The sequence below is a fragment of the Enoplosus armatus genome, chromosome 5, assembly GCF_043641665.1.
Source record: "Enoplosus armatus isolate fEnoArm2 chromosome 5, fEnoArm2.hap1, whole genome shotgun sequence".
Taxonomy (NCBI): domain Eukaryota; kingdom Metazoa; phylum Chordata; class Actinopteri; order Centrarchiformes; family Enoplosidae; genus Enoplosus; species Enoplosus armatus.
In genome coordinates this window covers 753,181-805,787 of record NC_092184.1, presented here as the reverse complement: position 1 = coordinate 805,787, position 52,607 = coordinate 753,181, and the positions used below count along the sequence as shown (strand labels likewise).

General features: G+C 42.6%; 2 protein-coding genes across 2 annotated transcripts; one reads left to right on the top strand and one right to left on the bottom strand.

Annotated features, from left to right (window-relative positions):
- Nucleotides 1-15,707: 15,707 nt before the first annotated feature.
- Nucleotides 15,708-20,453, bottom strand: mrps23 (mitochondrial ribosomal protein S23). Its single transcript, XM_070906314.1, has 5 exons — nt 20,327-20,453; nt 19,374-19,553; nt 18,056-18,133; nt 17,678-17,801; nt 15,708-16,149 (listed from the first exon to the last, which is right to left on the bottom strand). Exons 1-5 carry the CDS (start codon nt 20,368-20,370, stop codon nt 16,039-16,041), a joined length of 537 nt encoding a protein of 178 aa, XP_070762415.1. The 5' UTR covers nt 20,371-20,453; the 3' UTR covers nt 15,708-16,038.
- Nucleotides 20,454-24,658: 4,205 nt separating this feature from the next.
- On the top strand, nt 24,659-50,326 carry ngef (neuronal guanine nucleotide exchange factor). The gene is made up of 16 exons (XM_070906122.1): nt 24,659-24,684; nt 25,713-25,903; nt 30,476-30,584; nt 32,728-33,072; nt 33,558-33,622; nt 35,887-36,137; nt 41,783-41,943; nt 42,056-42,208; nt 44,188-44,317; nt 44,464-44,538; nt 46,236-46,325; nt 47,931-48,094; nt 48,669-48,827; nt 49,566-49,645; nt 49,732-49,836; nt 50,000-50,326. Exons 1-16 carry the CDS (start codon nt 24,659-24,661, stop codon nt 50,257-50,259), a joined length of 2,364 nt encoding a protein of 787 aa, XP_070762223.1. The 3' UTR covers nt 50,260-50,326.
- Nucleotides 50,327-52,607: the final 2,281 nt, after the last annotated feature.

The window sequence follows — 52,607 nt, the reverse complement described above, 5'->3', positions numbered from 1 at the left end:
CTTACCAGCTGTGGTGGTAAGAGGTGTGAGAGTTCAGCCCCAGGTGTGATGAGGGGGCTGGGGCTGTTGGGCTGGAGCTGGTGGGTGATGGTGTGGGGGATGGTGTCAGGACTGTCCCATTGTCTTTCAAAGCGACGGTAGAAGTCGTTGAGGCTGTTGGCGAGGCGTCGGTCGTTAGCAGAGTTGGGGGCTCTTGGCTTGTAGTTGGTGATCTGCCTGAGCCCCCTCCACACAGAAGCAGAGTCGTTGGAGGAGAACTGGTCTTGTAGTCTCTCTGAGTACAGTCGTTTAGCTTCCCTCACCGCCTTGCTAAACTTGTACTTGGCTTCCTTAAACTCTGCTCTGTTGCCACTCTTAAACGCCTCTTCCTTTTCCAACCACAGCTGTCGCAGTCTTGCTGTGAACCAGGGTTTGTCGTTGTTGTAACTCACCCTGGTCCGAGTTGGTACGCAGCAGTCCTCACAGAAGCTGATATATGAAGTCACAGCCTCTGTGTACTCATCCAGACTGTTGGTAGCAGTCCTGAAAACATCCCAGTCAGTGCAGTCCAAACACGCCTTCAGGTCCTCTGCAGCTTCAAAGTTTTAATTTCTGCCTGTATGTGGGAATCAGGTGGACCATGTCATGGTCAGAGTGTCCCAGTGCAGCGCGGGTGACGGCGTGAAAAGCGTTACTGACTGTGGTGTAACAGTGATCCAGAGTGTTCCCCTCCCTGGTGGGGCATTTAATAAACTGTTTGTATTTGGGGAGTTCATGTCTGAGGTTACCTTTGTTAAAATCACCGAGGACAATAACTAAGGAGTCCGGGTTGGTCTGCTCCGTTTCCAGTATCTGGTCGGCGAGTGCGCGCTGTGCGTCCTGCACGTTGGCCTCCGGTGGAATGTAAACACCGACCAGAATGAATGAAGCGAACTCACGGAGGGAGTAGTAAGGTTTACAGTTTATGAAAAAGGTTTCCAGGAAAGGAGAGCAATGCCGTCGGATCACTGTCACGTCGTTACACCAGCTGCTGTTGATGTAAAAACAAATACTTCCACCCTTTGTTTTGCCGGAGAGGGGCGCGTTGCGGTCTGCTCGGAGTAGCTGTAATCCGTCCAGCTGCAGCGCCGCGTCGGGAGTTCTTTCCCCCAGCCATGTCTCCGTGAAGCACAAACCAGCAGATGAATAAAAGTCCTTGTTTCTCCTCATCAGCAGCTGGAGTTCGTCTTAAACTTGTGTGCGTGAAGTATGAATTGTGCAGTGAATCAGCTGCAAATTACATGATATGATACACTGCATATTGGCCTATCAAACATTTTTTTTCACATTCTGTACCGCCTGCCTCCCACATAATAGTACAGCTGTCCATCAGCGTGAGTGGCATGCTGTGCCTTATCATAAGTGATGGAAAAGGAAAAACAATTATTCCGCTTTGAGGCACAGTCTACATGATGATGATGATGATGAGATATCATTGTGACAGCACTGTCATTGTGCCTCTGCCTCTCAAAATTATAGGTCTTTCTAGCCAGACTGTTAAATGTGAACATATTGTGAATGAAGAAAAAGCAAGCAATTGTATCTGCTCATTTTTGTCTTCAGAGAAGGAATTCGACCTGGTTCTGACATATGGCATTGAAATTGAACATCTAGTAGTCTTTCCAGAGAATCCTTTTTTATCGGACCATTATTTAATAACTTTTGAATTGCTATTGCTGGACTACACACCACACTAGATATCTATCTGGTAGTGCTGTAGCTAAATTTAAGGAAAGTGTTTCCATCGGCATCTAACTCCTGTGCTAACTTTATTCCCTCCCAAAGTACACAAGATGGACGTCTAACAGTGCTGCTCAGCCTGAACCCCCCAGAATGTATTCATAATTATGCTTCAGTCAACTCCATATTATTAAACTGTTACCAATATATGTGTGGTTACCTTGCCCCCCCCCATCATTAAATTTTCTTGTTAGTATCATTTAAAATGCCTTGTGTCACTCCCAAACAGTGGAAAACTCCCCTCCTTTTACCTGCAGGGCGATATTCACTTTTGCCAGTAGATGGCGGCTTTGGTACGTTAGTGACTGGCCGTAAATCCTTGTGTAGAATAAGGCAGGATAACAGCAAAAGAAGCCGTTATTTATCCAAATCTGTCTTTTTTTCTGATTGTATTTTCAGGTGAGGGAAGTGCACAAGCGCCATATACATTTATATTGAGTTTATCTTCATTCGCGGTGTCATTTTTGTGTGTTTATCAAGTTACCAATGTTAGTCCGCCGTAGACCGTAGGCGGACTTTCTGGAGGAGACCTGGTCTGATGAGGAGAGACGGCATTCATCCCACTTTGGATGGAGCGGCTCTCATATCTAGAAATCTGACCGACTTTATTAGTGAACCAAAACCGTGACAACCCAGAGTCCAGACCAGGAGGCAGAGTCGCAGTCCTACACGCTTCTCTGCGCTTCCATTAGAGCAGTTACCCACCCAAAACCCCATAATGACTGTGTCTGCCCCCCGACCACTTAAATTAATTCAACCAAAGTTAAACAGGAGAGGAGTCATTAATAAAAACTTAATAAAAATTAAGACCACTACTGCTATAGGCCAAAACAATAGGAAAATTAAGTGCGGACTGTTAAATATCAGATCTCTGTCATCTAAAGCTGTATTAGTAAACGAGCTAATATCAGAGAATCATATTGATCTACTGTGTCTGACAGAAACCTGGCTGTGTCATGAAGAGTATGTCAGCCTGAATGAATCCACTCCGCCCAGTCATACTAATACTCACATCCCTCGAAGCACCAGCCGAGGAGGTGGAGTTGCAGCCATCTTTGACTCAAGCCTGTTGATGAACTCTAGACCTAAACTAGATTATAACTCATTTGAAAGCCTCGTTATGAGTCTCTCACTCCCAACCTGGAAAACACTGAAGCCAGTCTTATTCGTTATAGTCTATCGCGCTCCAGGTCCATACTCTGAATTCTTATCTGAATTCTCAGAGTTTTTATCAGGTTTAGTCCTTAAAACAGACAAAGTCATTATCGTAGGGGATTTTAATATTCATGTGGATGTTGATAAGGATAGCCTTGGTACTGCATTTACCTCTTTATTGGATTCGATTGGCTTCTGTCAGAGGGTACAGAAACCCACTCACTGTTTTAATCACACCCTCGACCTGGTTCTGACATATGGACTGGAAATTGAACATCTAACTGTCTTTCCACAGAATCCTTTGTTATCGGACCATTATTTAATAACTTTTGAATTCCTATTACTGGACTACACGCCATTAGGCAAAAAAGTCTACACCAGATATCTATCTGATAGTGCTGTAGCTAAATTTAAGGAAGTGATTCCATCGGCATTAAATTCAATGTCATGTCTCAATACAACTGAGGACTCCTATGCTAACCTTCGTCCCTCTCAAATAGACAATGTTGTTGACAGTGCTGCAGGCTCAATGCGATTGACACTTGACTCTATTGCCCCTCTTAAAAAGAAGATAATAAAACAAAGAAAGTCAGCTCCATGGTATAACACCCAAACCCGCAAATTAAAGCAAACAGTGCAGAAACTTGAAAGGAAATGGCGCTCCACCAAACAAGAGGAATCACGTTTAATTTGGCAAGATAGTCTTAGAACTTATAGGAAGGCCCTCTGTAAAGCCAGAGCAGCCTATTACTAAACATTAATAGAAGAGAACAAGAACAACCCCAGGTTTCTCTTCAGCACTGTAGCCAGGCTGACAGAGAGTCACAGCTCTATGGAGCCATGTATTCCTATAACCCTCAGCAGTAATGACTTCATGAGCTTCTTTAATGATAAAATTCTAACTATTAGAGACAGAATTGATCACCTCCTGTCTTCAGGTGGTACCTTACCTTCAAACACAGGAATCTCAGAAATAGCTGTAAAACCTGATGTATATTTAGATTGCTTTTCTCCCATTGACCTTCACCAAATTACTAAAACTATCTCTTCATCTAAGCCATCAACTTGTCTCTTAGACCCCATCCCAACCTGGCTGCTCAAAGAGGTTTTACCTTTAGTCAGCACTTCTTTACTAGACATGATCAATCTGTCTTTATTAACAGGCTACGTACCACAGTCCTTTAAAGTTGCTGTAATTAAACCTCTTCTTAAAAAGACCACACTTGATCCAGAGGTTTTAGCCAACTATAGACCTATATCTAACCTCCCCTTTCTCTCCAAGATCCTTGAGAAAGCAGTCGCCAACCAGCTGTGTGACTTTCTACATGACAATAGGTTGCTTGAGGACTTTCAGTCAGGTTTCAGAGCTCATCATAGCACAGAGACGGCACTGGTGAAAGTTACAAATGACCTTCTCACTGCATCAGACAAAGGAACTTGTCTCTATACTTGTTTTGTTAGATCTTAGTGCTGCATTCGACACCATTGACCATCATATCCTATTACAGAGACTGGAACATTTAATTGGCATCAAAGGAACCGCACTAAGCTGGTTTAAGTCGTATTTATCAGATCGATCTCAGTTTGTACATGTTAACGATGAATCCTCCATGTACGCCAAAGTCAGTCATGGAGTTCCACAAGGTTCTGTGCTTGGACCAATACTATTCACCTTATATATGCTTCCTTTAGGGGATATTATTAGAAAACACTCCATACATTTTCATTGCTATGCAGATGATACCCAGCTATATTTATCGATCAAGCCAGAAGAACCTCATCAGTTAGCCAACCTCCAAGCATGCCTTAAGGACATAAAGACCTGGATGACCTGTAATTATCTGATGTTGAACTCAGACAAGACAGAAGTTATTGTTCTTGGCCCTGAACACCTCAGAAATACAATATCTAAGGATATTGTTACCCTAGATGGCATTGCCCTGGCCTCCAGCGCCACCGTGAGGAATCTCGGAGTTGTCTTTGATCAGGACATGTCCTTTAACTCCCACGTAAAACAAACTTCACGGACTGCCTTTTTTCACCTCCGTAATATTGCAAAAATCAGGAAGATCCTGTCTCAAACAGATGCAGAAAAATTAGTCCATGCATTTGTCACGTCTAGGCTGGATTATTGCAATTCCTTATTATCAGGCTGTCCCAATAAGTCCCTGAGGACTCTCCAGCTGATCCAGAATGCTGCAGCACGTGTACTGACAGGAACCAGGAAAAGAGATCATATTTCTCCTGTATTAGCTTCTCTGCACTGGCTCCCTGTAAAATCTAGAATAGAGTTTAAAATCCTTCTCCTCACCTACAAAGCTCTTACTGGTCAGGCACCATCATATCTTAAAGAGCTCATAGTACCTTATTACCCCACTAGAGCACTCCGCTCCCAGAATGCAGGGCTGCTTGTGGTTCCTAGAGTCTCCAAAAACAGAACAGGAGCCAGAGCCTTCAGCTATCAAGCTCCTCTCCTGTGGAATGGGCTCCCAGTTTGGGTCCGGGAGGCAGACACACTCTCTACTTTTAAGAGTAGGCTTAAAACTTTGCTTTTTGATAACGCTTATAGTTAAGGGCTGGCTCAGGCCTGCCTGGACCAGCCCCCTAGTTATGCTGCTATAGGCCTACACTGCCGGGGGACTTCCCATGATGCACTGAGCTTTCCTCCTCTCCCTCTTCATCTTTGAACATTCATCACAGTCCAATGCATGTTACTAACTTTATTTCTTCCCCGGAGTTTCTTTGTGCTTTGTCGACTCGTAGGTCGCTGTGGATCGTGGTCCTGGCACGCCTGGGTGCTGCTGCCGCCATGGGCCTGCCTGACTCTCATCACTACAGTTATTATGTTTAGTCGTAGTTCTGTCACTATTAAAGCTCCTATTATTAATCTCAGCTAATATTACAGCTATTTCTACTGTTAGTGCTGCCATACATCTTTGCCTACCTATCTGTCTGTCTGTCTGTCTATCTGTGTCTCTATGTCTATCTCTCTGTCTCTGTCTCTCTCTCTCTCTCTCTCTCCCTAAAACCCAACCATTCAAAGCAGATGACCGCCCACCTAGAGTCTGGTTCTGCTCAAGGTTTCTGCCTCTTAAAAGGAAGTTTTTCCTTGCCACTGTCGCCAAAGTGCTTGCTCATGGTGGGAACTGTTGGGTCTCTGTAATAACATTATAAAGAGTCGGTCTAGACCTGCTCTATTTTGTAAAGTGTCATGAGATGACTTTGTTGTGATTTGGCGCTATATAAATAAAATTGAATTGAATTGAATTGAATAGAAAGTAAGGCAGCTAACTAACGCTAGCTTCAGTAGCAATTTGGGTCGAGCATGCTAAGTAGCTGTGTAGGTTTACGGTAAAGTTAGTCAATCGACCGCATGATTGTTTTGTTCCCTTGGAGGATGTATTGATGTATATATGTTGTGTTGAGTGGCTGTAACGTGTCGTATTGTTGGTAAGTAGGCTGCACATTTCATAGTTTGCATTAATTATTCATTTAGTTCTAGGACATTTACAGTTGTATTGTTGACTGAATTATTCCTGCTACTGCTGTAAATCCTTGTTTAGAATAAGGAAGTAAGCCCAGTCGTAACAGTGGACAGTCAGGACAAAAGCAAAAGAAGCCGTTATTTGATCTGATTGTATTTTCAGTACAATAAAGTACTCTGGCACCTGGATGGACGTTTTCATCATTCAATGTGTAACATACGCGTGAATACTACCACGAGTGAATGCATGCTAGTCTAGCTGATTTTCAACGTGACAACCACAAGCGCTAAACTCGAAGACAAGAGCTGCTAAGCAAGGCATTAGCTATGCTAGCATGGCGAGTGGAGTTTCCAGGCCTACTGAAAAGGAGTCGCGACCAGAATCAGTCGTGGCGCCACATACCGAATTGCCGGCTGCATTACAGAGGGCAATGGAGGAAATGGCTCGATCCATCTTTCAAAGACTGGATGAAGCCGAGACTCGGATCTCTGAACTTGAAGATGAGAACGGGTGCCTGGAGCAACTTGCCAGTTGACAGACAAGTGCTAAAGAGTGTGCAGAACTTCATTTGTCCGTGACGGATATGGCTAACAGAGAGAGAGAGGCGCCTCAACGTACGACTTTTTGGTCCGACAGAGAAATCTGAAAATAAGGTCAAGCTTCAGCGTGTGAAGTCATTTTTCTTCGTGGATCTAGCCGAATCTGAGCTGCAGATGGTGCACCGATCTTTGACCAAAATGCCAGCAGAAGGTGGTCCACCACGCCCCGGTCATCATGGCTTTCTGAAAAAGGAATGCTTTTTTTGGCCACAGTGAGGGTGCGAGGGTTCGGGATGGCTGAGGGATCCAGTGGGACGGCTCGAGGCTCTCCTGCATGACGAAGGATGTTGCAGAAAGGTGGAGGCAGTTCACTGAGGTCAAAGAGAAGTTGCATGATTTGGATGTTCGCTTCACGTTGACGTACCTGGCAGTGCTTTGCTTTCTGTGGAAGGGGGAGAGGGTTTGTTTCATGCATCCTCCAGAGGCAATGGAGCTGCGTTCTGAAACGGATTACAGGTCAACGGAGGCTGGCTCTGGTCAAAGCTAGGACATATAAGTAGATATATATAGATAGATAGATATATATACTGTGCCGGGCCCACGGAAGGGACACACGGACATGATTACGAAAAAAAGGATGACGAGGGCAGGATGATTTGTATTCAGGCCACTGTTGATTGAGTAAAAAGTTAATATATGTAAGGTGTATGCTCCAAACAAAGATGATAGCAATTTTATTCATGTGGTTAACAAGACGATGGGGGAAATTGAGGAGGGCCAGATGTTGATTGCTGGGGACATTAACCAGGTGCAGGATGCCCAACTAGACCCAACATCATAAAGTGGTGCCAAGGGATAGATTAGCTATACAGCTGATGATCAGAGGCCTTGGTCTTGTAGACATATGGAGGTTGATCAATCCACAAAAGAAAAAGTATACTTTCTTTTCACGCATAAATCCTACTCAAGGATAGACTATTTCCTGGTCTCTAGAGAAATAATTGAGGAAGTAGCGGACTGTAAGATCGGGGTGATAGCTCTGTCTGATCATGCTCCGGTTAGAGGTAACGCATCGCTGCTTCAGGACCCCACATTTAAGGCTGCTCTGAAAACCTACCATAAGGAGTTTTTTGATCATAATATTGGCTCAACAGAGAGATCGGGGACGGTATGGAAAGCTGCAGAAGCTTACATAAGGGGCAGGATAATCTCACGCACTAGTCTTGTGAAAAAAATGACTAAGACTAGAATTAAAGAGCTTGAATCTCAGATTTAAAATATGGAAAATGAGTTGTCACAAAATTACAGTGACAATTGGTGAAAAGAAATTTGTGACTTGAAATATCAGCTAAATTAGATTAGATTACAATAAGAGCGCAGAATATGCCCTCTTTAGGTTAAAAACAAGCTTCTGTGAAAATGGAGAGAAATCCGGCAAGCTGCTTGCAAGACAACAGAAACGGAAAGATGCCAGCTTCTTAATCCCAGCGATTAATGAAACGAAGGTTTTGACAGACAATGTGGAAATTTACAAGGTCTTCAAACGTTTTTATGAGAATCTGTACAAATCAGAGGGATCCGTAGATGAAGCCAGAAGTTATTTTCAAAAATACATCTTCCTACGGTGTCCCCAGCCCAGGTGGAGATGTTGGACGCACCGATAGATGAGTCTGACGTTAGGGGGGCTGTAGTGTTAATGAAGTCTGGCAAATCACCAGGCTTAGATGGCGTTCCAGCAGAGTATTATAGGAAGAACAATGACATTGCAGCACCTATTCTGACCACGTAGTAATCGCAATACTGCTGAAAAAAGACAAGAATCCCTATGAGCCGAGTAGCTTTCGGCCAATTAGTCTGGAAAATGTAGATTGCAAGATATTGACTAATTAGCAATGAGTATGATCCTCTGTCCCTGTTGCTTTTGACTATTTTTGTGGAACCACTGGCAGTGTACATCAGAGAGGACACAATAATTAAGGGGGTGTTGGGCGGGTGGCAGGGAGCATAAATTGTTTTTATATGTGGACGACATTGTGTTGTTACTATCAAACCCAGCTTCCTCTATCCCCTCTGTCATGGGCATTGTTGTTTATATTTATAGATGCTCGGTCTCAAAAACCTTTAAACTCCACTCTGGCGTGTAATGTAAAAAAGGTTACTCATCTATATAGGAAAATCCTGCAATTAAGAAAATGGTAGGGGAGGGCATGGAACGCTAAGGGTTTAGCCACAATGTGTTCTACTCCTATCAGGGTCTTAAAGATTGATATAATCAAACTGACAAAGGGGATCTTTGGAAATACCTCCAATCATTAAGTTGTGTACAGTCTTTGGGTTACAATACAGGACAGGATGAAAGTGTATTGCAAGTTTTTAAAGCTTCCATATAATGCACAACAATCATCCTTTTATAAAATAGCGGCAAATGCTTTGTACGGTAAAAAATGAGAGTCTGAGGATGCTATGGTAAAGGGACCTGGACACCGAGCTTGGACGAAAGGTCTGGGAGAATGTTGTTCATAACATGGGCTGGCCAGTGAGGGATAGTAAGAGGAAGTTTACACATTATAGGATAATTCATAGATATTATTGGACTCCAGTCAGACTTAAAAGGCTTGGAGTTCTGTGGGTACTTTCACCACACCTCATGTGGGACTGTCTGCTGGTTTCCCCATTTCGGACCAGAATGGTTGGGGCAATTGAGGGGTGGCTGGATCAGCCATTGCCAAACTTCTTGGAGACAAATCTGTTTTACCAGCTGGACTAGTTATGCTGCTATAGGCCTAGACTGCTGGGGGACTTCCCATGATGCACTGAGGTTTCCTCCTCTCCCTCTCCATCTTTACACATTCACGTCCCTCCAATGCATGTTACTAACTTTATATCTTCCCTGGAGTTTCTTTGTGCTTTCTCATCTCGCAGGTTCCTGTGGATCGTGGTCCTGGTACGCCTGGCTGCTGCCGCCATGGGCCCGCTTGACTCTCATCGCTACAATTATTATTATTAGTCATATTTCAGTTATTATTACAGCTGTAACTATGATTAGTCATATTTCCATCATTATTATAGTTGCTATGGTTATTACTGTCTGTCTGTGTCTCTATGTTCAATTCAATTCAATTTTATTTATATAGCGCCAAATCACAACAAAGTCATCTCATGACACTTTACAAAATAGAGCAGGTCTAGACCGACTCTTTATAATGTTATTACAGAAACCCAACAGTTCCCACCATGAGCAAGCACTTTGGCGACAGTGGCAAGGAAAAACTTCCTTTTAAGAGGCAGAAACCTCGAGCAGAACCAGACTCTAGGTGGGCGGTCATCTGCTTTGACCGGTTGGGTTTTAGGGAGAGAGAGAGAGAGAGAGAGAGAGAGAGAGAGAGAGAGAGATAGACATAGAGACACAGATAGACAGACAGACAGACAGACAGATAGGTAGGCAAAGATGTATGGCAGCACTAACAGTAGAAATAGCTGTAATATTAGCTGAGATTAATAATAGGAGCTTTAATAGTGACAGAACTACGACTAAACATAATAACTGTAGTGATGAGAGTCAGGCAGGCCCATGGCGGCAGCAGCATCCAGGCGTACCAGGACCACTGGTCCACAGCAACCTGCGAGTCGACAAAGCACAAAGAAACTCCGGGGAAGAAATAAAGTTAGTAACATGCATTGGACTGTGATGAATGTGCAAAGATGAAGAGGGAGAGGAGGAAAGCTCAGTGCATCATGGGAAGTCCCCCAGCAGTGTAGGCCTATAGCAGCATAACTAGGGGGCTGGTCCAGGCAGGCCTGAGCCAGCCCTTAACTATAAGCGTTATCAAAAAGCAAAGTTTTAAGCCTACTCTTGAAAGTAGAGAGTGTGTCTGCCTCCCGGACCCAAACTGGGAGCCGATTCCACAGGAGAGGAGCTTGATAGCTGAAGGCTCTGGCTGGTTCTGTTTTTGGAGACTCTAGGAACCACAAGCAGCCCTGCATTCTGGGAGCGGAGTGCTCTAGTGGGGTAATAGGGTACTATGAGCTCTTTAAGATATGATGGTGCCTGACCAGTAAGAGCTTTGTAGGTGAGGAGAAGGATTTTAAACTCTATTCTAGATTTTACAGGGAGCCAGTGCAGAGAAGCTAATACAGGAGAAATATGATCTCTTTTCCTGGTTCCTGTCAGTACACGTGCTGCAGCATTCTGGATCAGCTGGAGAGTCCTCAGGGACTTATTGGGACAGCCTGATAATAAGGAATTGCAATAATCCAGCCTAGACGTGACAAATGCATGGACTAGTTTTTCTGCATCTGTTTGAGACAGGATCTTCCTGATTTTTGCAATATTAAGGAGGTGAAAAAAGGCAGTCCGTGAAGTTTGTTTTACGTGGGAGTTAAAGGACATGTCCTGACCAAAGACAACTCCGAGATTCCTCACGGTGGCGCTGGAGGCCAGGGCAATGCCATCTAGGGTAACAATATCCTTAGATACTGTATTTCTGAGGTGTTCAGGGCCAAGAACAATAACTTCTGTCTTGTCTGAGTTCAACATCAGATAATTACAGGTCATCCAGGTCTTTATGTCCTTAAGGCATGCTTGGAGGTTGGCTAACTGATGAGGTTCTTCTGGCTTGATCGATAAATATAGCTGGGTATCATCTGCATAGCAATGAAAATGTATGGAGTGTTTTCTAATAATATCCCCTAAAGGAAGCATATATAAGGTGAATAGTATTGGTCCAAGCACAGAACCTTGTGGAACTCCATGACTGACTTTGGCGTACATGGAGGATTCATCGTTAACATGTACAAACTGAGATCGATCTGATAAATACGACTTAAACCAGCTTAGTGCGGTTCCTTTGATGCCAATTAAATGTTCCAGTCTCTGTAATAGGATATGATGGTCAATGGTGTCGAATGCAGCACTAAGATCTAACAAAACAAGTATAGAGACAAGTCCTTTGTCTGTTGCAGTGAGAAGGTCATTTGTAACTTTCACCAGTGCCGTCTCTGTGCTATGATGAGCTCTGAAACCTGACTGAAAGTCCTCAAGCAACCTATTGTCATGTAGAAAGTCACACAGCTGGTTGGCGACTGCTTTCTCAAGGATCTTGGAGAGAAAGGAGAGGTTAGATATAGGTCTATAGTTGGCTAAAACCTCTGGATCAAGTGTGGTCTTTTTAAGAAGAGGTTTAATTACAGCAACTTTAAAGGACTGTGGTACGTAGCCTGTTAATAAAGACAGATTGATCATGTCTAGTAAAGAAGTGCTGACTAAAGGTAAAACCTCTTTGAGCAGCCAGGTTGGGATGGGGTCTAAGAGACAAGTTGATGGCTTAGATGAAGAGATGGTTTTAGTAATTTGGTGAAGGTCAATTGGAGAAAAGCAATCTAAATATACATCAGGTTTTACAGCTATTTCTGAGATTCCTGTGTTTGAAGGTAAGGTACCACCTGAAGACAGGAGGTGATCAATTCTGTCTCTAATAGTTAGAATTTTATCATTAAAGAAGCTCATGAAGTCATTACTGCTGAGGCTTATAGGAATACATGGCTCAATAGAGCGTGTGTCTCTCTCTATGTGTCTCTTTCTCTCTCTCTCTCCAACCCAACCGGTCAAAGCAGATGACCCCCCCCCCACCTAGAGTCTGGTTCTGCTCGAGGTTTCTGCCTCTTAAAAGGAAGTTTCTTCTTGCCACTGTCTCCATAGTGCTTGCTCATGGTGGGAACTGTTGGGTCTCTGTAATAACATTATAAAGAGTCGGTCTAGACCTGCTCTATTTTGTAAAGTGTCATGAGATGACTTTTGTTGTGATTTGGCGCTATATAAATTACATTACATTGACATTACGAAAAAAACTATTCTGGTGTCTTGAATTTGACAGCAAAGTTTACGTTGGGTAGCCGAAGTGTGAGCAGCTAAGGAGCCGAAGGGCTAAGCATGAAAGTCTCAAAGGCACTACAAACAATCATCTGTTAGCTTATGATAGCTACTGTTAGCCTACACCGTAGTGTAATTTTGGCACACCCAACTAGGTGTCTTATATTAATTGCCCACTTAACGCAATGACTAGCCAGCACATGAATCAGAACAAGTCCCTCTCTGATTTGTTTGCGGTGACCAGATACTTGATTCACATTTTGGGTATTCTAATATGATCGTAAAATAATAATACTACAATTCTATGTTTTTATGTTTTAGGGTGTACCATTTACAGATGTGGGTTAGATTGCCAACCACAATTGCATTACCACTGCATCTACTGCCAGTCAGTGCTTCATTGAACGCCGGTCTTTGTGCAAGGCGAAGCACCCTGCCATTATCCCCCACAATCCCAGCTCCAACAACTAGCCCCTTGAGCAAGATGGTATATCTCAAGGGGGTTACTCCTAATTATGAATTCCCATTTTATTGTTTATTGTTGTTTATTGTTACCCTAAAAAATATACATAATTTTGAATCTTCCCCCCACAGTCCCCTTCCAATCTTTTAAATATCTGGTTAAGATCTAGTAACTATACTATATGTACTTTGACAATAAGTAGTATTTGGGTGACATAAACCTTTAAAGCTATAAGTACTTGTACAGAAAGTTGTATTTGGGTTGGATGAACCTTAAAAACTATAAGTACTTGGACAGTAAGTACTATTTGGGTGACCTAAACCTTTACAACTGTAAGTTATTGGACAGAAAGTATATCCCACTATGAAACTATATATAGTATTGTACTTTGAAAGTCATAGTTTCAGTTTGTGTTATTGAAGCTGCCTTGGTTGCACTTTTCTTTATTTTAAGATGCTTTTGCCTTTAGTGACAGCTTGGTGAGAGACAGAAAATTACATGCTGTTATGCAGCAAAGGGCCCGGGCTGGACTCGAACCCCGGCTGATGCAGGAAGGCCTCAGCCTTATGTGGTATGCGCTCTACCAGGTGAGCTACCAGGGTGGTGGTGTCAGAAAAAAGCTGGGGTCCTAGAACTGCAGTCCTGAAACTGCAGCCTCCTCTACTGCAGGAACATAATCTCAGAGGCGGTTTAGAAAGGAGACGGTGCAACTCAAGAGTTAGTTCCTGTATCAGTGTCACGTGGGTTTCGCCACTGCCCCGCCCATTTAGGAGACTAGCGGCAGTCTCCTAAATTCATGAGTCTATCCAGGGCCTGAACACACAATGAAATGTCCAGGGTGCCACAGTCACACCAACAGCATAGTATGGTTACACAGTTAGCTGCTAATATGTAGCCACACAGTGAGTTGAACATGACGAGCGCTTGAACTCTTTCACTAATTTGCGCTAGACGCACTTTGAGTTGGAGAAGGCATAGTTCAAGTGGGGGGAGAGATAGGGCAGAACTGGGGGCTTTTTCACAATTATCTTTATCAATATACGTATAGGTCTAGACCTGCTCTAGATGAAAAGATAACTTCTGTTATGCTACATAAATACAATTGAATTGAATACATAAATAAGAAGAATCACACTAACGGTATTAATGTTGAATTGATCATGTTGTGAATGGTATGGTTTCAGGGTTTTTCATGCTATGAGGGAACTGGTGACAGACATCAAACCTTTTCATCAGTTCATTATCATACATTTGTATACCTATTTTCTTTGACGAAAGCCTGTCCTCTGCCTCCGTGCTGCAACGCTGCCATCGGCTGGTCACTCCGGAACTCTCAGGAATCATTTGGAAGCTGAGACCAAGTCTCAACGCTGAATAAAATGTATTACGAAATTACATCATAAAAAAACGACTCTGAGCAGCTTTATACGTCCTGGCCCTGGACACGTTTAACTGTCAGCACAGTGCAGTCACCGTGGATTTGTTAGCACCACTAATAACCCACCAATGATTTCATTTAACCTGCAAGATCTGTAACAGTTCACGTGGGGGTTAAAATAACTGAATGTTACTTTAAAATGTGATTTGAAGATGGTCCATACAATCATCATATCAATGTTACTGTAAATCACCCACTTCATGTTTTAGCCCTAGAAAAGAGATAGCCCACTTAAACAATATTTTAGTTGCTTTTATTACGTGTTTTGCCTGTTTAAGCACATATTGTCTTATTTCCTGTTTGGTTTAGAAGGGCAGGAAGTTCCTGCAGTAACAGCAAAATTAAGTCACTTTGAGTGAAATGTTTGATATGTTTGTGTTCTGTAACCAGCTCTTACGGTGGTTTTGTAATAAATCTGAAATCATCAGTCAAGTGTCAGACCATCTTTTGGTGGGATTTGCTACAGTTACACTTCATGGAAAACCACACTGCTTTCAACAAAAACAGTTCTTATATATCATTACATAGACTTTAAGTTAAAGACTAGACGACATCAAAAATCTAAAAAAAAAGTCTGCTCTGCAAACAGGTCTGTTAATAAAGACTTACTTCTACCATCAAAACGGAGACACACCAGTCAATGACAGACTTTGTTCCGCCCCTTCGTAGACTGAAGTAGACATGAGAGCATCACCTCTAACTGGGAACACATTCCAACCTGAAAATGGGAGTGGAGGGAAATATATGGGGAAACAAAATTCAAAATCATGATTTCATAATTCTTCTCTCCCAGATGAGGATCATTCAAGTTTCTGTACTGTACAGGCATTAGTATAAATGTATAATATATTTGTAAATTCTTCTTTTTTTTTTTTTTAAAGTGGGCTCAAATTGTTGCATGAGACAGTCATGCCCAAATAAGTACTGTGACTCAAGCTCTTCTGAAGGAGGTACACACTGTACATCTCTGCTGGAAAACACTTAATCCCACAAACTATTGACACGTTACAAGAGTACCTTTAATTTCATTCACACACACAATTACATACTTTAACACAAACACACACACATATATGTATATATATGGCTGGTGGTGCAAGTGCACCCTGGGAATTGACATCAAAGTGACATCAGTTTTATGAAACATGAAACTGGCATGCAAACAGTCCACAGTGCAGTTCCTGATGTTGGGGCAAGATCCCTGACAGGCATGTCATGAGTTGGTGGTTGAAATAAATCTGTGTTCTACAGGAGGACCATCACGTCCAGGAGGAGGAGCAAAACCAGAACTACGGCTTCTAAAAGTCAAATGGTCCTTGAGCTGCAGAGGTCTATGTGTTGTTCTCCACGGTCTCCTTGTTGCCAGCGCCGACTGGCTGCTGCTCCGCCAACATGTCCGTTAGCTTCAGCTCTCGCACTGGATCCCTGGTCTCTGCTGACGCCTGCAGGACAAAAGCAGTACTGTGACCATGCGTTCAAATCTATCTGCTGCAACTACAGCACTATACAGGACTGAGGGGTGCTCTCCTGATTTCAAAATTGTTACTTCCTGGAAAATATGTCACTCTTCTCCGAGGATTCACAAGATTTCTCGCCATACATGTAATTTCATTTTAAAAAACACAGAACTGCTGTTGTTGTTGGACTTGTTGTTGTAAAGACAGTTGAACTGTCTGCAGTTTTTAATATTTTGCTAAAAATATTTTGCCACACAGCTGAACTGTAACACACACACACACACACACACACACACACACACACACACACACACACACACACACACACACACACACACACACACACACACACACACACACACACACACACACACACACACACGTTAACAATTTACCTGTAGTCATTGTTGCTGATGCAGAGAGAAGGTTGTATAAGTTATTATCATGGCTCACTGAGAATTCTGGATTCATTGGACAGCTTGTCCTACTAACTGTGTGGACTTTTCCAATCACTTGTGATTATGCATATTTTTGAATTCGAAATAGTGTATTTCACTTGGCGGAGGTGGAAAATTTGGCAGATCAATAAAAGATGTGATAGAGGCCGATCGAAACTTTTGATCTTTTTTTTCCCCCCCCAATACACAATCACATCGTGCAGCTGCAGCTGGGGGGAGCACTGAGAGTCTGGCCCATGTGTCGAGCCTCTTTCACACATAGTTCCCGGTAAATTATTGGGATAACCTTTCAGCTGTTTTTGTCCGGTGCCGGTGTTCTTGTAATGTATTTTTCAGGCTTTAGTGATCAAATCACCCGCGAAAGCGTTGGCAAGGCAACTGTAAACAAGTCGCGCATTCAAATACGTCATCAGCTGAGTCTTGTGATTGGCTCCCTTGTTCCATGTAAAAGCCTCTTTTCGTCAGACGAGGTAATTAACCCTTTATGTGCTTGTGCCTGCGATGTAACTGCTTTCATCCACAAGGCAGCCATACCGGCATTTTCCCTGAAACATTACTAGGTCTTGAGGCGGGGCCGTACAAATGTCCCTGCGCATCGACCCCTGCTTCCATTCACACGTGACCCCATGTAAGGAAATGAGGTCACCGCGGCTCTGCAAGTTGTCGCAGCGCGCGGTCATGAACCTCTGAACTCCTGTGAAACTAGACCGGCCGAGCAGCTACGTCATTTCGGAGAATTATGCAGCGGATCGCGCCGCGCAAAGTCAAGGCTCACATCTATGGAGGCCTGCTCACATGAGCATAAACTAGGGTTCAGAGCAGAGGTTCTCTGACACAGTTAGGTCATTTTGAGGAAAGACCTGTTTTGTAAAGTGCTGCAGCCTGCCATCCTGTCACCCTGTGCTGCACAACGATAGAGCACAAAAAGGCTGACAATGCCACTGACAGCATGAGGTCGGGATCGGCAGCTGCTTGATTGATTGATGATGGTTTGAAGCATAGAGGTTTTAGGCGGTGTCCCTGGTTAGTATTTATGCATTTAGCAAGACTCTTACAGGAGGAGCTCCTCTCCTTCTTAGCAGAATTCCATCTGCGAGTAAAGCCTTCCCAGTCTCCTCAAACAGAGCAGAGTCATCCAGCTCATTGAGGCTCTTCAACTCTGTGTACTTGTCTACAAATCTGCGGGATCAAAGTGAGAGAAAACAAAACATTTAATAACATTGGAAAGAATATGTTTAATGTACTTTGGAACGTACAGGAATTGCAAGACACAAACACTATTTTGAATGAACTTGTTTGTCTTCATTTTTTTTTTAACCTTACACTTGATGTGCAACAACTCCAGATTCTGACATTACACCTCATAATTGTATATCATCTATTTTCGTAAAATAAAAACAGCCACACCTAAATTATGTTGAGAAAACACATACCTCTGACACGGAGAAACAAAGTTCGATTTGGAGAGATCAAAAGGCCGAGGACCCATCCCATACTGCTTATAGAACTTCCTGAAAGGCAGACAGTTGTGGATGAGTGGAGCCTGCAGAGACATCTTATGACTTTTAATGCCGACATGAGCAACACCAACATTAAGTTTTTGTTCAATCCAGTTTCTTCACCGTCTGCACTCATTTCCTCACTCCGCGCAGCTCCTGTTTCTGTGTCACATGCGGACAACACATCTGTTATATGATTGGCTGTTTGCACGTCACTCGCAGCAATTTCCTTTATCGAGGGAAACAATAGGCTGTTTAAGAGCCAAGGCATATTTGTTACGTGCTTTCATGGCGGTTTGCATTGTCTATCTCCCGTACTTAGCTGTTGTTGTGTCAAGTCAAACCAGGTTTTCCAGAAAATATTAGGATCAAGATGGAGGGTGGGTCCACCCAGAACAACATACACGCACCGTCATGGGGGCAGTCCGGAAGTAAACGAACGCCGCGCTAACACGAGCAAGACTAATACATCTACAAAATACAGAAAGGCAGCCGGTAAGATGCGGAACTGGCGAAGATCGCTGCGGTTACCGGCTGGTTGGGGTTCACGAGTCCACGAGTTGTAAATCTATTTGCGACTCTGTTGGTAATGGGGACGATAAAAGGGGGGTTGTTTGTTGAATGCTTCCCAAGTACATGCTGATTTGCTTTTGGTCACAAACATGGTGAAATGATGAAATAATTGCATATGCTTTCAGCTACAGTGCGTTAACGGCTTACGATGGCTTAGAAAACGGGTTGATGAAATTGACTGCATGATGGGATATAAATAAATATCATTCTAAAATGCTTCATGTTGAAATGCAATAGAATACATACTTTACCTCTTGTTAAGCCAATCGTTACGATGCTAAATGATAAACATTTTCCTGTTCATTTACCTTGATTTGCAATAGCATATATGTATATATTTTCTTCTTCTGTGTTTTTTTTTTCTATTTAAAAAGGTTTTTCACCAAATGACTAATGACTATTACCTTGGGAAATAAAAAGGAGGGAAAAAAAAGCAAAGCTGTTTGGTCATTTGAGTGGAATCCTGTTTTAAAAAAATCTTCAGGTAGATGCATCAATCCCTGTCAAGTGGGGGAGCTGCACATGTTTTGAGGATAAAACTTGACAGTTTTATTGGCCAGGCTTCATATAAGCAACTGCATATATTGTTTTATTTTATTCTATTCAAATTTAAAATATTTGAATATATGTTCTACGCGTGTACAGCTACTATTGTCACGACTGCAAGAATGAGGCTTACGCTCTGACTTCATCCTCTCCGTAGAAGATTTCAGGCACAGCCTCCTGTTTCTTGGTACAGGGTCTGGTATGTGGCTTCACGTAGAGTGGGTCCCTCTTTGGTGGAAAAGCCTCGTATACATCATACCAGATGGGTTTCTCCGTCGGCTTCATGACTCCAGAGCGCATCAGATCTCGAACCCTGCCGACCAAAAAGGTTATGTCATGACACTTTACATACAGAGCAGGTCGAGACCGTACACATACAATATTAAAGCTACAGTAGGCAATATTACTGAGTTATGTCAGTTGAAAAAAAAACTAATTTTGACCATTGCACGTGACTAACAATATCTCATTGAATTGTGCTTTGATCCTCTCCGCCAACCGTCCTGATTCACACTCTTCTGTAGAAGAATTCAATCATATTGCCTATTATTGTATTGTATTTGTATTGTATTTGTATTGTATTGTCATGTACTGTGCATATACTACTGAGACAGCAGCCAGCACTGAAGCACTCTTTGATAGCTTTTTAAAAAAAAATGTATTTTAACTCATAAGTCAGAGTTTAGGACCATTCTTAAAGACTATTCCTGACTGACTTAAGGACTTCAGTTTTGGTCGCATGCGCGTGACGTCATAACACAGCACCTTTACACTCGCGTTACCGGTCACGCTCTTGAAAAATGACATTCATTTACCGTCTGCTCGTTTGCTTTTGCACATGTGGTATCGCGTGACTTTTATTTACTGTCAATGTAACGTTAACGGCCTGACGTAGCTGAACGCCAGCTAATGATACCACCTGCTGCTGCAGGAAAACCTATTCGCTTAAGATCCCGGTTTTGACTCAACGACACAGCACGGCGTGTTCCTCTCAGGCCTTGGCTGATATTGACGTTATCCACTGTTAGCTGCCTAGCTAACGTTACCAAACGCTCACGTGCACAGCGTGAAATGTTGCTCTCTTACCGGGTAAACACGGTTCCGAACCTCTCCAGTCTGCTGCCGGCCATTTGGCTTTTTTCATCGACAGGTGGGGCAGGGCTCGCTCGAGATGAACTCGGGGAATCTTAGATGAACTGCCCCTCGCCTGGAAAGATGACGAGGGCAGGGGGGCGGTGACAAAAAGCTGCAGTCAAGTCGGACAGTTTCCAGCAACGGCTGCCTCAATCTTCTTCTTCTTCTTCTTTTTCTTCTTCTTCTTCTTCGAGTTTTAATGGCGGTAGGCAAATCAGCGTAAAGGCGCATTACCGCCACCTACTGGCCTGGGGCAGAATATTGGCAGAGAAAAAACAATTCTCTCGATTATTCCTGTTAAGTAATTCATCAGAAGATTGCATACTTTTAATGATGTCTCGTGCCATCATTTAGTACTGATATTAATTCTCTTCTTTCTTTATCATACCTATCGCAGTCGATCAGTAGCCTTCATGTTTTACAGTTTCCAGTTTTTTACAGTGAGTGCATAGTCTAGTAGGGTGCTTGTTTGATTGAACTAAAGGCACCCTCATCGGACTTGGATCTACTTCAGGGTACAGCTAAAAGACCTCCACTTGATGATCTAAGAGGCCTTATCGGGTTATAATTCATTAAGTGTTTTATAGACTATTAGCCGGATTTTGAAGGTGATTCTGTCTGCCAGGGAAGTGATTTCAGGACCAGAGTGAAATGCTCAAATTTTCGTGTGCGTGTAAGGACTGATTAATCAGTTTTGTCAATTGAAGAGAATAGGAATAAGGCATTATTCCGATTAAGTCCCAGTATCCCTGCCAGGTTTTACGCATACAATCCTTTATGATAGTTTTAACCTCTGCTTTACTTGTATAATGGCACTTGTATGTCAGTTTGTATATTGTCAATTTGTCAATATGTCGTTTTAATCACTGTTCAGCCAATGTGTCAACCGTCTCATTTCCTTCCATCCCTACATGAGCAGGAAGCACTGTAATTATTTAATAAATAACAAACCAAACAAGCACACAAACACAATAGATACACCAACATACTAAATAAATACAGGCTAGGCTTAGCTAGGTCCTATCACATAACCTTGTCTTTCTAATCTTTATTAGGAGCCGCTCCCTCTTCGTTGTGTTTATTGCATTCCATGTGTATATGCTCAACATTTTGTGTGGTTTTACAGTGACAGCATTTTTTTCTGACACATTACTCCTCACCAGTCTTGTCGAGTCCTGTGTGATCAAACCTTAACCCAGTTAAAATGACTTCCTCCCTCCTATTTGGCCCCCCTGACACCCTGTGCATTCATGGATTTCTGAACTGGTCGCCCCTTATTGTCCCCTTCCCATCTTTCCTACCATTTTCCTCATTATTCCTTTTTAATGATTGCTTTTCCTTCCCCCGTCTTACTTATTTGTAGCACTTTGGGCAATTTTGTCTGCTCCATTCCCTTTCAAGCCCACGTAGGCAGACACCCCAACAGAATCTAATACAGCCCTTTCTGAAAAGTCAGAAAAGATCGTCTCTTATTGATTTTATGCTGAAGAGCGCAGCAGCAGAATCTATGCAGAACACCACACCACACTTCTTCAACCCACTGCAGACCTATTATTACTGCCCTCATTTCAGCTGTAAAAACAGATCTGCACAGGCGACCTTTTTTTTATCTTTAAGGAGTCCTATACAATTATTCTTCACCGCAGGCCATATTGTCACTATGAGATAGATCCTCTGCAAAGCAGAGCTCCTTAGAATCTCTTCTGGAATCTCTGTAGTCTCCTTGAAGTGAGGGGGTGATGATTCCTCGAGGCCGAGAGAGTTTGCATTTGCTTCTCCAGGCGATGTGCAGCGTCGACAACTTCAGGCTGCTTGCCGCTTTCCTCTGAAATAAAGTTTCGAAAGAGTTCTAAGACGTTCTTCGCGTTTTTTGTTTGCATTCTCCCACAGATTCCACCCACTTGAGTAGGTTTACAATTAACAGACACGTGGCTGAAGTCTCGGGTACTTTGAGACAGCGTTGACACTCTCCATCTTCTTCTGTGTTCTTTATTGTGTCCGGTGTTTTCAACCCTTTTATTTTCAGTGAGTTTTGCAACAGAGAAACAGGCAGTTAAGGAAATTCATCCGCTAACTTGGAGACCTTTTAATATTGACATTTAGCTGATGCTGAACAAACCCCTGTGTTTATTTGTTGAATTCATAAATAGATGGTGTTCCCTGCCAATATAATCTATGGGAATGATCATGATGGAATAGCTATTTTTAAGATAAGTGGATCCTCCTTGCTACTTAAATTAATCAATACTGAGTAAGCTTGTGTATATGTTTCAAAGTATTCTGTTGCTACCTCTTACTAACCGATTCTCCAACTTAGACATCCTATCCTTTGTCATTCTTGTTACCTCATAGACTATACTGACGTGTTCTCGCCTACTTACCCTACATTAGCATTATTTTGATCCAATTTGTCTTCGTGCGTTCAATCAACAGGACTACAGGATATTAAAATCTTCAGCAAGCTTTAATTATTAACGATGTGTCATGTTTCGGATGCTCTAGCTCTCCGTCCTGTCTGTCAAAATCAAAACCAACACCTGTCAGTGTTTCTCTGTGTAGAGCGTATGTTTCTATCTCCTTACTTCCACAAGATGATAGTGGATTAGCTGCTTCTCTGTGCACATCCATGTAGCCTGTTTTCATCAGCCGCGACCGTGTGTGGCTGGTATTGTTTTTATCTTGGCAAAATGATGACGTCTCCTGTAGCTGAACGACCACAGAAGTGATTTTGAGTACTTTGCCAGGTGTTTATATGTCTGTCTGTCTCTCTGTCTGTCTGCGGACAGATTTTGTCAGTGCAATAGCGTCACACTCGGGCGACATGCAGTCACAAAGCTTTACAGGTGTGTAGTTGAGATCAAAATGAAGGCCGAGTTCGAAGATTGGTTGTGGTCCGAGCAAGGGCGCCGGAAGCGGGGGTAGGGGGGTAGGAAGGTAGGGAAGGTGCAATTGCCCCCTCTACCCTTTTTACATGACGTAATGACTACTTTTGTTTTTTGTGCAATTGAGTGACAATACAAGTGTGAAACAATACAAAAGAAGAAGACAGGACAGAAGAGGCCACACAGTCACAAAATAATCAGGCATAAAACAGAGCAACAGTCCAACAAACAAACAAACAAACAAACAAACAGACAGAAAAGAGAAATAGGAAAACAAGAAGGAAAGAATAAAAAAGAAATATATATATATATATATATACACACACACATACATACACACATAAATAAATATAAATTAAATAAAGCCACTGTTATTAGCATAACTGCCATGACATCACAATAGCAATAATAATAATGATAATAACACTTGCAATGTTAACAATACCACCACCATCATCAACAGTATCAATAAAAGTAACAATAATCATGATAATGGTGACGATGAATAGCAATGACAAAAACAGGTGTGTGTCTGTGTGTGTGTGTGTGTCTGTGTCAGATTACGAATAAGAATGAATCACAGTGCATGCGTAATGGCAGACATTGACATTGCTATGTGTTCTATTTGTAAGATATTAGTAGAAGTGTAATATTGATTGTATTCCCTGATTCCCAGTCCATAAGGATAGTTTTCTTGGCAATGATTAGAGCTATAGAGAGTGTTTTACTGGATGCTGATGTTGATGTCTCCTAGTAAGCACAGTGGAGGGGATAGTGGGACGTGGCGGCCCAAAAGAAGAGCGAGGTTATCAGCGATGTCCCGCCAAAATCGTTTAACCGCTGTGCAGTCCCATGTGTGCTGCCTGTGGTGTTTTGTTTGCGTTGCGGACAAATATCAGACTCTCTTTCCCCCGTGTGTAGTGTACTTTATGCCTTATGCAGTTAGTGTTGGTGGATATAGAGAAGATGTTTTTGCAGAGTCTGCACCAGGTCGTAACAACTGCCGACTACTCATAGGTCGGAGCGTCAACATGTTGACGGGCATCGCGGCTGGTGTGATCCCATCACAAGATGATCTCTAGCTTAGCTTTTGACATTTAAAGTGAAGTAATATTAGCCTCTTTTTTTTTTTGTGCCATTAATTTGCTATGGCTCCTATACATGCTCCTCTAAACCTTTAGCTGTAGTGAATGCTCAGTTATATCAGGATACGAAGGCAGAAAAAAAACATGTATATGTGAGTCACCAAAAGTTTCAAAGTTACCAATCTTTAATAACTTTAAAGATAGTGAAAGGATAAGCCTCTGTCAACAAATCCCATGAATGTCCCGGGATCCCCCAGGAGGAGCCAGGAGAAGACGTTGGACTACCTTGCCCCAAATAAGCAGCCGAAAGTAGATGGATGGATGGAATGAAGAAAAATATACATTAATGCCAGGCTTTTTTCTTTTCTTTTCTTTTTTTTTTTTACCTAATTCATTATACATTAAAGGGCAATTCAACTATGAAAAGTACAGCATTATTTGTGTCACCCTTACCCTACTTGGACAGGAACAAGCAAACATTTCCAACTGAACAATACTCTCAGCCTCTTAGGACATTATGTTGTTTGTTACTTTGATTTCAGAACTCTGCATTGTTGAAAGGCAGCACAGGCAGGCTTATTGCTGAGTCGGGGGGGGGGGGGGGGGGGGGGGAGAAAGTGAACTTTAAACCCTGTTTATCAGCTGACTAGAGATAAAACTAAAACTACTGTATGAGGCCCTGGCTCAACAGGGCCCGAAACATAACACGCGTTACTTTAACACACAGTTCCACACAAGGAAATAACATACGCACCACCTGCAAAATGCATGCTGTGTTTTTGGAATCCGTCCTCTGCTTTAACCTGACTAATTTAACCTTTACTTGAATATGAAGGACAGTCGGCGGGTGGCTTTTCAGGTTCCACAACAGACAGGGTTTCAGAGCAGAGAGTCAGGCAGGCTGGTAAGGCCAGGTTGAGTTCAGGAATGTCAGTACGTAACAGGGTGGTGTAGAGAGAGGGACCGAGGGAGAGTCAAACAGAGGAGGGACAAAGAGCAGGAGAGAGAGAGAGCAAGAGAGAGAGTCATAAATGCAATAATTACAGCTTAGGCAGAAATAAGCGACACACTCTCCTGGTTCCACAGGTTGCCTGCGTAGCTAACAGCACTGTTGTCCTTCTGACAGGAGGGAGAGAAGGCCCAGGAGCCACTTCTCTGTTCTCCAAGTCGTTATTTGTACTGTACTCTGTCTTGGGATTTATTTTCCGCCAGAATTCTTCATTTCTAAGCATGGATTTGCTCCTGGATTCTGGCTAATTATGACCATTCTTCCTCCCACTTCCCTCAGAGTCAAAGAGAATTTTTCTAACTCACCTCTTTCAATAAAAAGGAAGAGGAATCCTTCACCATGTCTGTGACCGCCCTGTTCAGGGGCAAGTGGGGGCAGAAGTCACAGGAAACCCCGGAGAAGCATCCAGCAGCCGTGTTTCAACCCAGCCATGAGGAGGACGATGATGAGGATGACTCCAGAGTTGGTTTCAGCAGGGAGACTATCCGCAGGAACTCCCGCTTTTACCGGTCGATGAGGAAGAAGAGGCTGGTCTCTTCTGAGCAGTCTGAAAGTAAGAAAACATCGGGCCTCTGCCGTGCTACTGTACCCCAAATTTGGGCTCATGTCTCACAAGTTCATTTACATTTAAGTTGACTTTCTGGCCCTAAAGCAACAGGTTTTTTTTAAGCCTCATTCAAGCCTATTTGCACCTATTCGACTGAATGCATAGTCAACATTGACAGGCTTCACTGGAGAGCATGACGCTGCAGCAGCATGGTTAGGAAATGTAGTCCTGTCTCTGCTTTGGTAATGGAGTCTCTGTAGATACTGTATATTGTTGCTCTATGTTGTTGTTCCATTGACAGCTGATGCAGTTGTTTTTGAAAGTGGAACAAAGGCTTGGTAGTCCTATCCTTCAGTAGAATACCACATGAATACAACCTGAGAAACTAGTTTTAGAACTAGAACAACACAATAGTGTGAGTAACACCTGTACTTTCCAGGTCACCCTCTGAATTCCTGTTGATCAGTGACAAATGAATGATTTGCACATTTCTTTCTGGTGGGATGTTTAATTGCCAACCTGCTGTGTACTTACGAATCAATGCTCAACAGTCTTGAAGAGGCACGTTCGCAAAGACTGAATGATGGAGTAATTGTGATGATTTATTTTTCCCAATGTATTTCTGAGTTTTTATCCTGTACATTAATCATTGTTCTCTTATAGAAATGTCACCATATTCATAGAGCCACACCAGAACCAACAATAAAGTGTGTAAAGTGAGCTTAGACTTTGCCCAGCATCTCAGGTAGGCCTCAAAGGGAGGGATCAAAATGATAACTTAATACGTAACAAGACAGTCATACAAGTGACAGACAGTAAAATGAAGCCATAAAACATTGAGGTCTGTTGGAAAATCCAGTCACCTGATGACCTGAAATAAAATGGAAAGTAAAACCAGTGAGGTAGTTTCCTGATTGGAACACCAAACCAGTCCAAATTCAATTGATTACGATTTTCCAATATTATCACCAGTTATCAGCTATCCCGTATAGATAATTTGCGCACGCACTGATGACTCTGTCCGTTTCATTTCATCAGGGAGGATCATATCCTATTTGCTTTATTAGCATGTCTGATCATTGCTCAATGTGGCCGCCACGAATGAGTGAATTTAACTGTGTTACATGCAACCACCACTACCATTTCTCACTGGATTCATAATGAGTAAGCAATCAAGAGAACCAATTCAATTCAATTCAATTCAATTCCATTTTATTTATATAGCGCCAAATCACAACAAAGTCATCTCATGACGCTTTACAAAATAGAGCAGGTCTAGACCGACTCTTTATAATGTTATTACAGAGACCCAACAGTTCCCACCATGAGCAAGCACTTTGGCGACAGTGGCAAGGAAAAACTTCCTTTTAAGAGGCAGAAACCTGGAGCAGAACCAGACTCTAGGTGGGCGGTCATCTGCTTTGACCGGTTGGTCAAACCAGCGGCTGTATTTACAAAACCTACAAATTCAAAGAGAGCGCTGGTGGCAAAATGTTGAGATAGTTCTTTTGGTTTCCCACAAAATCAATTCCAATATTACTAAAGATAAAAGGCTATTGATGAAGCTTCTAAAAGGGATATGCCAACAGGCTTGTTTTCTTTCTTATCAGGGGATGAGAAGATCGATGTCAGTCATAATTCAGTTTTTCCATTTCGTTCCATCAGCAGCCCTGAGTATGTTATTTTATGTTGATTTATTTGTAATTCTAAGCCTGGAGAAAACCATCTTCTCCCAGCATAATTCAATAGCATTATGATGCTCTGATAAATTAACGTTATAGCCTGACACGCTCCCATATTCTTCTAATATTTGGAGCAAAACTGGTACTGGCTCATTTGGTTTTGTAAAAAAACACAAAAAATATATATATATGTCATTGGCAAATAACAAAATACTGCACAAAAATGAAAGTGGTGAAAGACAACATCGCACAGTACATTAAAGAGCCATCTCACATTATCAAATCGAGGGTCCCTGATTAAAACCTTTTGATTGGTCCAATTAATCAAACCGGAGCTGCTCTAATGACACATCTTTGGCTGCTGTGTTAATATTGTATTGTTTTGGGTCCTACAATATGACTGACACGGTCTATTTTGTTTCTGACTGCTGATTTAGCAGGACTTGAAGATCCACACTGTGAAATTCTGGATTGTCATTTTTGTGAGCGAAAGTAGCTGAATGTGACTTGGAACACTCATGAGAGCAAGTGTAAGAAAAAAAAAAAGTATGAGAAGTATGATGGCCGCGAGGGTCCGTGTGATCTGACCGGGTCTGTGACGGCCCCTGCAAACCTGTGTGTGGATTCTGCATTTAGCCTAAAATTTACAGCTGCGACTGTACACATGCACGCCAACTCAACATGTGTGAACACGTCTGCCTGTGCAGACGCCCAGCGTAACATTACCTCTATATTCCAAAGTCACAGGGAAACGGAGTATCCCCTTATGCTTAAGTAATGTGACATATTTCTGAGTGAAACAGAATAATTAAGCAGGGGTAATTATGAGAGGGATTTAAAACAAATCCTCGGAGCGTGTGGATAAGCAAAGCCAGCAAGGGTTCACATTCTTTCGGTCGGTGCTTTTGCCACTCTTGCTGGTTGGTCAGTGCCCCTGCGCAGTGGAGGGTAGAACTCGTGAGCGTGAACCTTCCATGCCATTAAGCCTCTCCACTGAATCTTACAGGCAGGCCTCCAGCTTCCAGGCAGGTCAAAATGAGTGACTGGCGACGTCATCGGGTCACAAAAGTAGCACATGTCTAAAGTCTGCCCAGGCCAACAGTAGAGTTAGCAATAACAAGGAGTGCAGAGGGACCGTGTGTAATTACCACACAAATAGCATGTGAAGTTATGTAATTATTACTCAGCTTTGTTTACCAAATCATATTGGTTCCCATTGGCCCCCACAGCAAATGTTCCATGGCCCTGTACTGTGGCCTGGGGCTTTGGGAACCACAGCAGATAAAAATACAGGCAGTTTGACAAAATAACCTAGACTTAATGTCTACTAGCAGTTCAAACTTCATCAGAAGACCATGACGTTGGAGCAAACCCCATTCACTGATGAAGACCGTGAGATGTCGTTGAAAGCCCCAGATCAAGCTAGGAAGAACAGAAACGGACAATGAAAATGGCCCTGTTCTATATTCCGAACACACGTCTTTTGGTCAGTTTGTCTTTTGGGGACTTGTGGGAGATCGTCCACCTAAAAAAAGCCTGCATCAAAAATTACAGCGATACCCAAAAACAAGTCAAAACAAGTGTTTATGTTCAAGACACAAATCCCTGTAGAAGAAAAAACGTCTGTACTATTATGACTGTAACGCATTTCCCCTTTCCTACCAGCAGCCAACATTGGTTACCTTTAACTATAACCGCAGTTATTCTTACATTATACATTATGTGGTCATTGTTTTAACCATGATTATAAAGACCGCCTAACCTTTACAAAGTAGTCGTTTTAACCCAAGCTTTGCCTGACCCACTCATGTAAGCAAACCGTAACCATTATATTTGAAACACTGATTTGTAACACATTTGGAAGGCCAAGACAAACAGCGTCGTCCTGTTGATGGTGGCATCAGATCAGAAAATGCTTACATGTGTTGTTCTGGAGAGCAATGACCAACAACGCATTTGGGGGTTTAACTTGCTGCTGAGGATTTGCTGAAAAGCGGGGTTTGGTGTCGATGTCCCTGAACATCTTAAAATGTTCTTACGGTATCAGTAATGCACATACTGTATGCATCTTAACTTTATTATTTTTTTATTTCTTATATTTTACGAGATCATTTCTATATTATAAGGGCAGCCTGATTTGCACAGCCGCATATCCTCGGGGACTTAATTGCATTTTATTCAGCAAACTCAATCATTGCAAACCTGTCCACCTTTTCCAAATGAAGAATCCGAAGATACTGTATTTATTGGTCATGGGTACAAGTCAGTGGAATATTCATCACACACACCCACACACGTTGGGGGATCGCTAGAGTAATGTGCAGTATCAACAGGAGATTCTGTTACTGTCTATGTGGGAAAAAAAAAAAAAAGATCAGCTGATGGCACAATTTGAATGCTGTCAAACTCGAGGCATAGGTTTGCCCCTCTTATAGACAGGTGACCATTATAGTACAGCTGTTTGGCATCTGGGGAAATCCTATTTAAAGTCTGGCTCCAGTGTATGCAGACGAATCAACTTAGCTCTCGCAGCTATGGAAAGTGACAACACTCTGCGGAAGCGACTGGATGTTGCGTTGTCATGTTACGCGGTTCATCACGCATTATCCCTTGCTTAACCAAGGCATCGCTGCATACTACACTCAGCACTTAAAGAAGGCTGAGGGGTGGGAGAGAGAGAGAGAGAGTCTGCACTGTGTGTGTGTGTGTGTGTGTGTGTGTGTGTGTGTGTGTGTGTGTGTGCGTGAGCCTGACAGTGTCTGCAGCAAGTGATCGAAAATGAAGGCAAAAGCGTAATTTCCTCGTTCCTCACTATTGTACCTGAGTATAAAGACCTCCTTGTGATTATTATTTTCTCTCTCTCTCTCTCTCTCCCTCTCCCTCTCTCTCTCTCCAGATCCTACCAGGCCTGGTCTGGACCACGGTGCATCCAACAGAGCAGGAGCCTCCTCCTCCTCCAGTTCTCACTTACCCCACAAATCGCCTTTTTTGCCCGGGGCTAGACGGTGAGTCTGCATGCCTTCGCTGCCCAACCCTACCACTGAACACAAACACACCCAGAAAAACAAACAAGCACACACAGTGCTTGTTTAAACACTTCACACACACCACTTACTTTATACCCCATCGAGTCTCTCTGAAGGTTAATTCTTTTTTCAGTGAAACAGCAGTCTCCTGGTGTATTTTAGTTCTACAGAGAAGACTGTGATCACAGAAAGCAGTATGCTAGAGATTAGAGATTGCATTTTTAACTTCACGGCAAGCTAATAGCCACAAGTGAAGCATTAGGCCCTGGTTCCACATAGTGTTTTTTTTTTACACTCTCTCCACATTGGGGATAATTGGCAAAAGACGCTCCGAAAAAAAAAAAAAAAAACGCCATGTGGACACAAGCCCTTAATCGTCCAAGTCCTTCGGCGACTTATTCTTCATAAAATCAGAGAACTGAAGCCAGGGATGCTGGAAGCCAATCAGACGGTTGGGGGTGCTGAGAGGCAGTCAGCCTTTATAATGACGACATGCATGGTTTTTGCATAATGGCCAGGGTTAATTATATCTAATAGTTTACAAAGTTGTACACTACAACAGAAAACCAACACCAATATGTTTGTCAGCGCATCCGCGGCGACAACCCAGTCAAGCACACTTAAATGAAGCATGGAGACGATGGGGGAGTGAGGCAGCACGTGTGCTATGACCAGTTCATCATACAGTAGCTTGCAATAATGCAGAGCAGTGAGGATACAACCAGCCCTGGACCCGTTCATATGAGACAGCCGTCGCATTGTTTTTCCCTGCTAGCAGGTGTAATGATCAAATGAAGTTCCACTTCTGTCCATATCCGTAGGCTCCCTCTCTCTTGTCTCTCCTGGGCTCTCTCTCTCACGTTACATTTAAAATTCAATGAGTACTCGGTAGCACTTTACAATACGGCCTGTGACACACAGCATTAATTCTTGTACCAGTGAGCTGCACCTCCCCAATGAGCCCCGGTGGGCCTCAGTGTACCAGTGAGCCGTCCACCAGGCTCCTGGAGGGAGAGGCCTGCGGCCTGCTCAGAGGGTCATCACAGTACCAATAAGTACAAGTTAGGGAATGGGAGTGTGACAACTTTTAACGAGTGTGACATACTGAACAACAATCAGGGACTCGGTAGGATAGGTTGAGTTTGATTCTGGAGTTTGCACGATCTTGCTGTGCCTGTGAAGGGATTTCTTCTCCCACAGTCCAAAACACGCTAACATGCACGCTAGGTTAACGCCAGGCAACTCCAAATGAAGGTGAGCGTGAATGGTTGTCCGTCTCTCTGTGGGCCAGCCCCGCAATTGACTGGCGACTCGTCCAGGGTGTACCCAAATATCAGGTGGGATCAGCTCCGTGACCCCTCCACGGGATAAGTAGATCGACGCTGCTGTTACACAGGGTGTAAGTAGATGATGAAGTTTCTACAGTAAATACGGCTGAAAACCAGGAGTGTCCATCTCACAGGCAAGGAGGTCGTGTACGGGCTGTTTTATAAAGTGTTACCAAAAAATCGGTCAAACCTCCAACTTTTAGAGCAGCCTCTAGTCACCAAATCTATTTTACTGTATAATCAAAAGCTATAACCAAACTTTTTATTAACCCCTACTTCCCACGTCCATGACTGAAGTCAAACCACAGATATAGGCTTGCTGCCTGTCAGCTTGTTAAAGAAACATGATTCAATAATGGACAGCATCCTCATCCAACACAACACACAAGAAAAAGACCCACCAGCTGCTTAATGGTCACCAGTAGGAGACTACACTCAGTTGCGAGTTTATTAGGTACACCTAGCTAAAACTAATGCTGCCTAACAAAACAGTCCCTCAATAAATCTTCATGAACGTTGCAATGTTACATTTTCCGTTGATTCAACTGTATGATCAGTTTGGAAGATGCAGTTTATGGTGCTATTGAACTGTATTGCATCATACAGAGAGGTGTTTTTGTTATTCAGCCCACCCACACTGATATAACTGGGGTGGCCAAAATAACGGATACACATGGCAGTATAGTGCCGCTGTAAATGGTCTTACTATGAAGAATTTCAGCTCCTGAGTGAAGATGAAGTAGATGGCTGCTGTAGATTTGATTCTAAAGTGTGCTTTCTGCTATCAGACATAGCCCTCAGCTTTCACCACAGCTCCATCATTCCAGAACTGTGTTGCCAAGCAATGGTGAGGCCAGCAGCAGACACGCTCTGTACAACAGGGATGCCGTGGATAGGAGAAAAGGAGGAGTGGGAGGAGGGAGCAGTGTGGACACATCCGCTGCCTCCAACAGCCTGCACAACAGAGATTTTAGAGCTGACATGTTCACTTACCGGACCCACAGCATTCATAGCGGAGACATAAAAAAGCTGTCTGAGCAAACAGCTGCGTTTTGCACCGTACAGGAGGTCAAAGGGAACACCATGAGCTCACAGCGGCCCAGTTCTGACGGAGCAGACCGGGATAACGTCAACCTCAGGTCAGACCAAATTACATTGCAAACGGAGAGGTGTAAAGGATGGAGACGAAAAAGGGTTGTTTTTCTTAAGCTTAAACTTAGGGTTCGTGATAACGGTGAATGGGAGATATAAAACACAAAACAGGCAAATACAAATGAGTAATGTTTTTTTTTTTACTGCTTGGAGATTGGAATGATTGAGTGGTGACTCACTGTGTGGTGTGTGTGTGTGTGTGTGTGTGTGTGTGTGTGTGTGTGCGTGGCTAGAGAGTGAATGTGAAGAGGCGCAGATAGATATTTTTATATTTCCGGCAGATAATGCAAATGAGTTATCCTGGTGCTAGGTTACACTTTGTTGGGTTTGATAGAGAAGACAGAGAATTCATCACTGTGTGACTGTGTGCTGGAATGCAGCAACAGCACTGATACATCATTCTTTTAATGGTGAAATGAAGCATAAAGTGAATCTGTTAAACCGGCCTGTCTTTCTTTCTTTCTTTTTTAAGGTTGCTGAGCAATGGAGACGGCTCACAGACAATCAGCCACAGCCTCAACATCGTCAAAAACATTGGTGAGGAAAGATTTGTCAAAGTGTGGGGGCAGCGCACATATTCCACCCACTCCTCCAGAGCTGTCGCTACAAAGTCATGTCTTATTTGTCAATATACGATATTATATATGATTGCTGAGCATTGGTAACACATCATGATTTATAGTAAACAACTGATTTGGGTGATATTTTATCTGATAGGGCTTCCGCACTGCCACTGAGTTGTATCTGCCGCTGCATATCTCTGCCTCGTTCTACGAGGTTGAGTGCCTCTCTAAGCTGATAGTTGGCTATGTTGACAGACTACTCACCGGAGTGCAGTATGATGTGTACACAGGATAATGGTTATTTGCAGGGATTAGTCAAACTTTACTCAAGACAGCAGATTACCGGGAGGACGATTGGTAAACAATTCAAAAGCTCAGAAAAAGAGAAAAAACGACTTACTGTCTAACTGCGGTTTACAGATTTATGTGTAGGTACGGTTTCTCTCGCCGTGCATTTCTTTGGCTTTGTGTGCGCATTTCACGCTCTCTTATGTAATTTTCAGTCCAGTTCTACGCCCACCAAGCAATCTGCAGTATACGACTGAGGGAGATTATGCAACAGGCCCCTGTTGTTCAAAGTCACCTTCCCTCTTGATATACACATAGCCAGTGTTCCCTGAAAAGAACATCTGTCCTTATCATCAAACGTTGTAGTTGGATAAACTTAATCAGACGTACTATTCACTAACCACTTGTTGCGACACACGTCTGCGGTGGAGAAATATGAAATTGCAGATTTGTTTAATAGCAACGTTCTTTAAACCTCAAATGCAACGCTGGCAACATATTCTGATTCTGATTCTGATTCTGATGTGGCCCGGAAGGCCTGTACCCAACTCTGACTTTTGTCAGTGGAATCAGATTTGGCTGTTCAATACGAAATATTCGTTCAGACAGACTTTATCATTGCTGCCAGCTTTTTGCTGCCCACCACATATAACTGACCCCCATGATGCAACCAATGCAGTGAGTTTCCACGTCAGGCCCCTGGAAATAAATACCTGGAGCAGTAAGCCCTGACCTTTCTCTGCCGCTGCTTCATGGTGGTACTGCGCTCCCTGGTCGAGACCGACGTCCCCATGTGACCTTGATTAGAATTGTGTGTTTTATTTTACTGATGTAAGATACATTTAAGATAAAGATTTTAATTGGTTTGGAATCCATGTCTCTGATTTTAATTGTGGACTGGTTTTGAGATTGAGAGTGGGTGTACTCTTTGGGTCCCAAGGTGGCATTGTTGATATTTGAGCCGTAGTAAAACTTATCCAAGACCTCTTCTGGCCCAGTTACATATACTGTATATAGCTCAATCAGCTTACTGTGTGTTTTAGCAGTACATTAGCTTGATGTTTGTATGGTTAAAAATCGCAGGAGTACTGATACTTATCAGTACAATGATGCAGGTTATTGTTAACAACTTATAATTTAAGTTATTAACATTCTTTGCAATTGCAACAAATTATCACTAAACCAGCTAATTTTTGCTTTGTTGGTCTGGAAGCTGATCCATAAACATTACATTTCTCACCTAACTATGCAATATGTAATATATATATATTTTATTGATAGTAATATGAATAAGCCCATGTCGTTGTTGTATGTAATTGTGAAACAAGCCAAATGAGTCTCCACTATGACACCCAGAACATCATTGGTACCCATCTACCGAGCATCAGTGAGGTGAGGTGCCTGTGTAGAGCATGGAGTATTTTGGATGAAGAAATATTGTAATAGCACAGGTTTTGAACAGCCACTCAGACAACTTCTGTTATGATATCATATTGTTTTAAACACATAATAAAACACAAATATCAACACATTCTGGCCACTCACCATGAATTTTATAACAGTAAAATCAGATCCCAGCACTGTGTGGGAGAAATACTTCCAACTTCTTCCAGCTCTGTCAGTCCTTCATGCTGTACGTTATACTTATAGATATTGGCTAAAATGTTGGTGCAAGGTAATGAGAGACAGATGCAACAGATGAAATTTACACAACACGTCAATCTACACATTCAAACTTTCGGTGTAGGCAGCAAGCAAACAGAATCGGAGCACTTCCTTGTTGCTGAAACGCACAAGGTCAATACTTGACACAGGCTAGTGGAACAGAGGCTACCCCAGAAGCGTGGCTCTCTAAAACTGTTCCTAAAAACATCTCAAAAATGTCACAGTGGCACAGTGGTAATCCAGGCCTTTGCAAAAAAAATGACTTATTTTCTTTTGACCCCACAGCCTTCCTGTACCAGGAATACCGGGACACCTCCAAACAGCAGGAGATTGAGCAACGGCGGCAACGTGAGAACCTTTCTCCTGGGGTCACAGCTGGGACTGTGGTGGCAGGGTCTGGTGTCATGTCCCCCCCAGTGTTACAGCTGCAGCTGAGGAACAGTGGTCGCTCACTGAGCTTGTGGCAGAACCTGGAAGCTGTGCAGGCCAGCGGCCTGCTCACCCAGTTACCGCAGAAAGAAACCATAATGCAAGAGGTGAGCAATTTTGTGAGGGTAAAAGGGTTATTTGGGTGGCTATGGAGTATTGTACAAGTGGGAAATGCCAGTTGCCAGTTTATTAGGTATACCTAGCCAAAACTATTATAGAATTACAGAAAAGCCCTGCAATAAATCTGTGAAGGACCCGGCTGCAGACAAGATGGCGGATGTTAACCATGATGGTCATCCATATACAGGAAATTACGTTGTGACAACAGGTGGAAGTGGTTTTTGTTCGCCGTTTGCGTTATACAGTGTATGTGTAAAGGGGAGGACGAAGAAGACAGCGCCTGAGTCTGCTGCCATTTTGACAAAAAGAAGAAGATGACAGCGCTGGTAATGGTGAATGCATGCTGGAGTGACTGCAAGTGGATATTTGAAACAGGTAAATTACCAAGTGAAAATGTAGCACAAGTTAGCTAGTTAACTGCAACATTGCGGATAATGAATTTGAATTGTTAGCTACTGCTAACTGTAACATTGTGACTATCATTGACTGTGAATGAATGCATGTAGGACCACCACAGGCTATGCCAACCGTCTGTCAGTAAATAACAATATGTATAACCTTGGCCCTATGACTTGAAGGTATTATTTTGACATTGACTGTCACTTTAATACAGACTGAGTCCCTCAATGCTTCAAACTGTCCAGCATCCAATACAGACTAGAAGCAGTTTTTGTTTCATAAAATGATCATTATGTGGAAAAATAATTACAAGGGTAGCTTTGAGGCTTGCTACAACTTCAGCAATGGGGCCATAAAGTCTCCCCTTTGCTCCTGACCATAATGTGGAAGCTGAAGCAGGTTGTTTCAGTATGCTTGTCTGGGTGGGCCAGGTGGAAGTCCTTAATGAGCTGAACCTTCAAAATGAATGATCGAGGAACCCAGGACCTCTCTTCAGGACTGTATCCCTACCAGTCCACAAGGTATTGATATCCCCTTCCATGGCAGGGAACGTCCAGGAGCCAATTAACTGAGTAGGAGCATTGATTGCTCATCAATGACCCGGGCGGGTGGAGGGGGTTTGGACGGAAGGCAAAGGGGGCTGTAAGACACTGGTTTGATTTGTGAGACATGGCATGTGGGATGAACTCTCATGGTACCTGGTAGTTTTAAGTGGACAGCAGAGGGGTTGGTTGAGAGCCAAACTTTCTTACCTGGTATGTAATTCGGGGCCTGGGTCCGATGGTGGTTGGCGATGCGTTGGTTGCCTTCCACAGAGCGAAGCAGGGCAGCACGGGTGTGTCTCCAGACTCAGAGATGCACCTGAACTGAGGGAAACACTAACTCCCTCTCCTGAGAGGAAAACAGAGGTGATGGACATCCCAAAGAAGCTTCAAAAAGGGACAAACCTTTGGCAGAACTCGTGAGTGACTTATGCGCGTATTCAATCAATGGGATATGAGAACTCCAGGAGGAGGGTTTGGATGCGGTGACACAGCGCAGAGCAGCCTTGAGGTCCTGATTTGCCCTCTCAGTTTGACCATTGGACTGATGGGTGGAAACTGGATGAGAGGCTCATGGTGGTACCCAGAGCTTGGCAGAATGCTTTTCAAACTTGAGATATGAATTGGGGACCCTGGTCCAATACAATGTCCAGCAGGATCCCATGCAGTCAAACCACGTACAACACCAACAGGTCGGCCGTTTCACCAGCCGATGGAAGCTTGAGGAGAGCCACAAAATGGACTGCTTTAGTGAAACAGTCTACAATAGTGAGAATGACTGTGTTACCTTTGGTGGGCGGGAGACCTGTCACAAAGTCCAGATCGATGTGGGACCAGGGACGACCCGGGACAGGTAGGGGTTGGAGCAGCCCAGATGGAGGATGGTGAGAGGACTTTCCTCAGGCACATACTGTGCAGGCGGAGACAAAGGTGCGGGTATCAGTTTCCTTGGATGGCCACCAGAAATGTCTCTTGAGAAGGGATAGACTGCATGACATACCAGGGTGTCAGGTGAACTTGGAGTTGTGCACCCATTGGAGGACCTGAGAGCGGACTGAATCAGGTATGTATAAGCGGTTCTGTGGACCGTTACCAGGACCAGGTTGTGACTGCTGAGCCTCCCTCACTGCTGACTCAATCTCCCAGGAAATGGCTGCCACCACACATAATAATAATACCTGCAGCCAGTGAGTCATAGATGTAGCCTTCCATGGTGGCTTTTCTGGGCATGAGAGGTTGTACAGCCTGCTGGAGGGTAATGGGGCGCCAGGGAGGAGGTTGATCACACAGTCGTAGGGGCAATGAGGTCGTAAGGAGTCTTTGCTAAAGACCGCCCCTTCCTTTAGACCAGTCTAGCTGTGCATTGTGGAGGTTCAACCATTGGTGACCCAGTGCCAGAGGTGTTCCTTTAACCCATTCCAGAAAGCCCCCCGTAATGCCTCGTCATTCCACCTGGCATCCGCTGCTAATGTGTGAAACTCCACAGAGAAATCCGCCCAAGCCAATGCTCTCCCTCTAAACAATCCCATGACATAATGCACCTTGGATTGGTCCGAGGGAAAAGTCAGCGGCCACTGACTGAAAACCAAGGAGCATTGTAGGAAAAAAACACATTTGTCCAGGTCTCCGGTGAAGGGTTCCGGGTCCAGAGCATAGGAATCCCGTTGTGGAGGAGATACGGAGGGTGGAGGAGCTTGAGGCAGCGGCGTGACAGGATCTGGCGGAGCGTGTTGAGAAGTTAGTGATGTCACTTGATTAGACAAATGATTGAGTTGGTTCACCAGTGCTTGGTTGCTGTCAGCAAGACCCCGGAGAATCTGGTCGTGATGTCCCAGTAACACTCCCTGACTGGAGATAGCCCATTGAAGGGGAGTGGTTTCCGGGTCTGTGTCCGCTGGATCCATGTTGGCCGGATCATTCTTTTATATGCTCGCGAGACCTAAAAGCAGAGCAGAGACAGGCTGGTTGAATGTTCAAAAACAGAGATTTATTGAACAAGGTTAGGATTGTGATATGAGGTGATGGCAGGCCGGGGCTGGTGGAGACTGCAGCGTTAGTGAAGGCTGGCTGGGCTGACAGAGGTAGCAGCATGGCAGACCGAATGGCAGGACTGGAGGTGGCTCAGAGAGACAGGCTGAATGCACGGTAGGCAGCGAACCACTTGAGGAACTGAACGATCTGGCGAAGACTGGAGTGCAGGATGAGAGACAGCCAGAGATGATTGAGGCAACACCCAGGCAAACAATCACACACACAGACACTGAGAGAGAGACTGACGGGGAACTGACGAGAAACACCAACAGAGGAAGGAGGAGAGCACAGCTGGACCACCACAATTCAATAGGCAATGTAACAAATTTACATGGAATAATAAACGCACTAAATTAAAATAGAGAAAGTTGCAGAGCATTTAGATCAAAGTGGGGTCCTCAAACTTGTTCTATCACTATGCATTCAGCCTCAGATATATGGTGCTGGTTAAGAAAGCTCAGAAATGGCTGTATTTCTTAAGGAAACTTAAGAGAGCAAAATCCCTGTGCCAGGTTCTCATGAACTTTTACAGAGGAGCAATGGAAAGCATGCTCACTGGAAGCATAAAATATTGGCATGGAAGGTGCACAGCCCAGGACTGAAGGGCTCCACCCAGAACATCATTGGTACCCATCTACCGAGCATCAGTGAGGTGAGGTGTCTGTGTAGAGCATGGAGTATTACAAAAGTAAATTTTATACACAACCTTGTGTTGTAAAATTACCTTAAATGAATCCTTGAGCCCTTGATAATGTTTCTAAAGTGTACCAGCCCTTTTTACAATGTGCAGTGCGACCTAATAAATGATTGAAATGATTTGATGACTAAGTACATAACTGTTTGTTTGATTGAGTTTGTTCATGCTTGCGTGATGTACAATTTCCTCCTATAACATGTCTGGTAGAGTAGTCTAGAGTAGATGTCTATCTAAACTGAATGATGAACTGAATAGTTCCCATTAAAAACAATAGTTCACACATTTACCATTATTTCCACCATTGAACTCAAAACAGGTAATAAACTTATAGAACAACTAGATTCAGTGAATGGTCATTTCCCTTTTTTGGGCAGTGGTATAATTTTGGCAGTTTTCCATTCTTCTGGACATAAACTTTCAATGGAACTCTGGTTTATAATATGGCAAATAGCAGGGGCAATTAAATCAGCGACCAGTTTAAGGAGTTTCCCATCAAGGCCATCAACACCTGGGCGTTTATTTTTAAGTTATTAGCATGTTTTCTACCATACTCTGTCAAATTACGAATCAGCTCACTAGCGCCCTCCGCTGAGCTTCAGTCTGGTGAACAATATTTTTACGGTATGTTGAACTCAGGTTTAACTGAGTAATTAACCATTTCAAACTGTTTTAAGTTACATTAAATTATTATAACATGCCAAATGTCAATTGATGTCTTACACACCAATCTAGTACAAAGTAGTTATCAATGAAGGTCAAGTTATACAAATTTTACATCTGTTACAATTAGGTGGGTATAAAATTAAGATTCAACATTTCAAATGTATTTTAAATAATTCAAGAAAGTTACATTTATTGTTTCAAATATTTATTATAAGATCAAATAATAAATGTGAGGTGATGGAAAGGCAGAAAAACCTCAGTTGTGGTAGTAGCTTATTTAATAAAGTTTGCAAACAAATTGAAAAAAATGATTCTAATTCCGCTGTTGCAAGCAAACCACCAAGCTACCACTCCGACCGGTGATGTCACGTGACTTCCTGTATACGGGTGACCATTGTGGTTGATGTAAGCCATCTTGTCTGCAGCCTGGTTCTCTTGATAAATCCTACCTTCATGAAGGCTATGACCTTCAGAGAGGTGTCAACTTCATGGTCATTTGGACGCTGTAGTTTGTGGTGCTGTGGAATTTCTATGCATTGCATTGCTGAATAACCTGCTGCGTTTTTTCTACTTTTTTAGGTTTGACAATACCTTATTTCTGTGTTTTCAATGTGATCAATCATCAGTGCGAAATTTCAACAGCCACAGCTAGCTAACACGCTCACAATGTCGATGTTAATATGCTGATGTCAAACAGCTATAATGTTTACCATGATCGACTATCTTGGTTTAAGCGTGTTAGTATGTTAACATTTGCTAATTAGCACTTAATACAAAGTACATCGGAGGCTACATCGGAAGTATTTGGACAAAAACCAAAGTATCGGGCAAATGAAAATGCCGACCTTATGATGGTGCTAGTGGAAAAGTCAAGGAATCACCACAGTTATTACAATCCATCCTGGGGGGACCATGAATGTGTTAAGAGCTGGGTTTTGGGGAATGAGGAGTGAGCTGAGCAGAATGGATGGCAGGCACTGAGGGGGATTTGGTCCGGTGGCTGGCTGCTCTGAGCAGGGGAGAAAAGCCGGGCTTGTCCGAGCAGAGATACGAGAAATAGTCACAGGATACATGAAATATTTGACCAGCTGATAGTGGTTCATCTCCTGGGGACCATGAGTCTTTGTACCAAATTACTTGTCGAGACATTTCACTAAAACCCCCAAATGTTGCATATATAAGTGCCTTAGACAGTTGTGTCAGCAGGGCACCATACTTCATCAGAATTTTATTGTATCACCTGCTCAATGGGTACCCCAGTCAGTATTAATGTGGCCTTATGATTTGCTTTTCTGTCTAGGCCATGTTTGAGCTTGTAACCTCAGAAGCATCCTACTACAAGAGTTTGGAAATTTTAGAGACTCACTTCCTACGTAACCCTGTTTTGATCAACACTCTCAGCCAATCCGACATGCATTTTCTGTTCTCCAACATCGAGGAAGTCATGAAAGCCAGTGAAAGGTGGGACAAGGTCTTTGTTAACACAAATCCATTTTTTTCAACTAAGAAGTTCGAGTTGAGCAAACAAGCTTTTGCTTCATATCCCTGGATAATGGTCTCTTAATATTTTCAGGTTCCTGATGGATCTTGAGCACCGAATTGAGAAGTCTATTCAGATTTCTGACGTGTGTGACATTGTCAGCTACCACGCTGTGGAACACTTCCATGTCTTCATCAAATACGTCATTAACCAGGTGTACCAGGAGAAGAACTACAGACGCATTTTGTGAGTACCTGTTTTACAAATACATCTGTTGCAATGCGGACTGTGCCTTCTTCACACACTGGTAGTTCATTGCGGAGTGGTAAATGGGTCAGGTGGCCGTTTCTTGTTGAAGCAAACGGTGGTGATTCATCAAAATATATTGCTGAGTTTTTGATACTAGACAGTGTTCTTGCTATTTGAAAGCCGTAAATAACACAAGGCCACGGCTCAGAACAATATTGTGGTCTGCTTGACTGCTGATGATGAAGGACATGCTTGGAGAGAGAGGAAGCATGTGAAAAAAATAATAGGCGTCATCCCTCATGCATTGCTGCTTTTTTGTGTCTGTGAATGTTGTCAGCCCGTCTCTTTTCAGTGGAGAACAGGTTTGTTTTTGATCATGACAAATGTGATGTGCAGGGTGTGGTTGACAGTATGAATATAATGCGTATGTTTCTCTTCATCAACCACATACCTGAGTGAGAGTGTAATGTTCCCACGCGCTGCAGAGAACCGGTACCTCCGATGGCAGACACTAAATGGGACGTCTGCCAGCTAATGGAAAAACTTCTGAGACCTGCAGGTTGTTTCAACCTGAAACGTGAAATGTATTCTTCAAATCACTGTGACCAGTTTCTAAACTAACATTTTGGAGATGCAGCACAAAAGTCTAACTGTTAGATGTCATTGTTCATCTGTTGTGTAGATGTGAATTACATTATGCAAGTCTATTCAGAACAGTCAAAAGCGTGGTAGGAGTGCCAAGCCTAATTACTTGTCACATACAGTCACATCAGGGTCTGAGCTGCAATGTAGAAATGCTCGTTTTATCATCTTAGGAAGAACATGAGAAAACTGCAAAAACCCAGTGACTAATATATTGTGATACTTGGGAGGAGGAGAGCTGTTTCCCTTCTCTCTCAAATATAAAGCATGTTGCTTCCTCATGCAGGCTGGTCGATTATTAAGGTTTTCACTGCCATTCAGTTCAGGGGCAAATTATTTACAGGCTGCATCAGGGGATTTGCTCTCTTACTTCACATTCACTAATAGAGTTACAGAGCAAGTAAAGAGAAAGCAAAATGTCCACCATACATGTACCAATTAACTAAAATCGCACATTTTCCACCATAAAACCTCCACAACTTTGTCTTTGTGTATACACACAATTTTAGTCATGAATCTACATAGAGCTTTTTTTTTAATGCACCTGGCCCCTGAAAGTCTGGACTTTCATGGTCCACCACCAACTTTGGTGGGGTGTTTTTGCCTGGCTCGAAGACTGCGACGAGATAAGGAGACAACACAAGTTGGATAAGAACAAGTAATTTATTTTACAGAAACACAAGACAAGTCATATAACGTGTCAACCAAATGCAAAACAAAGAACCGCAAGCTGCCGCCATGCCTGCCAGGGAGTCGGGGATGTTCCTTCGTTACCATGAACACGCACACTGTAGTTTATTTTGACTCAATACATGGCCCTGCTGCTGGAAATACTCACTAGAGAACCAACTCTGGCTGAAAATAGTCCCCAACACAAACTACACTGGCTAAGCCCTTTATTAAAAATTATTAAAACTATATGTTCTTTTGGCTGTTTTTAAAGATTTACGCCTTCAGTGGGAACCGATGGGCCGATGGGGATAAGGCCACAGATGATTAGGAGACTATTGAGAGATGGATTAACACATTGTTGGTTTTGGTCTTGTCATGGGATTTGTTGACAATAAGCAAATTATACACCCGCCTTATCCTTTAAGTGAACTGAGAGCTTAAGGGATATGATATGAAATGAAATCAATCATATCCCTTGGTCTTTTTCCATGGATGATCAGTGGAAACCCAATGACATAGCTAAGTGTAACAATGCCTTTTCTCTGTCTCTCATCGCTGCATTGAAGAGAATAGAGTGAATCTGTGTGTAGCATGTGTGTGTGTGTGTGTGTGTAATGGAGCTGTACGATCAACTAAGCATTGTGTTGTCGTAACCGTAACAGAGAGGGGAACCAGGCATTTCGAGAGACCATGGCCACACTGGAGAACCATCCTCGTGTCAGGGGCCTGTCCTTTACCTCATTCCTCATCCTTCCTTTCCAGAGGATCACAAGGCTCAAGCTGCTCGTACAAGTGAGTGTGCCAACATGAGTAGAAAAAGATACTGTTCAGCAGTAGGTTTCATATATTTGAAACACATGTGTTGAATCTGCAGTAATAGATACGGGTTTGGCGCCACTGATTTTTTGTTGTTTTTCCTGTGACGTTTCTCTGCACAGAATATCCTGAAAAAAGCAGAGGAAAACTCAGAGAGGGAAGCAAATGCTATAAAGGCCCACCAGCAACTGGAGCAGGTGAGCATCAGTCAAGGGGATGGGCCAAGAAATGCACTCAAGATGGTGTCAACATAATGATATAACTATCATTTACATTGATTGGAAATGATAATGATAATAATAATAACTGATTGCAAATTATTGTTGCCATGATAACTTTCTAAAGTTAAAACTGGTTTGTATGTTATCATCTCACCAGGACCTGAAGCAATATGCCCCCACAAACTTAGCCCCTTGACCCTTTGTGACGCAGAGCTGATTTCATTAGCCTTGTAAGGCAAAAATCATTTCTAATCATTTTTAAGGTGTTTGTGGGTTTGATATTTGACTTGAAATGTATGTTCTCGGGCAGAGTATGCTGTTAAGCACAGTTTATAACAAACAGGGTTGACCTCTCTGTTGTATTAACACCAGGACAGCCACAATATGCTTCCACTGAGAGAAAGTAATAAGAAAAAATCTCGCTGCTGCACAGCAGCAAAAAATGAGTGAGGGGAAATTTTTTATTAGTTTTACAGTTTTTGAGAAACACAGTGCCAGTACCTCAGAAAACCAGCTGCTTGGGGCCAGTTCCATCATATTGTCACTTTAAATGCAGTGTGGTCCTGCTTCCGTGGTTGTTGCAGTTTAGGTATAGAAATGACACACAATGGTGCATCTGACTGGAGTTGCGGTTTTGGCAATAAATGAATTGGAAGTCAGGTGTGATTGGTAATCGTACCGTGATTTTGTGCCCCATCCAGGTAACAGTTCATTTACAAGAATTTGTGCTCAGTTGTGTTTGCTGTTGAAGCAGTGGTTCCACGTAGCTCACCATATTAAGTGCCTTTACCCTGGAGGGTAAGCTAACGGGAGAAAATATATACATCCAACGGTTAGAATTTTTATTTACACACACCTGTGCAACGTGAGAAGCCACATTCAAAAATTCAATTGTAATTGCCAAAACTGATTTCTGTAAGTGGAGCCAGCAATCAAATACTACCCCTGCTGGCCCAGACTGACACTCATTGAGCAATGACAGGTGAAAAATGCATCACACCATAGAACCTCGAATAAGGATTTGTCGAGTATTATTGATATTTTCCATATCATACTGTGTGCAATGAAACCATGCATGCAATAATAAAACATGTATCGCATGATTTCTGTTTGCCTATTTCCGTTTGTGGTGGACCTCGTCGACCTCCACCATCAGCTGCCTTTTGCACTTCATTTTGGTAGATAACTCGGATAACTCTTAACTGGTTAGTTCAAGCCCGAGCTCCCTCACGTGAATTAAAAGAGAAGCCTGTATTCCCTAAGATCTCACTTTCAGGAAGTAAGGCCCCCATTTTATTCAGAGCAGTAAGTGGGATTTCATGCACATTTAGACATTCCATAACAATGAGAACCAGTGGTAACGCTTTACAATAACCACATATTCACCGTTAACTAGTTTATTAGCATGCATATTAGCAGCATATTGGCTCTTCATTAGTCATTGTAATGCACTTATTAATGCCTTATTCTGCATGACCATATTCCACAACAACTAGGCCATTATTACCCCAATAACTTCCTAATTACTGCTTATTGATAGTACGATCTTAATATGCTTTGCTCAGTATGGGCCCACAAGAACAGTCATTCTGCCTTAATAACACTTGATAAACAGAATCTAGTCTAAGGATATAGATATATGGACTGATGGTGTATATTTGTGTCTTCCTCAGATTGTGAAAGAGTGTAACGAGGGGGTGCGAAAAATGAGCCGCACTGAGGAGCTCATCAGCATTGAGAAAACACTGGAGTTTAAATCCAAGGTAAGATAAGTTTTGTCTTGCATTTCCAACTGTAAGTAAGTGATGCAGTTCTGTTCTCATGATGGCACATTGCATATTTTGGGACTTTTTCATAATATGTGGCTGTATGAAGACGGGAGAAGCACAATCTGTTCGTAAATATGCAATGCAATAATGGTACTGTGGATTAAGCAGATTTGTTTAGACCGTAGCTGTGTCCAAAATTAGAAACCTAATGTCAATGGTAAATACATTTCACGAACATCAGTAAACATCAGTTCTTCTTAAGACCACCTGGGACCTAACATTTATCACTAGGGTCTATTGTTCACAAGTTCATTGTCTTAATATTTCAGGATAACAACGCTTTTATTGTTGTTGAAAAAAAAAAAAGCACAAATAGCCATTCTGTTACCTGTAACTGGTGGGAAATGTTGAAAGTTTGGACTTTCGCAGAAAAAAGGAAGCTAAATAGTTGAAAATATTTAGTGTTTAAAGAAGAAAGAAACACAGTACGAGTTATAGAGTCACAGTTAACTGCGGGGTAGTTTAAATGTAAGAGGGAAGGGATGTTGAGAAGAGACTGTTTCATCTGCTATTGCATGCCATGACCAATAGAGGGCTGTACTGCTGTTTAGTAAAGGTAATTAAGAGCCCGTCAGAGTAAATGGCTGACGTGGTCCACCCTGTGTTGGCCGTGTTAGTAATGTTGGCAAACTGTAATAAAGCAAGCCTGACTGAAGATGCATGCATATTAAATGATAGCCACATAAAGTTTACCAATTAGTTAGTGGTCACAGATAGAAAGAGGCAGAAATGCATGTGCTTTATGAGCACAAGAACAGTGTGTTATTCCTGTGTTACGAATAGCAGCCGTTTCTCCAGACTCATTATGGTCAGATTGGTCAGCCGTCTTCCAACACTACCAACCAACCAACATTTACTTTTTTAAAAAAGTTTTTTTTCTTCTTCAAAATGTCCAGAGAGAAGCTGCGTTTGCTTCCCTTGGCTGCTGTATGTAAATGAAAAATGTATTTACTTTGGGCCCCCAAATCACCTTGGGCCCTGGATGTGCAGTACAGTAGCCTAATATTTCTCCTGAAAATGATGCCAATAGTGCTAGACTGTCTAATGGTGGCATCATGAAGATTACTTTTGGCAAAATGCGATTGAGGCTCACAGGTTTTCAGATTGTGTCAGAATTTGCAGAATGACAGAATAGTAAGATGATAAAAACAAACAAACAAACAAACTCAATCCGTCTGAAATTCACTGATTTAACTGTTTTCCACGCACTTCAACTGATTAATGACCCCCCCCCCCCCCAACACTGTTTTAACTGGTCAGAAATGATTTAACTTTGTGATGGAAGGCAGGTTCTCTACACCTACTGATGGCCTGAGATGGTCAAAGAAAACACAGTTGCAAATACAAATGTACTGTACATCAGTTGGAGTTAAATAAGTCACCACGGGGTTTCTTCAATGTCTAAAGAGACCAAATGGCGTACAAACTAAAGCATGGCACTGTGCAGGACCTATAAAATACAGTTTCAATCAATTTGTTTAACATTACAGGAAGCCTTACTTTATAACCCTGTCTTTTGACCTCTGTCAACCCCTGTAGTCTGTGCCCATCATTTCCCACTCGCGTTGGTTGCTGAAGAAGGGTGAAGTGCAGCTGATGGCAGGACCTAAGAGCACTCGGACCATGCGGAGTCGTAAGCTCTACCAACCGGTCTACTTGTTCCTTTTTAACAATCTGCTGCTGGTCACCAAGCGCAGCTCTAGGTAAGCACTTGGTTAAGTATTCGCAATATATATATATATAAAACACTCCCTGTGTTTTAACAAACGGCTGGTTTTGTCGGTGTCTTTACACTCAGTTGCCAGTTAATTAGGTACATCTAGCTAAAACGAATGCAGTCTGATGCAACAGTCCGGCGGTAAATTGCCCCTTCGTGAAGGCTCTAATGTCCAGTTTTTGTTGAAACCCTTTTAGAGAGATTCAACTCGATCATTATAGAGGATGTAGTCTGTGGTGCCGTTCAACCATATTGCATTATGCAGAGAGGTGTTGTGTTGGTGTCGTTGATTGAAATGGGGGTGGACAAAATAATGGAAACACCTGTCAGTAACTCAAACAGGACCACAAACTACGTCTTCCCAAATGAACAACACCTCTCCAAACGTAAATTGAACATTGTAGTGTTCATGAAGGTGTGACTTATTGCAGGACTGATGCATTAGTTTTGGCTATGTGTACCTAGCAAACGGTTGAAAAATATTTGTGTTTACTTTTGAATAAACATGTCGATTGTTGCGCTGAAAGCAGGGAATGTTAATTCAGTCAACTTCTTATCAGTGGGGACAAGTTCCAGGTTCTTGACTCATGCACGCGGGCCATGTTGAGGACTGAAGATCTTGAAGACCAGGGCCAGCTACTGGCCAGTGTCTTTAATCTTAAACTGCTGGAGAACCAAGAGGAGCGTCTAGTCAACTACATGCTCAAGACCTCCAGTATGTGAGTATCTGAAGCAGAATCAGTTTAGGATTCCGCTGTGGTGCAAATGGGATGTGGCTAAGGGCAGTGGATGAGTTCATTTGTGACCAATTTGCAGTCTAATGATACTAATAATGCTCATCAGTCATTTCTTCATGAGCTTTTTGTGACACCGGAGAAGATAAATATACACATAAGAGGCATACGCAGCTACTTCTATATTTAACTGAACATAGTTGTTTGCATTTTTTGGCCCAATATACTGAGGCTTTTGTGACAGGTAGAACAGACTGGCTTTATGGTATATTTTTTTGTGTATCTCTGAAGAGCAGGTGTAAATATAGAGTAGGTGTATAGAGTAGTAGGTAGGGAAATAGAAAAAGAAAACATGGGGAAAAGAAACATTTTTAAAGAAATCTTAATGATAGCAGGCACAGGGAGCACAACGCAAAAATATCTAAAGAGCTGTCCTGCATTAGCAAAGTACCATGAATAACCGAATATAAATAGAGATCATTAGATATATAGATATAGATATATAAGGCTTTGCTCAAACATGTTAGTAGGATCACTTCAATGTTGATTTTGGTCTTTTCATGGGGTTTGTTGACAAAAAGAAAAATATAGAATATATCTGTGTTAAAGTCCAAATTGTTCGCCCTATTGGAAGAATAATGAACATAACAAACAACAACTCGGGTCATAAAAAAAATAAGCGTACCTTTAACTGGTTACTAACCAATGGCGTCCTGTGGACAGGAGTGATAAGCTTCGATGGATGTGTGCTCTCACTCCTAACCGGCGCACCCGCTTTATGTCTACTAGTGCCCATCAACCAGGTGAGAGAGAACATCACACCAACATTGAGTGCAGTCCTCATCATGCAGACGTAGGAGGTATTAACTTAATCTGTGATATTTATCAGACTCTCCACAGGTGCAGTGTATTCAGTCATACTCATCTCAGGAGCCAGATGAACTCTCCATTGAGATGGCGGATGTTTTGAACCTCCTAGAGAGAACAGATGATGGTGTGTAGAAGCACAAATCGGCTTGTATATCCCCTTTGAGGCTGTTGCTTGTAAAAACATAAAAAGAAATGAAAAGGTTCTATTTGAAATATTCATCTTTGTCTGCATTGTCTTCTGTCATTTTCTCTTTCCATCTGGTCTTTTTGTGCTTTCTGTTTTCCAGGCTGGATGATGGGTGAAAGGCTCCATGACGGTGAAAGGGGCTGGTTCCCTAGTCGAGTAGTAGAAGAGATCCAAAGCAAGGAGGTCCGAGCTCAGAACCTGAGAGAGGCCTTCAGGATCCAGCAGGCCCAGGAAGGTGGAGGAGGACCGCAAACTGGAGCCAGGATTGGTTTAAGGGTGGGGAGGCGCACCCCAAAGGTCTCTAACTTCTCCAATCCTTGGATTGATCAGATGGGGGAGAGCAGTGAAGTAAAGCAGTGAATCCGTAACAGTGATGAATGTCATCCTTCAGGGCCAAATGCACTAAGAGAAGCGTAATCAGGGTACATGTGACTTAATTTTGATGTTCACTTAGCGGTGGATGGATAGAAATCCAGTTTTGATCTCAGTGATCTGGAACAAATGATCAAAGTGCTTGAGTCAATAACCTTGTACAAGCAATGCTGCATGTCTCATATAAATATATGCTGAAAGTGTTTTGTAGACCCACACATGGTGGCGTGTAACGCATGGAGCAAAGCTCTGTGTTTGGTTAGGAGCTATGTGTGTGGGGATGGCAAGAACCCTACGAGTTCTCGCAAAGGTACTGTAAACATCCCTCAGCTGCATGGGCACGTTTTAAAACTTTTAATGTGTTCATTTTGTCGTAAAATACCTTTCAACACAATTATACCCCACAGCCACAACACAAACAGTAAAGCACATCAAATAGTATTGTAGGAAAATCACTAATGATTATTTAAACAGTCTGTGTCTATGAATATTCAAACAGGTGAGTCAGCTAAAGTGATACTCCTAAATGTATCTTATCAGTATTAAACACTAGACTTGATTGGTGGCTGTAAAAGGTTGGTCCATTGTGGAGACAGCAGGGGCCGTGGTCAGCTTGGCTTTACAGCGGCTACGAAATTGTCAGGACATCCAAAGAAACACACACACACACCAGATAGATTGCTAATATAAACACAAGCACCACCACAAGCACATGATAATATTATATTAGGTTTGGTACATAACCATCAAAAAGAATGTATGTCATTTTCAAAAGAGACGACTGGCACTGCGGGCAATCAGAACACCCCATTTCAAAACAAATGCATGGCCTACTTATCTAATTTTATTCAAATGGCATGTGAATCAAACTCCCAAGCTCTGGTGTTAATCCAGTCTATCCGGTCTCTGAGAATAGTTTTTCATTTGTTTTAATTAAGAAAGGATGTCTTGCAACTTGAGCCGTGCGACCGTGAGGCGGTAATTCTAGTTTCTACCTGTCATGAACCCAAGCTGACCGCAGCTTCTGTTCTCCGTTGAAGAACAAACTACAAACTAACAGCCTCCAGTGTTTAATACTCTTAAGATAGATTTTTGCGTGGAATATCACTTTAAAATGGTCAATTTAACAGGGGTACACACACACACACACACACACACACACACAAACACAAGGGATAAATCCTGTAATGGCCAGTGTTAATTTTGTCACCGAAAAAATGAAAATGAGACTAAAACGAAATAAAAAGCAACCTTTGAAAACAAAAAAAAACTAAACGGCAATGTGAAAGACGGACGGATGGACAAATGAACTAAATACTCCTTTAATGCAAACCCTTATTCAACGACCTGCAAGCATCTGAGGAAATCACACACTGTAGCTCCTGATCGGTAAAACAGTCCCCTCTGCTGCCGAAAAATATCTCTTGTTCAAAAGTTGATTTAGCCGCCTGACCTGTTGTTGCACCACTGTTATTAGGAAGCATCTTGCCTTCAGTAATTGCCTTTTCTTTGTCAGTAACGTTTGTGACATTACCAGTTATTGGAAGAAACACATTTATGGACTACATTCATCTACAATCCATTAGACACGTCCAGGTCAGCACGCCATTTATAAACATTGTCGGTTATATTTATTTATATTTGCGGCTACCAGAAGGAATGAATAAGATCCAGGATTAATGTCGGCAGTCAACAGCTTCCTCTAGATGTTCGCTTAAGAAATGTCACTACCTTATCCAACGTTTTAGCTTCTCCTCTCAAGCTAAACCCAGACCCTTTCTGCCAGAAAGCCTCTCCAACACATGGTTAATGTTGTGAAACGGTTGCAGTTTGGTTAGGTTTAGGCACCAAAACTGCTTGGTTAGGTTCATGAAAAGATCATGGTTGGGATTGGAATAACAAGTCAACGTTGACTTTTGGTTTCGAACGGGACATGGACAGTGGTCTCCTGGGTGAATGTCCTGTCTTTCTGGGAAAAAGGCTTTCTGGCCAACTCCGATGCCAAAATTAACACTGGTAATAGCAATTTAATGCCAAATAACTGCAATATGCCATAACTGTACAGACTGTATCAACACTATGAACAACTGTGGATCAGCATGATTGTAAAGCCTGTGTGTCTTTAAATAAGGTGTACAGTAATGTAAACATTCAGTGTTTAATTACTAAAATAATTATTTCATTTTGTAAGATGTAAATTATTGTTCATAAAAAAGCATTAATCAGAGATGTGCCTGACTTGCTGATTTAATTATTTTAATTGTTTATTTATTTTCTTCTACGGAATACACAAGTTCACGTGCATGGCTGCTCTTTTCCCTTTCAACTCCACAGAC

Bases quoted from the DNA above. Each gene is read 5' to 3' on its own strand.
- mrps23 (XM_070906314.1), bottom strand. From the start codon at position 20,370: ATGGCCGGCAGCAGACTGGAGAGGTTCGGAACCGTGTTTACCCG. The intron at 17,802-18,055 runs GTATGTGTTTTC...TTGATCCCGCAG, and splicing joins TTTGTTTCTCCGTGTCAGAG to ATTTGTAGACAAGTACACAG. The intron at 16,150-17,677 runs GTAAGAGTCTTG...TTTGTCCTGCAG, and splicing joins GAAGGAGAGGAGCTCCTCCT to GCGTCAGCAGAGACCAGGGA.
- ngef (XM_070906122.1), top strand. From the start codon at position 24,659: ATGGATGGAATGAAGAAAAATATACA. The intron at 48,095-48,668 runs GTAAGCACTTGG...ACTTCTTATCAG, and splicing joins GTCACCAAGCGCAGCTCTAG to TGGGGACAAGTTCCAGGTTC. The intron at 48,828-49,565 runs GTGAGTATCTGA...TCCTGTGGACAG, and splicing joins ATGCTCAAGACCTCCAGTAT to GAGTGATAAGCTTCGATGGA.